Source organism: Nicotiana tabacum, chromosome 19 (genome assembly GCF_000715075.1).
Source record: "Nicotiana tabacum cultivar K326 chromosome 19, ASM71507v2, whole genome shotgun sequence".
In the NCBI taxonomy this organism is placed as follows: domain Eukaryota; kingdom Viridiplantae; phylum Streptophyta; class Magnoliopsida; order Solanales; family Solanaceae; genus Nicotiana; species Nicotiana tabacum.
The window spans coordinates 142,030,118-142,102,206 of NC_134098.1; positions in this window are offsets into that span (position 1 = coordinate 142,030,118).

The window sequence follows — 72,089 nt, forward strand, 5'->3', positions numbered from 1 at the left end:
TCAATTTTTTTGGATCAGACCAAAAAAAAAATAGGTTCACGTAAACTGGAATGGAGGTAGTACTATTTAATGACTTCTTTTTAAATTAATTTTTGTCATGTCACTAAATTTTACGTTTAAATGAACTATATAAAATTGAGTGATTTTTTAGCACAAAAAAAATTACATAACTTTAATAGCTAATTATTCCAAAGATGAGTAACCATTCGTAAAGAGCGTATAAGACAACGAACACAAATGCCATAATACTTCTTTAAGTAAATCAACAAAATGCATTTCAATTTTTCTTTTTGCGCCTAATAAATATACAAAAGCCCGAATCCGAATTATTCCAAAAGATGTTGAATAAAATTAGTTTGCCTGCTTATTGAAACATTTTGGCTTTGTCACCCCTTACAAACTTGTAGAGAAAAAGGTGTGTTAATATTTTCAGGATAATATATATATATATATATATATATATATATATATATATATATATATATATATATATGTGAATGTATACGAGACTACTTACTTACCTAAAGTTCACTTTTGGCTTACCAAAAAAGTTGACTGAAGGAACTAACCTAAGCATAGCTCTCTTTCAAATACAAATGTCAAGAAAGGGATATATATATATAATGCGGGCAAAAATAATTTTATAATTAAATAATACTTCTAGAAAAACCATAGCAATTAGCACATACAAGCAATAATTGAAGTATTAAAATGGTAAAGGGATAAGTTGGGGTGCATGTATGATCACTGAGAACAACTTAAAAGAACTATTTATGTATTTGGCCGTTTCCTAAAATCAACGTTTAAATTTTGAAACACTTCAATGAGTAGAACACCAGGGTCAGCTTGTATGTGCTGTGAATTGCTATTACTTCCTTTTTCACTATTTTCTTATACATTAAACAAGTAAAATTATTTTAGTGAAGATCTTTTGAAATGATCCGGATTAGAATAATTAAAGGAAGTTAATTACTAATTAATTATAGAACTATAAAGTATTACTCCCCTCATTTCGTGAATCTATTTTTTTTTGGTCCGTTCAAAAAAGAATGACCTCTTTCTAAATTTGGAAATAATTTAGCTTAAATTTATAATTATACCCTTAATGAGAAGCTTTTATAACCACACAAATACTATAGGCTCTTTTTTGATTTGTTTAGGATCACAAATTTTAAAAGTCTTCATTTTTTCTTAAATTCCGTGTACAGTCAAATATGTTCATATAAATTGAAACGGAAGGAGAGAGTATTTCATTTGTATTGTCTTAACTCTTAAGAGCATGGTTGTTGGGAAGAATTATTATTTTTTAAAATAATGAAAACTCGAAAAAGTTTAATGATTCGTGTGACTTGGACCGTAGATCAAAATATTACAAGTTTACAACTAACCACTACTATATTTTATATTTTAGCCTATTAGTCTCTTTCGTGTAATAAAATCAAAACTGTTAGCTAGAGTTTAAAATTTAATATAAATATTATCCCCACGTTTTAGGATATGTTTGTTTTTTTTCAATATGCTAACATTCTATATTCAAATTAAATGTCTTAATAATACTTTTGCTAAGTCAGTCCAATACCAATAATAGGGGTGACATGTGGGCCGAGCCCGGTCCTAAGTGGATTTCGCGGGCCCAGTTCTAAGTGGGCCGGTCCTAAGCGGTCCCGGGCTTCGCATTGGAACCGGTCCGGGAGCGGGACCACGAACTAACGGTCCCGGATTAAGTGGGCCGGTCCCGGGCCTAAGCGGGCTCAAGCGAGCCCAACAGATACTTTCTATTTTTTAATTTTTTTTTATACAAGTTAGAGAAAAAATGGTAATAAAAATATCTAAGGCAATTTGTAAATTATATTCTCTCTCTCTCTCTCTATATATATATATATATATATATATATATATATATATATATATATATATATATATATATATATATATATCTTAAGATGTATATATAGTATATCTTAAGATGTATACTATCGAATATGACTTATATACTATGTATATATAGTATAGTGTGTGTATATATATATATATCTTAAGATATATAAGCTATATTCGATTTATATACTATATATACATCTTAAGATATATTATAGTATAGTATAGTATATACTATATTATACTATATATACAACTTAAGATATATAAAAAGACAAAAATATTTTAAAGAGATATTCAAAGCAATGCATTATAATTTTATTATAGCATTAAAAAATTACGGCAATATCTTTCTTAGTCTTCCTCCCCCCTATGAAATGAGCACAACAAGGTGCTAATACCACCATTGAGAAGAAAAAGAAACTAATCAAGATGTGCCAAAATACAAGTTACATATTAATTTACATGGTATCTCTTACAAATTTCATAAATCCTTCAAGGTCCGGAGGAATTTTCGTTGGTGGTGGCGAAAAAGAAGCTTGGTCATCACCGCTTCCAAGCGAAGCATCATCCTCCGCAAGTTCAGCTAGCATTTCTTCGTAAGCTTCGTCTACCTCTGGTTGTGATTCAGCAAGTCCAAAATTTCTTCTTTCCGAACGGATCCAATCTTTGAAAAGTACTCATTTTTCCAAGTTCTCCCTCATAGACGCTCTATAATCACCGAGTTGAAGTCTTGCTTGACTGAAAGCGCTCTCTGATGCCATTGTTGAAGCATTAAACTTTCTCATCATCATCACTTACATGAGCATTAAACGTTGAGTTTATGGGGTTTCTATATTCATATGCAACAACTAAACTTTCATACATGTAATTCCATCTAATCGGACAAGGTTTAGAAATCTTTCTTTCTCTTAGGCCAAATTCATTGCATCTTTTAAAATATTCTCTAAGTCTACTTCTACGGTTTGAATAAAAAAGCCAATTAAGAGCCATTTTAACCTTTTCAATTTCAACATTTAAAATTCTCATACCATCACCCACAATTAAATGGTAAATATGACAAATACATCTAACATGAAAAATGTTACTAAATACAGGACTTAGTATAGTGGTAAGCAAGGCTACAACATTTGTGTTACAGTAGCATTATCCATTGAAACTGACATTATTTTATCACTAACGCAAAAATATCTACAAATATCTGTAATCGTGCTAGAAATAAACTGTGATGACCCAAAATGTCATCTTTAAATTTAATGATTAATTATGTAATCTAAGCACTATTTACCATTACTCGACTTGAGTGTGCAGTCCGTAAAAAATTTTCGGAAAAGTTTTCAGGTGAAAAATGGATTAAAATGTGAATTAGAGCTTTAAAACTCAATTGAGTTGACTTTGGTTAACATTTTGAGCAAACGGACTCGGATAAGTGTTTTGACAGTTTCGGTAGGTCCGTATCATTATTGGGACTTAGACGTATGCCCGTAATCAAATTCTGAGGTCCCTAGCCCGAGATATGGAATTTTGATGAAAAATTTAAAGTTTAAGTTCAAATAGTGACCGGATGTCGAATTATATGCAAACGACCCCGGAATAGAATTTTGATGATTCCAACAGCTCTGTATGGTGATTTTGGACTTAGGAGCGTGATCGGAATTTTATTTGGAAGTCCGTAGTGGAATTAGGCTTGAAATGCCGAAAGTTGAATTATTGGGAAGTTTGACCGAGGGGTTGACTTTTTGATATCGGAGTCGAAATCCGATTCTGAAACTTTTCATAGCTCAGTTATGTTATTTATGACTTGTGTGCAAAATTTGAAGTCATTCCGAATTGATTTGATGTGTTTCAACACAAGATATAGAATTTGAAAGTTCAAAGTTCATTAATTTTGATTTGAGGTGCGATTCGTCGTTTTGATGTTGTTTGATGTAGTTTGAAGCCTCGACTAAGTTCGTATGGTATTTTGGGACATGTTGGAATAATTGGTTAAGGTCCCGAGGGTCTCGGGTGGATTTCGGAAGGTAAACGGAATGGATTTCGGACAAAGAGTGCTGGAAATTTCTGTTGCAGAAATTTCTGTTGCAGAAATTTCTGTTGCAGAAATTGCATGCGTGGAGCCAACTTTGGAAGCTTATATCTCGTAATTCATAAGGAATCAGAACAATGTCAAAACATGAAAGGTGTAGTCGTTTGATCATAGTTTCCAGAAAGTTAAACCATTCATTATTTGGACATGTTTACAGAAAGTTATGATGGATTGAATGAAGGCTGGTAGAGCAGTTTCGCCAGAAATTTCTGATGCGTGAAGCCTACTTTGGAAGCTTATATATCGCAATTCATAAGGAATCAGAATATTTTCAAAACATGAAAGTTGTAGTCGTTGGATTATAGTTTCTGAAAAGTTAAACCATTTATAATTTGGACATTTGTACATGAAGTTATGATCAATTGAAGGAAGGCTGGTAGAGCAGTTTCTGGTGGACTTTTAGTGACGAAAAATGGACTTTTAGTGACGGGAAATGGACTTTTAGTGACGGATTGACAGAAAGTTAAGGACCAAAAATGGTCATTTCATTCATTTCGTTTTGTATTTTTGGAGCACGGTTCTTGGGCGATTTTTGGGCGATTTTCACGGGAAAACATTGGGGTAAGTGTTCCTTATCATATATTGATTATATTTCATGATTCCATACTCATTTACATCATGAATCCGTGAATTTATGGAAGAAAAATCAAGATTTTTGCAAAATCTTCCAAAAACAAAAATTTAAGATTTGGAGGTCGAGTTGTTATCGGATTTTGGTAAAATTGGTATGAGTGGATTCGTAATTGAATGGGTTGTCGGATTTTCTAAGTTTCGCCGGATTCCAAGATGTGGGCCCCACGGGCAAATTTTGAGCTAATTTCGGATTTTAATGAAAATATAATATTTTCTTATGAAATTAATTTCTATAATTTTTGTTGACTGTATCGAATTAATTATGACTAGATACGAGTCGATCAGAGTCGGAAAATCGAGGAAAAAGCATAATACTTGGTTAAATTGGAGCAAGTCGAGGTAAGTGACTTGCCTAACCTTGTGTGGGGAAAATTTTCCCTAGGATTGGTATTGATGTGATTATTGAAATGTGTTGAAAGTCGTGTGCACGAGGTGACGAGTGTGTACACGGGTTAAATTGTGAAAGATTATATTTTTAAATTGTGTAGATCACTGTTGCGCATTTATTAAATTATTTTATCTTGTTATATTCTTCATCATTGATGTGAGATATATACTTCAAATTTGTTTGATCTTTTCTTACTAATTGTTTTACCTGTTTAGTTGAAACTTGGTTTCTTTTATTCTGTGCATTATTTGAAGGTTGATTTTTTTTAAATTAAATATTATTAATATGAAGTATTTGATATTTTTAAACTTGATATTGAAGCAACGTAGTAAAGATTTTGAAATATTATTTTCCTAAATTATTTACTCCTGAATATTTTTATACTCATTGTGAGGGAGCCGTGAGCTCTTTATTGTGGAAGAATATTATTGATGAATTATTTTGACATGAGCTGTGAGCTCTTTATTGTGGCAAACTATTATTGATGATTTATTTTGGCATGAGCCGTGAGCTCTTTATTGTGGCAAACTATTATTGATGATTTATTTTGGCATGAGCCGTGAGCTCTTTATTATGGCAAACTATTATTGATAATTTATTTTGGCATGAGCCGTGAGCTCTTTATTGTGAAAAAATATTGTTATTGAATTATTTTGGCAAGTTAAATTATTTGAGCACTTGAGGTGCAAATTGTGATATATTGTGATATTGATACGCATGCGGTGGTATAAGGTCTGGGTGTTGAAACGCATGCGGTGAGATAAGGGTGGCTTGATACGCGTGGCTAGTAGGGGAACTACTAGAAGTCATGCAGTGTGATAAGGGTGGCTAAAACGCGGGATGCTATTTCGGAAAAAAATATTTTCTTTAAATAAATTGTGAAGGCTCCCGCGGTGATATAAGAAAATGAGATATTGTGAATTTATTTATGATTTGGGACTACGAGGCGGTACCTCGGGAGTGCCCTTGTTGATATTGATTTATGGCCGTAGTTGCCTTTGATTATTATTGTGATTTTTATAAAGTTGAAGGAAATTCTGTTTTGATTTTCACGAGATATTATCTGCAATTATTTGGTGTCATTAAATATGACATACTATTTGATTCATTTTCAATGTCATTTTATTTTACTACATTGATAAACATTTTACCATGCCATTATTATATTCCAGTAGGGCTTCACCTGACCTCGTCACTACTCTACCGAGGTTAGGCTTGGCACTTACTGGGTACCGCTGTGGTGTACTCATACTACGCTTCTGCACATCTTTTTGTGCAGATCCAGATACATCTTACCAGCCTAGACGTCATTGAGTTACCTGCGCACGGAGACTTTGAGGTATATCTGCCAGCGTCCGCAGACTCCGGAGTCCCCTTCTATCATTTTATGTTGCTTCCTTATATTTTATCTAGACCTTGACATATAGAGACATTGAGAATAAATTCTTAAAAGCTTGTGACTTATTTCTACCGGGTTTTGGGAGTTGAAATTGTTTGAATTGTAGTTTATTTATTTCAGATATTTATTATTATTCCGCATTGATAGGCTTACCTAGTCTTAGAGACTAGGTGCCATCACGACATCCTACGGAGGGAATTTGGGGTCGTGACAGAGGTCTTAGAATACAAAATTAATTATTAAATTTAAAGATGATATTTTGGGTCATCACATCCTGGTTCGAATCCAATGACTGGTAACAGTAAGGTAATCACAATCATTACCACTTCTACCGATATTAGTTATAATAGCAACACGACAATTTATATGAGTAAATAAATAGCGCAAATATTATTCATATTCATGTTTATATTTATAAATATCGCTCTTTACGGTTGTGCGAGGAAAACCTTTATAAGTAGGATTATAAACTTTTCTAATATAATGCACAAAGTGAGGGTTAGAAGAAAAACTATGGGCTAAGCACATAACAATAACCATTTTTTCCAATTCTTCCTGATCTTTTTTTGGATCATAATATAAAATACCACCGGTATCAGTGTTAATTCCCGGTTAAAATTGATTTGACCCGGTACTAAGGTCAGCCTGAGTAGATGCACTTGTCCCCTCGGCCAAAGCTTTCATACGAAAATATCTAGCTTTATCTTGAGGGTGTAGCAATATGTGTCTAGTCAAACTTCCCGTCTTCTCCCTCCCCTCCCCCCTCCCTCCCCCCTCCCCGACTTCCAACATATTTAAAAACTAACTCTTTGCCACAAGTTTTACACTTAGCCCTATTTTTTTCTCTTAGTTGAGTAAAAAATGGCCAAACAAGAGATGTTTTTGCCCCTTTAGAAGGTTGTCTAGAAAACGTAGGGGCAGTAACAGGAGGGTCAGACGGGGCATCATTTGGATTATTATTAGTTGGGTTAACTTCAGGAGCAGGACTAGTGGGTATATCGTCATCCGGTTGTGTTTCATCAAAATCTATTTCTTCATCATCATTTTCATCAATAGTTGGATTACCATAAAGAGCATTCATATATTCATGGTTTAATTGTTCACCGAGTGCAATATTATGGCAAAATTGACTCTCGGTAAATTGTAATAAACTATTATCGCTATCAAGAATAGGAGGTGTAGGACGGGTAACAGGTTTGGGTCGGGGAGCCGGGGGAAGTGAAGGAGGAACAGATTGGCCACTAGATTCACCACTCTTGGATTTTTTCTTATTTTTACTAAATATTTTTTTTAAGGAATAAGCCATCTTAATTAATCAAGCAAAGTAAATAAAACAAACAAAACTATAATATTAAAAATTAAGAGTTGGATCAAGTTTACCGAATTGACGAACAACTTGTTGAAAATTAATTATCGTTGAAGACTTGAAGACTTCAATTCACTAACTTTATAATTTTGCACAAAATGTAACAATTAAGTAAGCAATTATAGAATGATATTAGAGAGAGATTGATGATTTTGTGAGAAAAATGAAAGAATGAAGGGGTATTTATAGTTGAAAATAGGGAAAAAGTATAATTATAAAAAGTTTAGGGTTAAAACAAAGTTTGGGTGGTTAAATGGCTATTTTGGCAGACCAAACAACTAGTTTTTAAATGGACAAACGGTCAATTTTATTTTTAAAAAATTATCCGTTGGGCCCGTTTAGGACCGTTTAGGACCGCTTGAACCAGCCCACTTCTCAGCCGGTCCCGGTCTCGCGGGCCTCCCCTATAGGACCGGCCTACTACCCAGCCCACCTCCCCACGGTCCCGGTCCTATCCGGTTAGGACCGTTTAGGCCCACCGCCCATATGGGCTTGCGGTCCTGGGCCGGTCCCGATCCTAACCGGCACACATGCCACCCTTAACCAATAATTATGAAATATTTCTTGAAATTAACCACATTTTAACAAATTCGGAATTCCAAACTTATTAGCTCTTCATACTTCCTCTCTCCATATCAATGGCCCATCTCTTTCTTCTCTCTCTCTCAAAGTTCTTCAAATAAGAAAAGACAAGGGAAACAGAAAAGTAAGATGGACATTAAATCCTAATCCTTCCGTTTTAATTTAAGGGAACTCATTTGACTGTGCACGGAGTTTAAGAAAAAAGAGAAGATTTTTGAACTTGCGGTGTAAACTGAGGCATATTTATTTCGTCATTATAAATCATTGCAAAAAAGTTAATTATTTCCAAATATGAAAAGTGATCATTCTTTTTGGCACGGAGTACAAAGGAAATAAGTTCACAATTGAGATGAAGTGAGTATATTTAAATAATTTCTTGTGCCAAGTGTCATGACCCAAAATCCTAACATGTCGTGATGGCGCCTATCTCAATACTAGGCAAGCCAACAACCTCAATAAACCACAACTTCTTTTAAGTTTGAAAATATAATATTTGAATTCCATAGAAAATCTCACAAATTACTAACATAGCATACATTCTCAAAACCCGGTGCCACTGAGTGCATAAGCATCTAAATGATAACAATGTCTGACTGATAAAACACTACTTGAAAATATAGATTAGTGAAAACATAAAAGGAAAGCGAGTCAAGGTCTGTGGACGTTAAGCAGCTACCTCGATAGTCTCCAACAGATAAAACTTCGAAAAACTAGTAATCGCCGTGTCCGAAAGTACCTGAATCTGCACACGAGGTGTAGAGTGTAGTATGAGTATAACCAACTCAACAAGAAACAATACTAAATAAAGAACTGAAAATAGTGACGAGTTTTACAGCTCTAATTATAGTAATTTCCAACATAAGAAAGTAGGCATGCTTGCAAGTTCAATAATTTAGGGCCCAAACATTAATTTCATATCAGGTTTGACTGAAACAAGAGATAATATATTTCAGAAATTTTCCAAAACAGGGATATATGACAACTGTAGTGCAATGAGAATGAAATCAAATGCATCCTCTCACGACGACAATCAATCAGCCATTCCATTCACTCAGCACTCAGCACTCGCACTCAGTAGGTACCTGCGCTCACTAGGGGTGTGTACAGACTCCGGAGGGGCTCCTATATCCCAAGCGCTATAATCTGCACGGACAACTCACGTGCTGCATGGACAACTCACATGCTATAGTATAAATATCTGAATCCGCACAGACAACTCATGTGCTATAGTATAATATCTAGACCCGCATGAAAATCTCATGTGCTACAGTATACTATATGGATTCACACGGACAACTCACGTGCTATAGTATAATATCTCACAATCAGTCCCTCGGCTTCACTCAGTCATAAATCTCTCCAGTCTCTCAAGCTCTCAATAGTCATGAAATCAGCCCAAACAACAATGATATGATGCATCAATAATGAATAATAAAGACTGAAATAAAATAAACAAGTAAACTGTGACTCAGTACAAACAACAATTAAGAAGATAGTTCAACATGTACACGATATTTGTGGGTCCCTACATTGCCAACACATAATCTAAACATGATTCGTGGTTCAATTTCTCTACTACATGAAGAATGTACAGATAACAACATATTATTCAACTACACAGTTCTATAGAATTTGAGTGAGTCACAATTCCTACGGTGCACGCCCACACGCCCGTCACCTAGCATGTGCGTCACCTCACAACCGATCACATAACACATAATCCGGGGTTTCATACCCTCAGGCCAAATTTAAAACTGTTACTTACCTAAATCCGAGCAATTCTTTATTCCAATAAGCTTTTGCCTCACGAATCGGCCTCTGAACGCCTCGAATCTAGTCACAATTAATTTGATTCAATCAATTCAAATTATAGGAATTAATTCCATATGAAAATATTAATTTTCCAACAAAATCCAAAATTGCATTCAAAATTCTCCCGTGGGGACCATGCCTCGGAACCACAAAAATTACAAACTATGAACGCCAATCCAACCACGAGTCCAACCATATAAATTTCACAAAATTCCAACATTAACTCGACCCTCAAACCTTCAATTAAAGTCTTTAAAGATTTTTACCATTTTCAACCCAATCTTTACCCATTTGAACTCAAAAATCTTTCCACAAACCTTATTGGTACGTGTATGTATAAATAATACTCTTACACTCAAGAATCATACTCTTAATCACCCATATTTACCCAAACTCGAATTTGAAGACTAGGGTTAGAAATTCTTACCTCTTGGAAGTCCTAGCAAGATCCTTGTGAAATCTTCAAACCTTGAACAAGAATTGATGGACAAATGGCTAGGTCTTTACTTTCTCTCTCTAAGATTCTCTCTCATCTCTCTAAAATATCAGATGAAACCCTTCAAAATGACCCATAATAGTGTTTTATAAGAATGGGGCCGGGTATATTATACTAGAAAAATAAAGCTCCGAAACACACTCTGCGGTCGTATAATGCTTCTGCGGCCCATATAATGGGTTGCAAAAAGGCCCTCCGGAACTGGGCCACTGCTTTAGTCTGCGGTCATTATGCGTCCCACATACCTGTTATGCGGTCGCATAATGTACCGCAAAACTGGTCTGCGGACGCATAATTCGCTGCAAACCTGATCTCAAAACTTGGCCTAACCTGCTTCACTCACCGCTCATTGTTCAACACCAAAAGTCCCAGCCTAGTTCGGCACCACAAAATCATAATTTCCTTAGCAAATAATTTTCGGGGTCGTTACACATAAGTCAACATCCGGTCAACCTTTTCAACTTAAGTTCTAAACCTTGGAACTAAGTGTTCCAAATTATTCTAAAACCTCACCGGGCCCGAACCAATTACCTTGGAAAGTCAAATAACAATCGTAAATCACAATTTTAGAAGTAATTGGGGAGACATGGTTGTAATACTCGAAACGATCGGCAGAGTCGTTACATTCTCCCCCTCTTAAACAAATTTAGAATTATACCTGGAGTCTCAAATAGGTATGGATATTTGCTCTGCATCTCTTGCTCAATCTCTCGAGTAGCTTCTCCGATTGGCTGACCCCACTGCACTTTCACCGAAGTTATGTTCTTTGATCTCAACTTTCAAACCTACCGGTCTATAATGGCCACCGGCTCCACGTTATAAGTCAAATTACCATCCAACTACACTATGCTAAAATCCAAAACATGAGACGGATCCCTGACATATTTCTGGAGCGTAGATACATGAAACACTGGATGAACACTCGATAGACTGGGCGGCAATGCAAGTTAATAAGCCACATTTCCAATCTTCTTAAGCACCTCAAGCGGCCTAATATACCGAGGGCTCAACTTGCCCTTCTTCTCAAACCTTAACACACCCTTCATGGGCGAAATCTTGAGAAGAACCTTATCCCCAACCATGTAAGCAACATCACGGACCTTCCGGTCAACATAACTCTTCTGTCTAGAATGCGCCATGCGAAGCCGCTCCTGAATCAATTTAACCTTCTTCAAAGCATCCTAAACCAAATCAATACCCAATAGCCTAGTCTCACCCAGCTAAAACCAACCCACCGGATACCGACACCGTCTCCCATATAAATCCTCATACAGAGTCATCTGAATGCTTGATTTGTAGCTATTATTGTAAGCAAACTCTGCAAGCGGCAGAAACTAATCCCAAGAACCTCCAAAATCTATAATACAAGCGCATAGCATATCTTCCAATATCAAAATAGTTCTCTCATACTGCCCGTCCATCTGAGGGTGAAATGATGTACTTAGTTGAACATGTGTACCTAATTCTCGCTGTACTGCCCTCCAAAACTGTGATGTAAACTGCGTGCCCCAATTCCAAATGATGGTCACCGGCACACCGTGTAGGCGAACAATCTTGCGGATATAAATCTCAGCCAACCGCTCTGAAGAATAGGTAGTACCAACTGGAATAAAATACGTGGACTTGGTCAACCGGTCTACAATCACCCAAACAACATCAAACTTTCTCAAAGTCCGTGGGAGCCCAACTACGAAGTCCATGTTAATACGCTCCCACTTCCACTCCGGAATTTCAAGTCTCTGAAGCAATCTGCCTGGTCTCTGATGCTCGTACTTCACCTGTTGACAATTTAAACACCGACCTACAAATCTAACTATATCTTTCTTCATTCGCCTTCACCAATAGTGCTGCCTCAAATCCTGATACATCTTCGCGGCACCTGGATGAATGGAGTACCGAGAACTGTGAGCCTCCTGGAGAATCAGCTCACGCAAATCATCTACATTAGGCATATATAGCCTGTCCTGCATCTGTAATACACCATCATCCCTAATAGTGACTTCCTTGGGATCACCGTGCTGAACCGTGTCCTTAAGGGCAAGCAGATGTGGGTCATCATACTGACGTTCTCTGATACCTTCATAAAGAAAAGACTGAGAAACCACACAAGCCAAAACTCGACTCGGCTCAAAAACATTCAATCAAACAAACTGGTTGGCCAAGGCCTGGACACCTAAGGCTAAAGGCCTCTCTCCTACCGGTAAGAATGCTAAGCTGCCCAAACTTTCCGCCTTACGACTCAAGGCATATGCCACCACATTGGCCTTTCCGGGATGATAGAGAATGGTGATATCATAATCCTTATGCAAATCCAACCACCTCCGCTGCCGCAAATTAAGATCCTTCTGTTTAAACGGATGTTGTAGACTCCGGTGATCGGTATAAACCTCACAATGGACACCGTACAAATAATGTCGCCAAATCATCAAGGCATGAACAATAGCTGCTAACTCAAGGTCATGGACCAGATCATTCTTCTCATGTGCCTTTAATTGCCTGGATGCATAGGCAATCACCCTACTATCTTGCATCAACACTGCGCTGAGACCAATACGCGATGCATCACAATACACAGTATAAGACCCTGAACCTGTAGGCAATACCAATACTAGGGATGTAGTCAAAGCTATATTGAGCTTCTGAAATCTCTCTTCACATTCATACGACCATCTAAACGGAGCACCTTTATGGGTCAATTTAGTCATAGGTGATGCAATAAACTAGAAATCCTCCACAAAATGACGATAATAACCGGACAAGCCGAGAAAACTCCGAATCTCAGTAGTTGAAGATGGCCTGGGCCAACTCTGAACTGCCTCTATCATCTTCGGATCCACCTTAATCCCTTCACTAGACACTTTGTGTCCCAAGAATGCCACCGAAATAAGCCAGAACTCACACTTAGAGAATTTGGCATACAGTCTCTCCTCTCTAAGCCTTTGTAATAAAATACCGAAGTGTTGTGCATTCTCCTCCTGGCTACGTGAGTACACCAGGATATCATCAATAAAAATTACGACGAATAAATTAAGATATGGCTGGAATACACTATTCATCAAGTGCATAAATGTTGCTGGGGCGTTGGTCAGTCCAAACGACATTACGAGAAATTGATAGTGACCATAACGAGTCATGAATGTCGTCTTTAGAATATCCGAATCCTGATTTTTCAACTAGTGATACCCGGTTCTCAAATCAATTTTGGAGAATACATTCGCTCCCTATAGCTGGTCAAATAAATCATCAATACGCGGCAAAGGATACTTATTCTTGATTGTAACTTTGTTTAGTTGCCTATAATCGATGCACATCTACATAGTACCGTCTTTCTTTTTCACAAACAGAATCAGTGCACCCCAAGGCGATACACTAGGCCTAATAAACCCCTTATCAGGAAGTTCTTGAAGTTCCTCTTTTGACTCTTTCAATTCAACTGGTGCCATGATACGGAGGAATAGATATGGGTTGTGTGCCCGACACCAAGTCAATACCGAAATCAATATCCTTATCGGGTGGCATACCCAATAGGTCTGCAGGAAATACATCCGGAAAGTCTCGCACTACTGGTACTGAATCAATAATAGGGGTATATGTATCAACATTTCTAACAAAATCTAAATATGACAAACACCCCTTCCCCACCATACGTTGGGTCTTCAAATAAGAAATTACCCTGATGGGAACATAATCTAGAGAACGTCTCTATTCGACCTTTGGCAACCCCGACATTGTCAATGTCGCAGTTTTTGTGTGCCAGTCCAGAATAGCATGACATGGGGACCACTAATCCATACCTGAGATTGCATCAAAATCAACCACACGGTCCACCATAATAGTATCTCCCACCGACGTAGATACACAAACAGGTGAAACTAAGGACTCACGGGGCATATCCAGATAATGAGTAAAGTACGATGATACTTACGAATAAGTAGAACCAGGGTCAAATAATATAGATGCCTCCTTGTCGCACACTGACACAATACATGTGATCACTGCATCTGAGAAAACGACATTTGGCCTGGCAGGAAAAGCATAGAATCAGGCCTGACCACCACCTGATCGGCTTCACCCTATAGGGCGACCTCTAACTGGTTGATCCCCACCCCGAGCTAGGTGGGTGGGTGGTGTAACTACTGGTGCTAGTACTATCGGCCGAGAACTCAATTGTGGAGCCCCACTCAACACCCTAGGACAATCTCTCTTGAAATGACCAAATTCTCCACACTCGAAACAAACCCTCCTCTGGCGAAACTTTTTCCCATGATAACCTGAGGAATTAGTTGTCAAAGCTTGAGCAGACGAGGCATGATAAGAACTCTACGCTGGTAGTGCACTGAATGAAGACTGGCCTGAGTGAGCACTATAAGAACTGTGGCTAACTGATGCACCACGATGAGCTGGACAAGTCGTATGAGTGGGCCTATAAGGGCGACCCCTGCTGTGGTAGGACTGTCCCCTAGAAGGTATCCCACCAAAACCGCCCGAACCTCAAGGCCTCTTGGCCTCCCTGTCACCATGCTCCTAGCTATGGACTACCTCTATCTGTCGAGCAATGTCAACCACCTCATCAAAAGTGGCACCAGATATCCTCTCCCTAGTCATAAGCAACCGCAGTTAATACGCGAGGCCATCAATGAACCTCCTAATCCTCTCTTTATCAATGGGAACCAACCAAACTGCGTGACGAACCAACTCAGAAAACCTCATCTCGTACTAGGTCACATACATGCCATCTTGCTCAAACTGTCTGCACAGCTCCTCCCTATAAGACTGCAGCATGAACTTCTCAAAAAAGAGAATACAGAACTCCTTCCATGTAAGTGGTACTGCACCGATCGACCTGCGCCTCTCATAAGACTCCTACCATCTGAAGGCAGCCCCAGAAAACTGAAAAGTAGTGAATGAGACCCCACTGGTCTCTAGAATACCCATTGTTCGAAGCATCTACTGGCACTTATCTAGAAAACCATAGCATCCTCTTACTCAGCACGCTAAATGATGGAGGTCAAAGCCTCCCAAATCTCTCAAGTCTCCTATGCTCATCATCTGTCATAACGGGGACTACCGGGGCTTGAGTAGTTTCAACCGACTGGGCTTGTAGTGCTCTATGTTGGAATCTCAATGGACACAACTGGTACCTGAGTGGGTCCTGCCGTCTCAACTACATCTAGAATCTGCTCTTGATATGGAGCAACTGGTGGTGCTACAGGTGCTGCTCCAACTGTGGTACAAGTGACACCTCGACCTCTACCTTGGGACCGCCTCTACTACGGCCCCAGCCTCTTACGACCCTAACTAGTAGCTGACCGTGCGATTCGGTAGTACGTGTTCTCACCACGTGTGAGAGAATAAAATAACAAAATTTTAGTTTTCCGTAATCAATAAGTTCGCATGATAGAATACAAGAAAGTGAAAGTTTCCTAAGGGTTCGATATCCTCTCGAAGATAAGTACAGATGTCTCCATACCGATCCCCAAGACTCTACTAAACCTGCTCATAACTTGTGATACCTATGTAACCTAAGCTCTGATACCAACTTATCACAATCCAAAATCCTAACCTGTCATGATGGTGCCTATCTCAATACTAGGCAAGCCGACCACCTCAATAAACCACAACTTCTTTTAAATTTGAAAACATAATATTTGAATTCCATAGAAAAGCTCACAAATTATTAACATAGCATACATTCCCAAAATCCGGTGTCACTGAGTACATGAGCACCTAAATGATAACAATGTCTGACTGACAAAATGCTATTTGAAAATATAAACAGTATAAAGCCTAAAAGGAAAGAGAGTCAAGGTTTGCGAATGTCAAGCAGCTACCTCGATAGTTTCCAATAGATAAAGTTTTGAAAAATAGCAACCGTCGTGTCATGAAGTACCTGGATCTACACACGAGGTGCATGGTGTAGTATGAGTACAACCAACTCAGCAAGTAATAATACTAAATAAAGAACTTAAAGTAGTGACGAGCGTCACAGCTAAGTCCAATTACAGTAATTTCCAACATAAGAAAGTAGGCATGCTTGCAAGTTGAACAATTTAGAGCCCAAACAGTAACTTCGTATCAGGTTTGACTGAAACAAGAGATAATATCTTTCAGAAATTTTCCAAAACATGGGTATATGACAGCTATAGTGCAATGAGAAAGAAATCAAATGCATCCTCTCAAGACCACAGTCACTCAGCCATTCCATTCACCCATCATTCAGCACTCACACTCAGTAGGTACCCGCACTCACGGAGGGGGGGGGAGGGGGGTGTACAGATTCCGGAGGGGCTCCTACAGCCCAAGCGTAATAATCCACACGGATAACTCACGTGATGCACAGACAACTCACATGCTATAGTATAATATCTAGACCCGCACGAATAATTCACGTGCTATAGTATAATATATGGATCCGCACGGATAACTCACATGCTGCATGGACAACTCACGCGCTATAGTATAATATCTCACAATCAGGCCCTCGGCCTCACTTAGTTATAAATCTCTCCAGTCTCTCGGGCTCTCAATAATCATGAAATCAGCCGAAACAACAATGATATGATGCATCAATAATGAACAATAGAGACTGAAATAAAATAAACAAGTAAACTGTGACTGAGTACAAACAACAGTTAAGCAGATAGTTCAATATGTACACGACCTATGTGGGTCCCTATAGTGCCAACACATAATCTAAACATAATTTGTGGTTTAATTTCTCTACTACATGAAAAATATACAAAAAATAACAGATTATTCAACTACACAGTTCTATGGAATTTGACCAAGTCACAATTCATACGGTGCATGCCTACACTCACTATGGGGGGTGTAGACTCCGGAGGGGCTCCTTCAGCCCAAGCGTGATATAAAGTCGATATGGCTTGCTACAGGCGGGTAACCCCGATCCATATAATGATAAATCCTATAAGGCCTGCTGCAGACGGGCAACCCCATTCCATATATAATATATATATATATATATATATATATATATATATATATATATAAAGCCGACATGGCCTGCTGCAGGCGTGCAGCCCGATCCCTTCAATATCCTCACAATGAATGAACATGATTGAGTATGAAAAAAATATATATTTTTAAAACAATTAAATTCAACAGCAACATGACCCTATGGGTCCCAAAATATCGGCACGTAGCGTAATCATGATCTTTAATACGAGTCTCAGCTCAATTTCCTAACACGTGGAGAATATACGAATAATAACATGATTATTTAATTTTACAACTTCACATGATTTATTCAAGTTACAATTTCTATGGTTCTCGTCCACACGCTTGTCACCTATCGTATGCGTCACCTCCAAAAAATTTAAATAACACCAAATTAGGGGATTCATACCCTTAGAACTAAGTTTATAAGTATTACTTACCTCGAACAAGACAAATCCAATGTCGAGCAAGCTAAACAATACTCCGGAAATTCTATTCTGATCGTATCAACCTCTGAACGCCTTCATATCTCCTCAATTCCATGCCAAATGATTCGAAACAAATCAAACAACATGCAAATTAATCAAAATACACTCAAATGCTTGAAATTTATCAATTTAGAAAAACTATTCCTAAATCCGCTCGAAATATTGACAGTGGGGCCCACATTTCTGAATCCGATGAAACTCACAAAATTTGACAACCCATCCAATTACGAGTTTAACCATACTAATTTCACTCAAATATGACTCCGAATCGGCATTCAAAACTCAAAAATTCTTTTTATAAAATTATTGAAATTTCTTTCGACTTCTCTTGCAAATTCGATAATCATACACGAAAAATGAAGATTAATTCATGAAATATAATCACAAGGGAGTCAAGAACACTTACCCCAAGTTGTGTGGAAAACTTCTTCTCCAAAGTCGCCCAAACCGAGCTCCAAAATGTCCAAAATGAGTAAAATATCGAAAACCCTCGTTTTTGCCACTGCCCAGGCATTTCCGCACCTGCGGAGCTTGGGCTTACACTTGAGCATCATTTTTTTCGGAAACAAATATGCTTCTGTGGACATCACTTACCCAGCGAGCCTCTGCTTCTTCGATCCCTGCCCACATCTACGCAATCGCAGGTGCGGAAATCCCATCGCACTTGTGACCGCTGCCGACATCCTCTAACTCCGCACCTGTAACGACCCGGCCGGTCGTTTTCAGTATTACAGCCCTGTTCCCTAATTTACTACTCAATTTATTCTTTACAGTCATTTTAACACTTACCGTGTTAGTTGATTCGGGTCCGGAGGAAATTCGGAGTGAAATGAGACGCTTAGTCTCATAATTAAAACATTTAAGTTAGAAAAGTTGACCGGATATAGAATTATGTGTAAATGACCTCGGATTTAGATTTTGATAATTCCAATAGCTCCGTATGGAGATTTCAGACTTAGGAGCGTGTCCGGAGGAATTTTTGGAGGTCCGTAGAGGAATTAGACTTGAAATGCCGAAAGTTGAATTTTTGGAAAGTTTGAGTGAGGGGTTGACTTTTTGATATCGGGGTCGAAATCCAATTCTGAAAATTTTAATAGGTATGTTATGTCATTAATGACTTGTGTGCAAAATTTGAGGTCAATCGGACATCATTTGATAGGTTTCAGCGTTATTTGTAGAAATTAGAAATTTCAAAGTTCAATAGGCTTGAATTGGGGCGTAATTCATGGTTTTAGCATTGTTTGAGGTGATTTGAGGATTCTACTAAGTTTGTATAATGTTTTAGGACTTGTTGGTATATTTTGTTGAGGTCCCGAGGGCCTCAGGTGAATTTCGAATGGTTAACGGATCAAAAATTGAACTACAACAGCTGCTGCAATTTCCTTATGTTGGAAATTTCTTCTGCCAGATTCGAGCCCAGAAATCTCTCAGAATCGAGCTCAGAAATCGAGCCCATATGTGAGCTCAGATCGAGCCCAGGGTCGAGGGCCACGATCGAAGCCATGATCGAGCCCATGGTCGAGGGCCACGATCGAAGCCATGATCGAGCCCAGTGTCGAGGGTCACCGTCGAAGACATGATCGAAGGCCAGTGTCGAGGGCCATGATCGAGGATCAGTATCGAAGCCATGATCGAAGCCCATGATCGAGGGCTAGGATCGAGGGCCAGGATCGAGGCCCATGATCGAGGCCTAGGATTGAGGACCTCGATCGAAGGCCAAGATCGAGGCAGAATCGAGGTTGTCTGGGTAGAATTATAAAAATAAGGACTTCGTCCCATTCGCCATTTTTGACAAATTGGAGCTTGAGGAGAGGCAAAATTTGATATATTTCAAGGAAAAACTTGAGGTAAGTCCATTGTGATCATTTCTACTCCATAGTATTGAATTATCATCGAATAATCCGACTAGATTACATGATTTTGAGGTGTAAATCGGAGATTGGAACTTAGAAATTTGGAAATAAGATTTGTAGATTTGAGGATCGAGTTGAGGTCAGAATTTGGTAAAATTGGTATGGGTAGACTCGTGGTTGAATGGGCTTTCAAATTTTATAACTTTTGTCGAGTTCCGAGATGTGGGCCCCACAGGCGATGTTTGAGCTAAAATTCGGATTTTTATGGAAAACTAGCATTTTCTTGTGGAATTAATTCCAATAAATTAATTTGACGGAAAATAATTATTTATGGATAGATTCGAGGCGTTTGGAGACCAATTCACGAGGAAAGGACATTGCAGAATAAGAATTTCACGGCTTGAGGTAAGTAACAGCTTTAAATCTGGTCCTGAGGGTATTAAACCCCAGATTTTGGTATCATGTGATTATTTTGGAGGTGATGCACATGCTAGGTGAAGGGCGTGTGGGCGTGCACCGAGGTGATTGTGATTTGATCGATCCCGAGAAATTGTAAAGTTGAATAATTTGTTGTTAGCTATATGCTCTCTATGTGTTGATAAAATTTGGCTGTAAATCATGTTAGAAATCATGCTTAGGCTATGTGATAGTACTGTTGGGACCCACAGAGGTCGCGTACTTGTTGAATTGCCTGCTAAATGCTATATGTACCCAGTCTCAGTTTTTACTTGCACATTTTATCTCAGTCTCTGTTATTATTATTGATATATCATATCATTATTGTTTGGGATGATTTCTTGATTAATGAGAGCCCGAGAGACTAGAGGACTTGAGGCCATATTTAGACCACAACTTAGGCTCGGTAGCTTCAGTTGTAACCTGTATATTTGGACTCATATGTACGGTAATGTCCCTACAAGTGGAATTTGTGGCTCGATGAGCGGTTGAATGGCTTTGTGATGAGTATGATGTAACTGCGGGATGTGATAAGACGATTTGAATGTGATGAGAAGTGTTTCCTTGAAATTTAAAGGAAGGCCATTGGGTGCTTTATTTTCGTTTTGATGTGACGTACAATCTCGAGTGTGAATGTTTTGAAAGTTCTTTCACGTTGTTAAATTCTGGGGCAAATTAAATTCTCGTGTCTGGTTAATGAGTTTGGACTCAGAAAGATTAAGTGATTTCATAGTAATTGTGGTTGCAAAGGGGTATAACAAGATGGCAATTTGAGATTAAGTAGGTGGGTTATATCCTGCGGAGTAATCTACATAGATGTGCTCCTTATAATGTTGAGTGGAGAGTTTCTTTTCTACCAGCGGGGCGTATATGTTGAGATTTGAATTTGAATCTGGTTGAGAAAGTTGACTTGATTGTCGCGAGAATAAATGCGAACTTAGCGGATGATTGAGGTATTTTATGGTGGGTGTTGCATAAGCTTGAGAAGAATTTTCGTTGAACTGACTGCAGTATTATGGCAGTAATAAAGTATGGGTGTTATGAGTTATCGAGTTTTTTGTTCTATGGCTTTGAGCCAAGCAGAGGAGTCTGCTATTGACAATTCAATTTCATGGATATATGTTAAATTTTAGTTTTGGTCTGAGGCATACTTGCGGTTTAGTTATGACTTACAGAGGTGGAGATCGAGGATGACTCGGGTAAGTAAATTCCTGGATACGGGTTACATTTCACTTTATGAAAATATGAAAATTATGGAATGATTAAGTTATTATTTTGAAGGATGTAGTGCACACGAAGTATGAATTTGATTGGCCGTGTTAAGCCAGGGTTACTTATTTGAGTGTTGATTGTGCTAAAGGAGCACATGTCTTTCGGCCCATTTGGGGTGGAGTAAATTAAATTTGAGCAGAGTGAATGACTATCGAGAGGGTTCTAATGGATTCAAAATGTATTTGTGGAAATTGAAAGTTTTTCAAATTTGTATATCACTAGAATCAGTTACTTACATTTGGATGGTATCAGGATGTGCGGTAATTCTGTTTGACTATGGATTCTACATTTCAGTATAATAAAGGAAAAAGGAACAATTTTAAATTCGCATAAGGTATTTTCAGAGTGGGTGTTTCGGTTGTGTATTTATAGGGATAATTATGATGTGGTGAAACTCTATAGATGTTTTGGTGGCAATATTCTTGGGTTTTGGTGACCTACGTGGTTTGGTCGAGTTAGAGGAATTCAGTTCTGATAGCTTGGTTATGTGCAAATGGATTTCAAAGTGTTCATGATGGTTTCCACTATGGTTTGAACCAGATATTTTCTACTGGTGTATGAAATGTGTTGTGTATTGTGATTTCCTCCTGGAAAGAAGCAAGAGAGAGGTTTCTAACTAATGAGATATGTAATTTGCTGGTGACTCAGAGTTGATAATGGGATTCTTGTGCTTGTCACATGATGGAATAATAGATGTGGTATGTTGTGCGGGATTAGGATTTACATGTACAAGGTGACAGTTCAGTCTTGAAGAGAAGGTAACGAATGTTGGATAGCATGGTCAGTTTTAGATATTTTGATGAATGTTATAACTTCTCGGTAATTCATGAGAAGGGTGCGCATTTCAGAAGGCGCATTGTGTTTTGACTTACGGATGTTCATCGGTATTGCAGTACTCACCTGGTTGATAGACTGCTGATATTCAAATTATTGCTATGTGACACGAAAGAATTATGAAAGTATTCCTCATGGTATTATCTTGAATGGAAGATGTGTTAGTCATTTTAGTGTTGGAGTTGGGATCAGTTACGATGATTCATGTGATGAATTTGGAGATTGGGAGTTCTCAGAAGTATATTGTTTCGGGGTTGCGACCTATTTGAGGTGACTATTTTATTTAAAGCTCGGTGGAGGCACTAGTTGCGTTAATTATTTGTAATAGCTATGCGTTATGAATGTGCATATATGTGAGGTTTGAGCCCATGTGCGGGCATTAGAGCAAGTATTCATACTCGGAAGAATGCTTAGGCTATAATATGCCTAGAATTGACTGTTAAGTGTAAAGTTATAACATTTCTCATATTTGTACCTTTGTTGAGAACTATCTGGGCTATACTTGAGGTTACAAAGAAGATGATTCCCTAAATATACGGGATAGTTACTAATTCTGCATAAAATTGCCGATTTGAAGTGTGACAACAGACTTTGCACATGCTTACACTATGGCGTGCTATTTATACCAGTCCAGGAGCATGAGAATCTTATTTCATTATCATATACAAGTGTACTTGTTTAATTGCCCATGTATGATATGCTGGGGCTGGAGGCCTGTGACCATGCCAGGCGATTCATATTATTGGCACGTGAGTTATCTGTGCCGTGTATAGGAATTTTATTTCTATGGTAATTTATCTGATTCATTAATTTCCTTCCTCTACAATTGTGCATATACGCCTACGGTTATCCTCTTCATGAAATTTAAGGAGTTGGTTGTAACATTGTGGTTGTGGTGGTGCTTGTTGAACTTGCAATATGGTTCTCTTCCTTGAGACATCTCCCATATTTGGGTACACGGATTGCGCAGCGGTGGCTGAAGTTATATTAATGTGGCGTGTCTATGGGATAATTGTGTTTAATAATATAAGGTCATTGTACCTAGAATGGGTACTATCAGGCTTGATTATAGTTCTTGTTGGGGCGATAGAGCTCCATGGCTAGTTGATCTGATGAGTGGTTATGAGTTTTTGATTGTTTCTTTCATCAGTGGCAGTATACGAAGGTTTTAGAATGAGGTTTTGTTGAATGCAATTATACTAGTACTTGGTTGGTTTTGAGTAGTTATTGTGATCAGAAATGGTGCTACGAGTATGCGAGTTGTGTAGTATGTAATAGGATTATATCTGGGGTTATGGCTATGGCTTGATATAACTTGTTCAGACTTATACGGTGTAGATGTGAGATTTAGATTTTGGAAAGAATTCTAGGTGTTACAAATTGGGCTCCAAGTTTTGGGCTAAGGTTAAATTAATGATTTTCAGTTGTGTTATGTTGACAGGCCTATATAGAATAAGATGACGTGGGATCACCCCCGGGTACGGGCGTGGTAAGATGGAATAGTTATTTGATTGCTTGGAAACAACTCTTGGCACGTTCGAGGACGAACATATGTTTAAGTGGGGGAGAATGTAACGACCCGATTGGTCATTTTGAGTATTACATCCCCGTTCCCCCATTTACTGCTCAATTTATGCTTTACAGTTGTTTTAAGACTTACCGGGTTAGTTGATTCGGGTCCGGAGGAAATTCGGAATGAAATGAGATGCTTAGTCTCATAATTAAAAATTTTAAGTTAGAAAAATTGAACGGATATAGACTAATGTGTAAACGACCTCGGATTTGAATTTTGATAATTCAAATAGCTCCGTATGGTGATTTCGGACTTAGGAGCGTATCCGGAAGAATTTTTGGAGGTCCGTAGAGGAATTAGACTTGAAATGCCGAAAGTTGAATTTTTGGGATGTTTGACCGAGGGGTTGACTTTTTGATATCGGGGTCGAAATCCGATTCTGAAAATTTTAATAGGTATGTTATGCCATTAATGACTTGTGTGCAAAATTTGAGGTCAATCAGACATGATTTTATAGGTTTCGGCGTTATTTGTAAAAATTAGAAATTTCAAAGTTCAATAGCCTTGAAATGGGGCGTAATTCATGATTTTAGCGTTGTTTGAGGTGATTTGAGGATTCGACTAAGTTCGTATGATGTTTTAGGACTTGTTGGTATATTTGGTTGAGGTCCCGAGGGCCTCAGGTGAGTTTCTGATGGTTAACGGATAAAATATTGAACTACAACAGCTGCTGCAATTTCCTTCTGTTGGAAATTTCTTGTGCCAGATTCGAGCCCAGAAATCTCTCAGAATCGAGCCCAGATGTGAGCCCAGATCGAGCCCAGGGTCGAGGGCCACGATTGAAGCCATGATCGAGCCCAGTGTTGAGGGTCACGGTCGAAGGCAGGGTCGAAGACATGATCGAAGGCTAGGGTCGAGGACCATGATCGAGGATCAGGATCGAAGCCACGATCGAGGCCCAGGATCGAGGGCCAGGATCGAGGCTTAGGATCGAGGGCCAGGATAGAGGCTTAGGATCGAGGGCCAGGACCGAGGCCCAGGATCGAGGACCTCGATAGAAGGACAAGATCGAGGCAGAATCGAGGTTGTCTCGGCAGAATTATATAAACATGGACTTCGTCCCATTCGCCATTTTTGACAAATTGGAGCTTGAGGAGAGGCGAATTTTGATATATTTTGAAGGAACAACTTGAGGTAAGTCCATTGTGATCATTTCTACTCCATAATATTGAATTATCATCGAATAATCCGACTAGATTACATGATTTTGGAACTTAGAAATTTGGAAATAAGATTTGTAGATTTGAGGATCGAGTTGAGGTCAGAATTTGGTAAAATTGGTATGGGTAGACTCGTGGTTGAATGGGCTTTCGAATTTTATAACTTTTGTCGAGTTCCTAGACGTGGGCCCCACGGGTGATTTTTCAGCTAAAATTCGGATTTTTATGGAAAACTAGCATTTTCTTATGGAATTAATTCCAATAAATTAATTTGACTGAAACGAATTATTTATGGCTAGATTTGAGACGTTTGGAGACCAATTCACGAGGAAAGGACATTGTAGAATAAGAATTTCACGGCTTGAGGTAAGTAACAGTTTTAAATCTGGTCCTGAAGGTATTAAACCCCCAAATTTTGGTATCATGTGATTATTTTGGAGGTGACGCACATGCTAGGTGACGGGCGTGTGGGCGTGCACCGAGGGGATTGTGACTTGGTCCGTCCCGGAAAACTGTAAAGTTGAATAATTTGTTGTTAGCTATATGCTCTCTATGTGTTGATAAAATTTGACTGTAAATCATGTTAGAAATCATGCTTAGGCTATGTGATAGTACTGTTGGGACCCGCAGAGGTCGCGTACTTGTTGAATTGCCTGCTAAATGCTATATGTACTCAGTCTATGTATTTACTTGTATATTTTATCTCAGTCTCTGTTATTATTATTGATACATCATATCATTGTTGTTTGGGATGATTTCATGGTTAATGAGAGCCCGAGAGACTAGAGAGATTTATGAATGAGAGAGGCTGAGGGCCTGATTGTGAGATATTGATATCATAGCACGTGAGTTGTCCGTGCAACACGTGATCTGGCCGTACATATCCTTATATTTTACTATAGCACGTGAGTTGTCCGTGCGAATCATTATATTATACTATAGCACGTGAGTTGGCCGTGCGGATCTAGATATTTATATTATGGCACGTGAGTTATCCGTGGAGATTATAGCACTTGGGCTGTAGGAGCCCCTCCGGAGTCTGTACACCCCAGTGAGCGCGGGTACCCATTGAGAGTGAGTGATGAGGGCTGGGAGCCCAGGGAGTGATGAGGGTTGGGAGCCCAGTGGGTGATTGTTGTCCTAAGAGGTTGTACTTGATTTTCATTTGTTGTTGCACTTAGTTGCTATCTGTCATTGTTGTGAAATCTCTGAAAGATTGTTGATATACGAATTTCATGAACAAGAATTGTATAAAAATTGATTTGACATTAAACTGCCAGATTTCATAGCATGTCTATTCTTTGCTGGAATTACTGGAAATGAACCATAACTGTGTAGCTCGTTACTATCTTCAGTTCCTTATTTATTATTGTTACTTGCTGAGTGGTTGTACTCATACTACACCCTGCACTTCGTGTGCAGATCCAGTGTTCCCGGGCATAGCGGGTGTTGATTCTTTCACATAGTTGATTTTCTGGAGATTCTGAGGTAGCTGCCGTGTTTCGCAGACCTTGTCTCTCCTTCCCTATCTCCTTATTTACTATATTTGGTCTCAGACTGTTACGGACCGTATTTTTCAGACTTGTATTCATAATTAGATGCTCATGTACTCAGTGACACAATGTTTTGGGAGTGGTTGTATCGGTAATTGTAAGATTTGTGGATGTTATTTGAATATTATATTTTCAGACTTGAAAGAAGTTGTGGTTCATTGAGATTTTGGCTTGCCTAGTATTGAGATAGGTGCTATCACGACTGGTTAGAATTTTGGGTCGTGACAGCACCAGTGCTCGAGCTGCCGCACCTGCGGCATCGCACTTGTGTCCAAGACCCTCGCAGGTGCAATCATACTAGAGGAGCTGCAACTTCAGCAACCTCACAACTCCAATTCTTGATCCGTTAATCATCCGTAACTCACCCGAAGCCCCCGGGACCTCAACCAAAGTCACCAACAAGTCCTAAAACGTTATATGAACTTAGTCGAAACCTCAAATCACATCCAAAAATGCTAAAACCACGAATCATTCCCCAATTCAAGCTTAACGAAACTAAAATTTTTCAACTTCTACATTCGATGTCAAAACCTATCAAATCAAGTCCGATTGACCTCAAATTTTGCATACAAGTCATAAATGACATAACAGACCTATTTAAATTTCCAGAATCAGATTCTGACCTCGATATCAAAAAGTCAAATCCCTGGTCAAACTTCCAAACTTAAATATCTATTTTAGCAATTTCAAGCCTAATTTAATTGCGGACTTCCAAATAATTTTCCGAATACGCTCCTAAGTCCAAAATCACTATACATAGCTATTGGAATCATCATAGTTCTATTCCGATATTGTTTACACATAAGTTAACATCCGGCCAATCTTTTCAACTTAAGTTTTAATCTTGGATACTAAGTGTCTGAATTTATTTCAAAACCTCACCGGACCTGAACCAATTTCCCTGGAAAGTCACATAACAAATGCAAAGCATAATTTGAGATGTAAATAGGGGAACTGGGTTGTAATACCCAACTTAAACATACGTTCGTCCTCGAACGTACCAAGAGTTGTTCCTAAGCCTTTAAATCACTGCTCCACCATACCATGCACATACCCGAGGGTGATCCCACGTCACCCTATTTTATATAGGCCTGATAACCCAACATAATTGAAAGTCATTAATTTAACCTTAGCCCATAAACCTTGGAATTCAATTTCCAACATTTAGAATTTCTTTTCAAAACACGAGTCTCACATCTACACACTGTATGACTCTGAACAAGCTGTGTCAAACCATAACCATAACCCCAGATATAATCACAAAACATACTACACAGCTCGCATGGTCGTAGTTCCATTCTCGATCACAGTAACTACTCCAAACTAACCCGGTACTAGTATTAAACCCCATATCAAGCCAAACCTAGTTCCAAAACCTTCGTACAATGTTGATTATTAAAGAAACACGCAGAATCTCATTACCCCTTATCATATCAACAAGTCATGGAGCTTTCTCGCCCCAACCAGAACAATAATCACTTTCTAAGCCGACTTTCAATGTCATCCTCACAAATATACCATAATCAAACCTGATAGTACCCATTCTAGGTCCAATGGCCATATATTATTAAACACAACTATCCCACAGACATGCCACACCAATATAACTCAAGTCACAATTGCGCAATCCGTGTACCCAAAAATGAAAAATATCTCAAAGAAGAGAATTGTATTGCAAGTTCAACAAGCACCACCATAATTGCAATGCTATACGCTCATCATATATATAGTATAACCAAGACACACGAATCTATAAACGGTAACCAACTCTTTTAGAGCTCACATTAATATCAAACACACAAATAATTCACGTGCTATAGTATCAATATTTGGACCCGCACGGACAACTCACGTGCCAATAATATAAATGTTTGGACCTGCATCGTTACACGTGCTAATAATATCAATCGCGTGGCATGGTCACAGGCCTCCAGTCCAAGCATATAATGCAGGAGCAATCAAATAAGTACACATGTATATGATAAATAAAATAAAATTCATATGCTCCTAGACTAGTATAAATAACACACAATAGAGTAGGCATGTGCAAAGTGTGCTGTTATAACTCAAATAGGCAAGTTAAAGCAGAAATAGTAACTACCCAATTTATTCGGGGAGTTAGCCTCTTTGTAAACTCAAGTGTAGCCCAGATAGTACCCAACAAAGGTACGAATATGAGAAACATTATAACTTTACGCTTAACACTCAATTCTAGGCATATCTTTGCCTAAGAATTCTTCCGAGTATGAATACTTGCACTGATACCCGCATATGGCTCAAACCTCACATATGTACACACTCGTAGCGCGCAACTATCATAAATAATTAACACAATTAGTGCCTCCACTGAGTTTAAATAAAATATTCACCTCAAACAAGCCGCAACCTTGAAATAATTTGCTTATGAGAACTCCCAGTCCCCCAAATTCATAGAACACATAAACCACCTTAACTGGTCACAACTCCAACACTCGAATGACTATCATATCCTTCATGCACGATCATCCCACTATGAATACTTCCATAATTCTTTCGTGACACATAGCAATAATTTTAATATCAACAGTCTATCAACTAGATGAGTACCGCAATATCAATGAACATATGTAAGTCAAAACACAATGCACCTTCTGAAATGCGCACCCTTCTCAGGAATTACCGAGCAGTTATAACATTCATCTAAATATCTAAATCTGACCATGTTGTCCAAAATTTGGGAACTTACCTTCAAGAATGAACTGCCACTTTGTACATGTAAATTTTAATCCCACCCAACACCGCATCTATCATGCAATCATGTGAGAAGCACGAGAATTTTATCAACTCTGAGTCACCAGCAAATTACATACTCGGTTAGTTAGAAACCTTCCATTTGCTCTCATCCGTGAGGAAATCACGATACACAACATGTCCTTCACAACGGTAAAAAATATCTAGTTCGAACCATGGTAGAAACCATCAAGAACACTGTGAAATCCATTTGCATATAACCAAGCTATCAGAACTAAATTCCTCTAACTCGACCAAGCCACGCAGGTCACCAACCCAAGAATATTTTCACTAAAACATCTGTAGAGCCTCACCACTTCATAGGTACTAAAAGTACCAATCATACCATACTGGTCCAACCTACTACCCAGTCATCCTATTTTCTCTGAGTTTATTCTGAATTACCCTCAAGTTGACACTTTTCTCTGTCAAAATTCCATGATCCTTACCCAAAGCTCAATACAAGACATCCTAACATAAAATCACACTGCCTTAAGGCCCATAAGACATTGTATTCTTCTTAAGCACCTCCATAAATAACACAACCGTAACACTCACTCTGAAAATACCTTATGTGAATTTAAAATTGTTCTTTTTACCTTTCTTATACAAAATGTAGAATCCATAGTCATACAAAATTACCTCAAGCCTGGCACCATTAATTGTAAATCTCAGATTCTATCCATACACAAATCCAAAAAAATTATCGATTGCTATATATAAATCTCGAACCCATTATAACCTTTTCGGGAGTCATCCACTTTGCTCAAATCTAAATTTCACCGCCCAAACGGGCTGAAAGACACGTGCCCCATTAGCACAACAACACTCAAAGAGGTAACCATACCTTAACACCACCGATCAAATTCATACTCTGTGCGCACTACATCATTTACAAATAACAACTCACTCATCCCATGATTTTCATATACTCATAAAGCGCAATATACCCCGTATTTAGGAATTTCAGTAATCGAGTCATCCTCGATCTCAACCTCTGCAAGTCATAAGTAATCCACAAGTATGCCTCAGACCAAAACTAAAATTTAACATATAACCATGAATTGAATTGTCAATAGCAGGCTCCCCCACATGGCTCAAAGCCATAGATTAAAACACCCGATAACTCACAATACTCATACTCTATTATTGCCATAATACCACAATCAGTTCAACGAAAATTCTTCTCAAGCTCATGCAACGCCAACCATAAACATACCTCAATCATCCGCTAAATTCGCATTCATTCTCTTGACACTCAAGCAAACTTTCCCAACCAGATTTAAATTCAAATCTCAACACATACGCCCCGCTGGAAGAAAACAAACTCTTCACTCAACATTATAAGGAACACACCTACATAGATTACTACACAGGGGATAACCCACTTGCTTAGCCTCAAATTGGTATCTTGTTATACCCTTTCGCAGTGACAATTACTATGCAATCACATAATCTTTCTAAGTCCAAACTCATTAACAAGATATGAGAATTTAATTTGTACCAAAATTTAACAACGTGAAAGGTCCTTCAAAACATTCATACTCGAGACTGTACGCCACATCAAAATGAAAATCAAATACCCAATGGCCCTTTTTATATTTCAAGGTAATATTTCTCGTCACATTCAAATCATCTTAACACGCCCCGCAGTCAACATCATACTCATCACAAAGCCATTTCACCGCTCATCGAGCCACAAATTCCACTCCTAGGGACATTACCGGACATATGAGTCCAAATGTACAAGTTACAACTGAAGCTACCGAGCTTAAGCTGCGGTCCAACCCTGGCCTCAAGTTCTCCAGACTGGACCATCACCAAAACACATAATACTCATCTCAAACCTCGTTCATAGAATCATAAGTCGGTGGTGCATAGCTGATACTGAGCGCTCACATGCGCACACGAATTCATGGAAGGAATTCAAAAATTTATATTTCAAGCCGAATCAATCCCGCACAATAAGGAGATAATGATGAAAAGTTTATCCTAAAATGCCTTGTAGCCCCTCAAAGATAAGTATGGGCGTCATCATACCGATCGACAAGACTCTACTAGACACTTGCTCATGACTCGTGAGACCTATGTAACCTAGGCTTTGATAGCAATTTGTCACGACCCAAAATCCTAACCTGTCGTGATGGCGCCTATCACAATACTAGGCAAGCCGACAATCTCCATAAAACTCAATTTCTTCACGTTTGAAAACATAATATTTAAATTCCATTGAAAAATATAAAACACTCCCAAAACACGGTGTCACTAGGTACATGCGCATCTAAATGATAACAAAGTCTGACTGATAAAAACACTATTTAAAAATATAGAACAGTACAATAACTGAAAGGAAGAGAGAGAGTCAGGGTCAGCGGACGCCAGGAAGCTACCTTGATAGTCTTTAACTGATAACACCTCGAGATCTAATAGTCGCCGTATCCGGAAGCACCCGGATCTGCACACGAGGCGCAGAGTGTAGTATGATTACAAACAACTCAATAAGTAACAAGACTAACCTCTGGGCTGAAAGTAGTAACGATCTCCGCAGTACAGTCCAATATATAAATAACGGTACAGAAATGTAGGCACGATCCCCAAATGTAAATGTTTCGGACAAGATCCATAGCCAGAAAAATTCATCATTACAATACCACCGATTATAGCTCGATGGTGGTGAAAATAGTGTAATACTGTATATATATATATATATATATATATATATATATATATATATATATATATATATATATATATGCTCACTGTGGGGGTGTACAGACTCCGGAGGGCTCCTTCAGCCCAAGCGTGATATAAAGTCAATATGGTCTGCTGTAGGAGGGTAGCCCCGATCCATATAATGATAAAGCCTACAAGGTCTGCTGCAGGCGGGCAGCCCCGTTCCATATAATATATATAAAAAACCCGATATGGCATGCTGCATGCGGGCAGCCCCGATCCCATAAATATCCTCAAAATGAATGAACATGACTGAGTATGAAAAATATATATATATATTTCAATATAATTAAATTGAACAGTAACACGACCCTGTGGGTCCAAAAATATCGGCACGTAGCGTAATCATGATATTTAATACGAGTCTCAACTCAATTTCTTAACACGTGGATTCTTTAATTTTAGAACTTCACAGGATTTATTCAAGTCACAATTTCTATGGTGTACGTCCACATGCTCGTCACCTATCATGTGCGTCATATCCAAATAATTTATATAACACCAAATTCGGGGATTCATACCCTCAGAACCAAGTTTAGAAGTGTTACTTACCTCGAATAAGACGAATCTAATGCCGAGCAAGCTAAACAATACTCCAAAAATTCCATTCCGCGTATATCAACCTCGAAACACCTTCATATCTCCTCAATTACATGCCAAGCGATTCGAACCTAGTCAAACAACGTGTAAATTAATCAAAATACACTCTAATGCTTGCAATTTATCAATTAATAAAACAATTCCTAACTCCGCTCGAAATATCGACAGTGGGGCTCACGTCTCGGAATCCGACGAAACTCACAAAATTCGACAACCCATCCAATTACGATTTCAATCATACTAATTTTACTCAAATTCGACTTTGAATCGATATTCAAAACTCGAAAATTCATTTTATGGAATTATAAAAATTTCGTTCGATTTCTCTTGCAGATTCAATAATAATACACCAAAAATGAAGATTAATTCAAGAAATATAATCACAAGGGAGTCAATGATAGTTACCCCAAGTTGTGTGAAAAACTCCCTCTCCAAAGTCGTCCAAATCGAGCTCCAAAATGAGAAAAATCTTGGAAACCCTCATTTTTAACATTGCCCAGGCATTTCCGCACTTGCGGAGCCCGGGCTCGCACCTACGCATCCGCTTTCGCGGAAAGAAACATGCTTCTGCGGACTTCACTTACCCAGCGAGCCTCTGCTTCTGAGATCCCTGCCCGCATCTGCGCAATTGTAGGTGCAGAAATCCCATCGCACCTGCGACCTCTGCCGACATCCTCCAACTCCGCACATGCGGCATCGCACTTATGGCCAAGACCCTAGCATGTGCGATCACTCCAGAGGGGCTACAGCTTCAGCAACCTCCCAACTCCAATTCTTGATCTGTTAATCATCCGAAAATCACCCGAGGCCCCGGGGACCTCAACCAAATACACCAACAAGTACTAAAACATCATACAAATTTACTCGAAACCTTAAATCATATCAAACAATGCTAAAACCACGAATCATACCCACAATTCAAGCTTAATGAAACTAAGAATTTTCAACTTCTACATTCGATGTCGAAACCTATCAACTCAAGTCCGATTGACCTCAAATTTTGCATACAAGTCATAAATGGCATAACGGACCTATTCAAATTTCTAGAATCGGATTCTGACCCCGATATCAAAAAGTCAACTCCCCGGTCAAACTTTCAAAATTAAAATTTTATTTAAGCCATTTCAAGCCTAATTTAACCACGGACTTCTGATTAATTTTTTGGACACGATCTTAAGTCCAAAATCACCATACAAAGCTATTGGAATCATTAAAGTTCTATTCCGGTGTTGTTAACACATAAGTCAACATCCGGTTAATCTTTTCAACTTAAATTTTTATCTTAGAGACTAAGTGTCTTAATTCATTTCAAAACCTCACCGGACCCGAACCTATTTCCCCGGCAAGTCACATAATAACTGTAAAGCATAAATTGAGTAGTAAATTGGGGAACGGGGCTGTAATACCCAAACCGACCAGTCGGGTCATTACAACAAATGACTAGGTCTTCATTTTCTCTCTCTAAGATGCTCTCACCTCTCTCTAAAATATCACATGAAACCCTTCAAAATGACCCTAATAGTGTTTTATAAGAATGGGGTCAGGTTTATAAAACCAGAAAAATGAAGCTCTGAAACACATTTTGCGGTCAGCTATGCGACCGCATAATGCTTCTGCGGCCCACATAATGGGTCGCAAATAGGCCCTCCAGAACTGGGCAACACTACTTCAGTCTGCGGTCATTATATAGCCCGCATACCAGTTCTGCGGTCGCATAATGCATCATAGAACTGGTATGCGATTGCACAATGTGCCGCAAACCTGATCTCCAAACTCGGCCTAATCTGCTTCACTCTGCGGCCATTATGCGGTCTGTGGAGTGATTCTACGATCGCATAGTGGGCCGTAGACATGTATTTATTTATTCCAAAATTTTCCTTTGCTCACCAGCTTGTTCAACTCAAAACGTCTGAGCCTAGTTCAGCACCACGAAACCTTAATTTCCTTAGCAAAATTTTTTCGGGGTCATTACACATAAATCAACATCCGGTCAACCTTTTCAACTTAAGTTATAAAGCTTGGAACTAAATATTACAAATCATTCCAAAACCTCACCGGGACCGAACCAATTACCCCTGAAAGCCAAATAACAACTGTAAATCACAATTTGAGCAGTAATTGGGGAGTCGGGGTTATAATACTCGTAACGACCGGCCAGGTCATTAACGAAAATAACTTTCAAGAGTATTCATAAATAATTTAGATACAATAAACATGAAGTCATAAACTTTAAAACCAATAACCTTCTGAACCCACAATTTTCATAAACTTTTGAACCGCTAAACTTTCAAACCCGCAAACTTTTAACCCGTAAACTCTATAATTTTTATATCCGTAAACTTCCAAACACATAAACCTCCGAACTCATAATTTTGGAACTCGTAAAATTTTAATTTCAGTAAAATATAAAATGAAAAAATCATAACTGAAAATATTTAAAAAAGAAAACCAAAAAAATGGGGGGGGGGGGGGGGGGGAGGGTATATAAGGTTTGGGGGTGGGTGGCGCAGAAAAATGAAAAAAAACAAAAATTGAAGTTGAAGGGGGTTGGGGTTACATGTGAGGGTAGGTGATGTTTTTGGAATATTTTCCTAACTTTTTCTCGGGAAGTCATTTTCATCCGATTTCAAGAAAATGTGATTTGTAGGAAAATATTTTCCAAACTATTTTGTTCAGCCTAACAGTGGAAAATAAAAAATATTTTCCGAAAAATATTTCCATCGTACCAAACACACTCTTTGTGTATTGTCATTAGTGTAAAAGTACTCCAAATATATCCCTGAATTTTATCAAATTAATCATTTATGCTAATCCATTAAATGTTTTCTTATACAAATGACCTTGTCGTTATTAAACGTATTATATGACTGGAATATTCTATTAAAGATACAACCTACTGCCCTACCTTAACTAAGTAATATTTTCAAAAATAAATTGCAAAATAAAAATAACACCTTTTTCTTAACTAATTATAAAGATAATGACGGAGGTATTATCAACACATACTGTTATTCCTACTCCTACTGTTAATAATAGTAGTGATAAAAAGATGAGGATACTACTAGTACATATTGTAAACATAAACTTTAATTCATACCAGGATCTTGAATATGATAATCTTATATATAATTGATGCAAAAAAAATACCTGAAGCGGAAGCCATTAGCATGAAGCGGAAGCGTTAATTGCTAAATTGGTATCTCGCCTCTTGCCCTAACTTTCGTTATTACTGACTTTAGTGATGAAAAAGAAGAATAGAATAGGTGGTGACCCTAATGGGTGGGGAGATGACCAATCTATAAAGGTTCTTACTTAATCCGGTGCATCCATCAAGTAATCGATCAGAAGAACCAGATTTGTCTTTTATTAAATATTACTTACAGGCCTTAAATCTATTGGGCCACACACACGTAAAAAAAAACTTACATTCTCCCACTTGGCCCAAAAATCACATAATATTAATATTTAATAATATAAACATTAGTTGCGCATAAACAAATCTCTTCTATAATGTCCATCATAAATACCATAATACGATAAACTACTAAATATGAGTTATGGCGGTTATACATATTTTGTCTACATACTCCCTTCCATATACTATAACATTAGCAACTCATCATACCAAGTCCATAAGCTATAAAATATTATGGTCCAAAATAATATCTCGTTGTGACTTATCCTGTAATATCTCAAAACATTAATGTGTACGCCATTATGAGAAATAAAAAATTATTAATGTATATCAGAAACACATAAATGAGCTTAGAGTGTCAAAACACCATAAATACATCAATCATAATTACAGTCAAGACCCACTCTATATACATGTTCTTTAAATATCTTTGGTTGTAAACTTTTCGTTAACGAATCTGCAATCATGAGATCAATTCTAATATGCTTAAGTGACACTCTTTGTTTCTGAACTTCCTCCTTGACGGTAAAGTACTGTAATTTTATATGTTTGGCACATCTATTGGAGTACTTATCGTTCTTGGAGAAGAATACTGTTACAGAATGATCACAATAAATTTTCAGCGGCTTGGTAATGGTGTCAATAACCCCTAGCCCTGAAATAAAGTTTCGCAGCCATAATGCATGATTTGTGGCTTCAAAACATGCCAAAAATTCTGCTTCCATTATGGTTGCAGCAATGCTAGACTGTTTGGCACTCTTCCACGATATTGCTCCTTCATCTAATTGAAAAAAATAACCAAACGTGGACTTTCTAGTGTCAATACATCCAACAAAATCTGAATTCAAGTATCCAGTAACTTCCAAATGCTTGGATCCCCTATACATGAGCATGTAATCCTTCGTTCCTTTCAAGTAACTCAAAACTTTCTTTGCAGCTTTCCAGTGATCAATTCATGGGTTACTCTCATATCTTCCCAGCATTCCGATAGCAAAACACATATCTTGTCTTGGGCAAGTCTGAGCATACATCAGACTACCAATAATAGAAGAGCAAGGAACTAATTTTATTTCCTTTCGTTCTTCATCATTCTTAGGGCGTGGCATGAGACTAAATGTGTCCCCCTTTTGAATTGGAACGATTCCTGCTGAATAGTTGTTCATGTTAAATCTCTCTAGAACGCTTTTGATATAACCTTTCTGAGACAATTCCAGTAATCCTTGTGATCTATCACGGAATATATCTATTCCTATCATATAGGATGCCTCACCCATATATTTAATTTCAAAATTCTTAAAGAGAAAATCTTTAGTCTCACGCAATATGCCTAAATCATTAGCAGCAAGTCGAATATCGTCAACATATAGGACTAAAAATATAAACTTGCTCCCACTGATCTTTTGGTATATACACCGATCAACGGTATTTTTCACAAATCTAAAAGATGTTATGGTATTATTAAACTTTATATACCATCTATACCCGATTCTTTTATAACTTTCTGGCAATTCAACGAGATCCCAAACTTTATTGCATTCCATAGATTTTAAATCTTCCTTCATGGAATCAATCTATTTGTCAGACTCATTACTTTCTATGGCTTGTAAAAATGAAACCGGATCCTTATTAAGACCAATGTCAAAAACTGACTCTTGCAAATAAACCACGTAATCATCCGAAATAGCCGATTTTCCAACTCTTTGAGATTTTCTTAATGGCATTTCTTATGGTTTATTTGTGTCACATATTTGTGAGTTAGTTTTCTCATGAAGTTTTTCATCCAAATGTTGCTTGTTGTTGTCAAAGTGCTCTTCAACAACTTGAATAATATTTGGTATTTGTGTGGAAGTAGGCACATTCGTGGGTAATGGAATATTGACACTCACCTCTTTTATTTTCACAATTTGTTTTTCAACACTCTCACTAACTTCACCATTCTTAATGAATCTTGCATTACCAGGTTTCAACTATTCTCGAACTATGCTTTGGACAGTAAAACACATACCCTTTAGATTTCTCTGGGTAACCAATAAAGTAACCACTTACTGTTCGAGAATCTAATTTTTTTAGTGGATTATAAACTCTAGCTTCCGCTGGGCAACCCCAAAAATGCAAGTGCCTTAAACTAGGTTTCCTTTCCATCAACAATTCAAAATGAGTCTTTAGAACTACCTTACTAGAAACCCTATTTAATAAATATACAGTGGTTATAAGAGCATACATCCACAATGATTTAGGTAATGGGGAATTACTCATCATGCTCCTAACCATATCCATATAGTATAGTATAATATCCCCGGCAACGTTGCAAAAATTAGACTAGCTCGAAACACACACCTAAATTATGCTCGCTAATCAAATATAGTATAATATAATATCGTATCCACAAGGATTGGATTTCAAACATATTCTTGTAGTTTCGAGTTTGGTTGCTATCCAAGATAATCAACAATTGAGATTATAAGATGTCTAACTAAATTTAACTAAGAAGCTAAAGCTATTGACTAATGACAATCGAAACAAAGGTAAGCAAGTGTCACGACCGAAAGTCTCACATGCCGTGATGACGCCTATCTCAATACTAGGCAAGCCGACAATCTCAATATACCCCCATATCTTTTATGTTTAAAAACAAAGTGATTAAATTCAGTGGAAGAAACCTCACAAATACAAATATAACACTCCCAAAATCCGGTGTCACTAAGTACATGAACATCTAATATGAATACAAAGTATGACTGATAAAATCACTGTCTGAAAATATAGAACAATACAATAATTAAACAGGAAGGGAATCAAGTCTGCGGACGTCAAGCAGCTACCTTGATAGTCCCCAACAGAATTAACTTCGAAATCTAGCAGCCGTCGTATCCGGGAGCACCTAGATCTGCACACAAGGTGTAGAGTGTAGTATGAGTACAACTAACTCAATAAGTAACAAGACTGACCTTTGGGCTGAAAGTAGTGACGAGCTCCGTAGGTACAATCCAGTATAAATAATGGTACAAAATGTAAGCATGCTTTCAAGTTCAACAGTTAAACTCGGTACAAATGAAATAGCTCAATATTGCATGATATAAGGAATATGACATCCCAGTAGAAAGACCTCAAGTAAATACGGGTCACAAAATTTTCGGTCACTCGGTACAGTTTACGGCCAATCCAGCCCAGGGGTGTTCCAACCCGTATATATATACACATCGACTGACAGTCAGTCACTCCGTACTGTATAAGGCCAATCCAGCCCTGGGGTAAATGATATGGACAAGATCCATGTCTAGGTAAATTCATTACAATGTAAATAAGTAAGGCAAGTCCATGCCCTGGAATAATCCATCCCGAATATATATATAATCATCGTAAGTAAGGCAAGTCCATGCCCTAGGAAGTCCATCCCGAATATATATAATCATCTACACTCACTGGGGGTGTGTACAGACTCCGGAGGGGCTCCTTAAGCCCAAGCGTGATATAAAGTTAATATGGACTACTGCAAGCCGACAGCCCCGATCCGTATAATAATAAAGCCTATAAGGCCTCCTGCAGGCGGACAACTCCGATTCATAAAATAGTAAAGCATATAAGGCCTGCTGCAGGCGGGCAATCTCGATCCATATAATAGTAAAGCCTATAAGGCCTGCTGCAGGCGGGCAACCCTGATCCATATAATAATAATGTATAAAGCTATTATGGCCTGCTGCGTCGCGCAGCTCGATCCCATAAATATCCTAATAAAGGAAAATTATTACTGAGTATGAAATGTATATTTTTTTTAAAAATTAATACAAAAGCAACACGACCCCATGGGTCCCAAAATATTGGCACGTAACCTAAACATGATCTTTAATAGGAGCCTCAACTCAATTTCTCTAACACGTGGAGAATATTCAGAAACAATTTATATCATACCAAATTTGGGGATTCATACCCTCAGAACCAAGTTTAGAAGTGTTACTTACCTCAAACCGTGTAATTCTTTACTCCGCTAGGCCCTTGCCTTGTCAGTTTGTCTCTAAATGCCTTAAATCTAGCCATAAATTATTCGATACAGTCAATAAAATTTATTGGAATTAATTCCATAAGAAAATACTAATTTTCCAACAAAATCCGAAATTTAGCTCAAAAATTGCCTGCGGGTCCCACGTCTCGGAATCCGATAAAACTTACAAAATATGACAACCCATCCAATTACAAGTTCAACCATACAAATTTCACTCAAATTTGACTCTTAAACGGTGTTCTAATCTCGAAAATTCATTTTATGAAATTGTAAAAAATTCTTGTTATTTCTCTTGAAAAATCAATATTCTAATGCCGAAAATGAGGATTAATTCATGGAATATAATCACAAGGGAGTCAAGAACACTTACCCAAAGTTGTGTGAAAAAATTCCTCTCCAAAATCGCCCAAACCGAATCTCCAAAATTCGAAAATGGTGAAAAATGGCGAAACCCCAAATTTAACGCTTATGCCCAGCGACTTCCGCATCTGCGGTGGAAAAGTCGCATCTGCGACATTTGCTTTTGCGGACGAAGCTCGAACCTGCGAAGGTCTCTTCTGCGCACGTTGGGCTGCTTTTGCTCCCTTCGCTTCTGCGGCTGCCTTGTCGCACCTGCGACCATCGCACGTGCGAGTCCATTTCCGCAGGTGTGATCACACCAGAACCAGAAAATTTCCGGCTTTAGCCAAAACTTCCAAAATGCGCCGAACCTCGTCCGAAACTCACCCGAGTCACTCGGGACCTTGTCCCAATATACCAACAAGTTCCATAACATAACACAGACCTACTTGAGGCCTCAAATCACACCTAACAACATCGAAACGACGAATCGCACCTCATATCAAAAGCTATGAACTTTGAACTTTCAAATTCTATATCTTGTGCTGAAACATATCAAACCAATCCGGAATGACTTCAAATGTTGCACACAAGTCATACTTCACATTACGGACCTATTCAAATTTCCAGAATCGGATTCCGACCCCGATATCAAAAAGTCAACCCCTCGGTCAAACTTTTAAAAATTCAACTTTTGCCATTTCAAGCCTAATTCCATTACGGCCCTCCAAATAATTTTTCAGACACGCTCCTAACTCCAAAATCACCGTACGGAGCTATTGGAATTATCAGGATTTAAATCCGAGGTCATTTACACCTAAGTCAACATCCGATCGACTTTTCCAGCTTAAGCTTTAAGCCTTGGAACTAAGTATTTCAATTGATTCCAAAACCTCACCGGACCCGAACCAATTAACCCAGCAAGTCATAAAACAACTGTAAAGCAAAAACGGATAAACAGGGTTGTATTACTCAAAACGACCGGCCGGGTCGTTACATTCTCCCCCACTTAAATATGCGTTCATCCTCAAACGTGCCTAGAGTTGATTCCAAGCCATCACATCACTATTCCATCTACCACGCACATACTTGGGGTGATCCCACGCCATCCTATTATGTGTAACTTGTATAGGCTTGAAAACACAACATAACTGAAAATCATTAATTTAACCTTAGCCAAAAAATCTTGGAGCCATATTCCTAACATCCATAATTTTTTTCAAGACCTGAATCCCACATTTACCCATTGTATAAACCTGAACAAGCTGTATCCAACCATAACCATAATCCCAGATACAATCACATAACCTACTACACAACTCGCATACTCGTAGCATAATTCCTAATCATAATAACTGCTCCAAAACCAACCAAGTACTAGTATTAAACCCCATATCGAACCAAACTTCATCCCACAACCTTGGTATACTGTTGATAATAAAAGAAACAATCAAAAACTCATAACCACTCATCAAATCAACTAGTCATGGAGCTCTCTTCGCCCTACCCAGAACCACAATCTTCTCGTAAGCCGACTTTCAATATTATCCTCTCAATATGCTGTAATCAAACCTGATAGTACCCATTCTAGGTCCAATGATCTTATATTATTAAACAAAACTATCTCATTGACATGTCACAGCAATACAATCCAATCCACAATCGCGCCAACCTTGTACCCCAAAATGGAAGATGTCTCAAAGTAGAGAACGTTATTGTAAGTTCAACAAGCACCACCACAATTGTAATGCTATAAGATCATTATATATATAGTAGAACCAAGACACACAAATTTAATAACAGTACCAGCTCTTTTAGAGCTCACATTAACATCACTCACACGGACAACTCATGTGCTATAGTATCAATATCTGGACGCGCACGAACAACTCACGTGCCAATAATATCAGTATATGGATCCGCACGGACAACTCACGTTCCAATAACATAATTCTTCTGGCATGGTCACAGGCCTCTAATCCAAGCATATCATACATGAGCAATCAAATAAGTACACATGTATATGATAAATAAAGTAGGATTCACATGCTCCTGGGCTGGAATAAATAACACGCCTTAGAGCAGGCATGTGCAAAGTGTGCTATCACAACTCAAATTTGCATTTAACGCAGAAATAGTAACTACCCAGTTTATTCAGGCAATTAGCCTCTTTGTAACTCAAGTATAACCCAGATAGTTCTCAATAAAGGTACGAATAAGAGAAATGTCATAACGTTACGCTTAACCATCAACTCTAGGGATATAATAGCCTAAACATTTTCCCGAATCTGAATAATTGCCCCGATGCTAGCACATGGGATCAAACCTCACACATATATATACGCACTAGTAGTGCGTAGTCATCACAAAGGCAACTAGTGCCTCCACTGAGTTAAAATAAAATACTCACCTCAAACAGGCCGTAACCCTAAAACAATATGCCTCTGAGAACTCCCAGTCTCCAAATCCATCGAACACATGAATCACCGTAACTAATCCCAACTCCAGCACTAAAATGACTAACATATCTTGTATTCACGATAATCCCATGAGGAATACTCTCATAATTCTTCCGTGCCACATAGAAATAATTTGAATACCAGCAGTCTATCAACCAGGTGAGTACTGCAATACCGATGAACATCCGTAAGTCAAAACACAACACGCCTTCTGAAATGCGCACCCTTCGCAGGAATTACCGAGCAGTTATAACATTCATCGAAATATCTGAAACTGACCATGATGTCCAAGATTCGTTACCTTCTTTTCAAGACTGAACTGTCACCTTGTACATGTAAATCCTAATCCCGCACAACACACCACATCTATTATGCTATCATGTGATAGGCACATGAATCCCATTATCAACTCTCACTCACCAGCAAATTACATACTCGGTTAGTTACAAACCTTCCTCTTGCTTCTTTCCAGGAGGAAATCACAATACACAACACGTTTCCCACACCAGTAGAAAATATTTGGTTCAAACCATGGTAGAAACCATCAAGAACACTTTGAAATCCATCTACACATAACTAAGCTATTAAAACTAAATTCCTCTAACTCGACCAAACCACGCAGGTCACCAAAACCCAAGAATATTTCCACCAAAACATCTGTAGAGTCTTACCACATCATAATTATCCCTATAAATACCACAACCGAAACACCCACTCTAAAAATACCTTATTTGGGTCTAAGACCATTTCATTCACCTTCCCAATACCGAAATATAAAATCTATAATGATATAAAAATGCCACAAGTCTCGACACCATCCAACTTAAATCTCAGATTTTAGCCATAAACAATCCGCCAAAAATTCTCAATTGTTACATATTAATCTCGAATCCATTAGAACTTTCTCGAGAGTCACCCCCTTTGTTCAAATCCACATTACATGGCCAAAATGGGCCAAAAAACACGTGCCCCATCAGCACAATTACACTCAAAGAAGTAACTCTACTTTAATACCACCTATAAAATTCATACTCCGTGCGCATTGCATAATTCACAAATAACAACTCACTCATCCCACGATTTTCATATACTCATAAAGCACAATATAACCCGTATCCAGAAATTTCCTTACTCGATTCATTCTCGAACTCCATCTCTGCAAGTCATCTCTGATTCCCAAGTATACTTCAGACCAAACAAAAAACAAATTGACGCATAACCATGAATTGAATTGTCAATAACAGGCTTCCCCATTTGGCTCAAAGCTATAGATTAAAATATTTGATAACTCACAATACCTATGCTTTATTACTGCCTTATTACCGCAGTCAGTTCAACGAAAATTATTCTCAAGCTCAAGACACACCAACCATAAAATACCCTAATCATACGCTAATCTCGCATTCATTCTCTTAACACTCACGTCAACTTTCTCAACCAGATTCAAATTCAAGTCTCAACACATACGCCCCGCTGGTAGAAAAGAAACTCTCTATTCACTTCATAAGGTACATACCTACATAGATTACTCCGCAGGATATAACCCACCTGCTTAGTCTCAAATTGGCATCTTGTTATACCCTTTCGCATCCACAATTACTATGAAATTACTTAATCTTTCTGAGTCCAGACTCATTAACTAGACACAAGAATTTGATTTTTTCCCAAAATTTAACAACGTGAAAGATCTTTCAAAACGTTCACACTCGAGATTGTACGTCACATCAAAACGAAAATAAAGCCTCCAATGGCCTTCCTTTACATTTCAAGGAAACACTTCTCGTCACATTCAAATCGCCTTCACACATCCTGTAGTTACATCATACTCATCACAAAGCCATTCTACTACTCATCGAGCCACAAATTTCACTCGTAGGGACATTACTGGACATATGAGCCCAAATATACAAGTTACAACTGAAGCTACAGAGCCTAAGCTGCGGTCTAAATCTGGCCTCAAGTCCTCCAGACTGGACCATTACCAAAATACAGAATACACATCTCGAACCTCGTTCATGGAATCACAAGTCAGCGATGCACAACTGATACCGAGCGCTCATGTGCGCATACGAATGCATGGAAGGAATTCAAAGAGTTATGTTTGAAGCTGAATCAATTCCGCACGATAGAATACAAGAAAGTGAAATTTTCCTAAGGGTTCTGCAGCCTCTTGAAGATAAGTACAGATGTCTCCGTACCAATCCGCAAGACTCTACTAAACCTGCGCATGGCTCGTGAGACCTATGTAACCTAGAGCTCAGATACCAACTTGTCACGACCCAAAATCTCACTTGTCGTGATAACGCCTATCTCAATACTAGGAAAGCTGACATTCTCAATATACTCCCATATCTTTTATGTTTAAAAACAAAGTGATTAAATTCAGCGAAAGAAACCTCACAAATACAAATATAACACTCCCAAAACCCGGTGTCAGTGAGTACATAAATATCTAATATGAATACAAAGTCTGACTGATAAAATCACTGTCTGAAAATATAGAACAATGCAATAATTAAACAGGAAGGAAATCAAGTCTGCGGACGTCAAGCAGCTACCTTGATAGTCCCCAACAGGATTAACTTTGAAATCTAGCAGTCGCCGTATCCGGGAGCACCTGAATCTGCACACAAAGTGCAGAGTGTAGTATGAGTACAACTAAATCAATAAGTAACAAGACTAACCTTTGGGCTGAAAGTAGTGACGAGCTTCGTAGGTACAGTCAAGTATAAATAATGGTACAAAATATAGGCATGCTTTCAAGTTCAATAGTTAAACTCGGTACAAGAGAAATAGATCAATACTGCATGATATGAGGAATATGAGATCCCAATTGAAAGATCTCATGTAAATACGGATCACAAATTATTCGGTCACTCGGTATAGTTTATGGCCAATCCAGCCCAGGGGTGTTCCAACCCGTATATATATACACATCGACTGAAAGTCAATCACACCGTATCGTATAAAGCCAATCCAGCCCTGGGGTAATTTATCCCCAAATGTAAATGATATGGACAAGATCCATGTCTAGGTAAATTCATTACAATATAAATAGGTAAGGCAAGTCCATGCCCTGGGAAACTCCATCCCGAATATATATATAATCATCGTAAGTAAGGCAAGTCCATGCCTTGGGAAGTCCATCCCGAATATATATATAATCATCTACGCTCACGGGGGTGTATATAGACTCCAGAGGGGCTCCTTCAGCTCAAATGTGATATAAAGCCAATATGGCCTACTGCAAGCGGGCAGTCCCGATCCGTATAATAATAAAGCCTCCTGCAGGCGGTCAACCCCGATCCATAAAATAGTAAAGCCTATAAGGCCTGCTGCAGGAGGGCAACCCCGATCCATATAATAGTAAAGCCTATAAGGCCTGCTGTAGGCGGGCAACCCCGATCCATATAATAATAATGTATAAAGCCATTATGGCATGCTGTGTCGCGCAGATCGATCCCATAAATATCCTCACAATGGACAATTATTACTGAGTGTGAAATGTATATTATTTTTTGAACAATTAATTCAACAGCAACACGACCCCATGGGTCCCAAAATATTGGCACGTAGCCTAAACATGATCTTTAATAGGAGCCTCAACTCAATTTCTCTAACACGTGGAGAATGTTTAGATAATAACATGATTCTTTAATTTTATAACTTCACAGGATTTATTCAAGACATAATTTATGTGGTGCACGTCTACATATTCATCACCTATTGTGTGTGTCACTTCCAAACAATTTATATCATACCAAATTCGGGGATTCATACCCTTAGAACCAAGTTTAGAAGTGTTACTTACCTCAATAAGAGAAAATATGGGTTGAGAGGATAGGTGCGAGATAATTGTTTGGGATCTAACTCTAGGTAATTCACTTATAATGTTTAAGTGATTCTCTTGAATTCTCTCAATTATTAGTTTAAATGTTCAACAAAAACTCCTCTCCCGATTAAGTCTTAAACTCACAAGATCAACCAATTTAAGCACGTGAAGATATGCAAGAATGCGTAGTGGATTGGTATTTAGGAGAACCTTTCTCGATTATCATCCTAACTAGGTTTAATCAATGATTTAAATAGCCTCTTTTTATTACTAAGAAGAATTAATAAACTCAACCAACAATATAATGCAAAGATATCACAAGTTATGTCTCTCTCGATTATATGAACAAGTGAATATAGATGCAACAATTAAATCATCCAGAAATGTTTCAACACATAAAACTAGAGTTATAATTCACAAACAATCATCAATACACCAAATCCATCAAACCCTAAAGAGAACTACTCCATAGATATGGAGAAATTCCTCACAAATAAAATTAAAGTATATGAAAATATTGATTCGATCCAAACTCACGTCTTGACTGAGGAAAGAATGATGAAATCCTTGTGCGCGTGTTCTTCCAACTCTTTCTTAGCCTCCCTAGATCGAATATGTGTCAAAAGTTTATGAAATAACATTTTCCATGTATTTATACCAAGTAGGTCGGGTCGAGACGAAACCACCTTCTTCTAGCCGAAATAGGAAAATTACTCTGTAAAACTTACACAGGCGTGTCGCATGGGGCGACGCTCCATGAGGGGCATTAGTAGGGAAATCTAGAGAGCTAACTTCTGACAGACATCAGAGGATTGCAAAAGCACGGCGCCCCACACTCCGCGGCAGTGGGGAATTCTCAGAGTACAGACCAAACTTCGGTTTTTGACGTCTAGACTTGGTCCTCGGCCCCCAAACACGATCCCGGATTAATCCATTAGGTTTTTACTCAGACTTCAAAGCTCCAAATACCTCGAATTCATTTCATAACATCAACATAGTTCGGAATAACTCCTACAAGGCATAAAACACATAATAAATGCAAAACACTACAAATTAAAACTCAAACATGAATAAAGTACAGTGAATTAGAGTGCAATGAGTGACTAAAATACGCAATTATATCCTACCATCAACACCCAACACTTAAATCATTACTCGTCCTCGAGCAATCAAACTACACGTTATATAAACATGACCTTTTGAAAACAATCTCATAACTTATCACACCAAGAATATTTAAAACACATTAAGCACAATACCGTAACATCTTCACCTCAAGATTTGACTCAAAAGCACCATGCATTTTTCATAACCCGCTCACTTACTCTAACACAGAGGTCAAGAATTACCTTTCCTTCATGAATTAAGTACCCTCACACAATAATAGAGAGTAGTTATACACGCAATGAAATTTAAGAACAACTAGGAACTTAAAATAGAAAGAATTCACTCACTCTCAGAAACAACATTCATATGCCACAAAAGACGTACCATATGCTTGCCCGTAGTGTACTACTCTACTAATTGAGCTTATCAGTCAATGATCAAGTAAGACTTTAATTGGTTGTAATGTACGCTGTGGGATGGGTAGGATATATTTGGATATTAGAGTGACTACACCTCCCTAAGCACTTTAATACATATATTTCATTGTTCAAAACCCCACACTTATGCCAAACCAAAACTCTACCTTCACATCAATATACATTAACTCCCTACTTCTTTAAACATAATTACATCAAGTTACCACTATCAAGGAGCTTTTACACAATCACACACCTATTTTTTCTTTTCTTATTCAATTCAAGTGGCTCTTACTTTTTTAAAACAGTGCACCTTTCTCCTTATTTCAATAGTTTCACTCAAAATCCAAATCAACCACCCCACACATCAACCTTTACATAGTTCATCACAAATTCAAGTGCTCACGAGAGGTACAAGGTTCAAATAGATAGTCTAATCAAACAAATGGGTAAGACTTGCAACGTAGTTTCCAAAGAGACAAGATTACAAACTCAAAGAGGTTAACTAAGATATATAACAATCATGTGGGTAATAACATATAACTGGCTCAACAAAGAAATGCCTAAATCACTTCCAAGACTGAACAAAACTACTATTTCGCTTTGCAAACACACGGGGCAAGTTCTAGACAACAAATTCAATGTACAGAATAGCACAAAATCTCATACACACATGACACATAACTCACTCAGGATCGTACTATCCAGACACTCTAGTCAAAGCATTTAAGCAAGGTTAATATCATAGAATTTAAGATAAAACTTATACACGAGTCCAAAACTAAGCCTAAGTGTCACACTAAAGCACGCATACTATTCTCAAGGTATAATCAAGTCAATAGATATTGCCTTCAATTCAAATCATAGCACAAGGTTTTCTACTACTCTACAAAACAAAAACTAACTATGCCCGAATCAGACAAAACTCTTGGAAAAGAACCGCGACACAAAAAAAACCAAGGGGGAATTAACACACTACCTAACAAAAGAAAATCCTTTTGTCTTTTTCTTTCGACTTTACTCCCTCAAGAAACCTGTCGAACGATATCCATCGTCGGGAAAATCGACAATTATTTTCAATTTTTATAGTTGTTTTTCAATTTTTTCCAACTATTACAACTAATAAAAACTAAAACTAATATACATACAACATATCCCCCATCCCACACTTTAAGTTGTAGAATGTCCCCATGATACACAATTAAAAAGCAAGAGGTAAACACTACTAGAAATTCGCTAAGAACCGACCAACGTTGGTCGGTTATGGCCAATTACCGACCAAAATGCGACCATTACGGTGTGGACGGTGTTTTGATGGTCGGAATGGCTTACCGACCAAAGTTGGTCGGAAATTACCGACCAACTTTGGTCGGTAGCTTAAAACGACCATCTGACAAGTTTAATTACTTACCGACCAACTTTGGTAGGAAACATATTTTATTAATTTAATTTTACCGACCAAAGTTGGTCGGTTTAACTAAATTATGTTTTTTTTATTAATTATTAAAATTGAAAAAAACCGACCAACTTTGGTCGGTAATTGAAAATATATATTTTTTAAAAATAATTAAAATTAAACATTACCGACCAACTATGGTCGGTAATCTCAACAGTGCAGGCAAAATACCGACCAAAGTTGGTCGGTAATGTTAAATTCTGGGAATTCAATATTCATTAACCGACCAACTTTGGTCGGTTTTTCTGGGTTTAATTTTGGCATAAAATGCCTGTTTTGGCAGCTACACCACCTGCCAGCATACCAATACACCTAATAACAATAACAGCACAATAACAACAACACAACAACAACAACAACAACAACAATAACACAACAACAACAACAACACAACAACAACACAACAACAACACAATAACAACAACAACAACAACAACAACAACAACAACAACAACAACAACAACAACAACAACAACAACAACAACAACAACAACAACAACAACAACAACAACACAACAACAACAACAACACAACAACAACAACCAAAACATTCAATAAATACTTTAAAACTAACAAATTAAAGTTCAATTGAACATAAAAATCCAAAACCAAGTTAAAACTAATTACAACTAGTTCAAAACTGGTTCTATTTGTCTAGTTCAAAGTATATAAAAGTCAAGGGGTATTTTATACAACATCATCATCACCGTCTGATGAACTTTCATTTACAAGACGATATAGAGAACGGTCTTGTGGAGGATGGGAAGCACGATCACGGGGAGGACGGGAGGAACGATCACGAGCAGGACGGGAGGAACGATCACGTGGAGGTCGACCCTCTGGAGATGACTCACGAGATCGGGGCAACGAAAAAGCTCCACTAGATAGGAGAGTTCTGATCTGAGCTTGCATGCCAAGGAATTGAGCATCTCTAAGCCTTTCTCTTTCCTTGACTGCTTCTAGCTCTGATGTGAGCTTTGTCACTGTCTCCCGCATAGCGGAGAGGCTCTCCCTATTAAGTCGCTCACCTTGCGAGGAAGTCCCTATTGCTCGCATTCCACACTTATAGCGATGAAAGTTTTTAGTAGGAAGCCCGTATACCTTCTCCCATTTTGGACCGCCAACAGACTCCAACCATATTCTTTCAGCATCCTCGTCCGAAGGTTGGGTTGGCTCACCCGATTCACCAGCTGGATGACTACGGATGAATTCCTTCACATTACTTTGGTAGAGACCCTATATTATTTTAAATTAAATCAGTATTTCAAATTTTTTATAAAAGTAAATTATAATACTTAAAGAAAATTGAAAGCTTACATATGCAGTCGAGGCCCGGTCCTCGACCCACCTATCTTGATCCCCCTCTTTCTTCTTCTTCACAATATGTGTCTCCTTGAATAGCTCATCATGACTCATTGTACGCCCATACTTCTTTTCCTGAAAATAAATTAATTTAGTTAAGAAACAGAATAGATATACTTAGAAAAGTAAAATAATTTAAGCAATTACGTACCAATCTTCTTTTTATTGTCCCTAGGCTGATCGTACCTCCAGTGTGCAGGGAGCCTCCCTTCTCGGATGCGCGAGCTTTCTTTCCTTTTTCGCTCCTCTCTAAGAACTCTACGGTAAGCCATTGCCTTTGCAAATCATTCCACAAATTCTCAATTAACCAGCCAGGCCTCTTGTTCTTCTTTCTAGCATCCGAGAAAGCATCCGCCAATCTCTTGCTAGCTTTATGATCAAAAATTTGTAGCCACTTCCACGCTATAGCGGTCTTCCCATACACACTAGCATTGTATTTCAAAAGTTAAATATTAGATGGAAACATCATAAATATAAATTATTAAACTGTTTAAAAGAACATTTATACCTTAAATTGATTGAAAATTTGCTTCTTCAGTGAGAATGGGCAATCAGTCCAAGTCGCATAAGGGCCATCATAAAGCTTTCTGATGGCATTGGTGATTATCCTTGTAGTCTTATTACCCGGCCTGAACCTGCAATTTAACAATAAAAACATATTAATATCTTAGTAAAAATGTTACAAATCAATAGACGCAAAAATAATGAATAACACTTACCCATCACCCTCAGGGACTATGATGATCCTGCCATATCGATCATAATGCACTACCTCGTCATCACCATACGAAGCATGTGTATCAGAGGCATGTGAAGACGGTGTAGGCGGGTCAGAGCTAATACCTCGCAGGCGAAGGCCTGCAATAGATGGAGTCGATGATGAAGATGGTTGCGATCCCTGTGACTGCGACATAGCTAGATGCGACCCAAGTGGATGTGATACCGATGGCTGTGACCCGAGTGGTTGTGACCCAAGTGGCTGTGACCCGAGTGGCTGTGACATGGATGGATGCGATCCATGTGGCTGTGATATGTAGGGATGTGATCCATGTGGATGTGATGCAGATGGCTGTGAGGCAGCTGGACTGTATGTCGGACGTATAGTCCTATGGCCCTGTGATGGAAGACTGGGTGTCTGAATGAAGGTGTACGGCTCGTGATGCTGTGGCAGCTCAGTATAGCCGTGTGGTGGAGGATAAGACATAGGCATCTCTGAAAAGGGTGGACAAGAGGGAGTATTATTTTCTACCCTCCTCTTTCCCTTCCTACCCTTTTCTCGACCCCGAGAACTAGTAGGGTCATTGTTACCTTGACCCTTGCCTGCCATCTGCATAATATAATACACATTTAGATTGAAACATATAAGAAACTAGCTATAAAACGAGAGTGCTTTAAAAACCAACTTTTTAATCCTCATCGACGTATTGTTCCTCGTCCGAGAATTCTTCGTCCTCACTTGTTTGAGCTTCATCAGTTGATTCTTCGTCCTCATTTTCTATAATTGTTACTTCATTTATATCAGCTTCTTCCAATATGCGTTCAGGATGTTCCAAATCATTTTCTAACTGATCGTCCACTATTTGGTGAACATTGGAGATATCGTTTTGATATGCAACATCTAACACATTTTCGACTTCCACCCTACCTACAGGCTTAGTTTTTATTATAACCCACCAATCAGACTTATTCCGCCGCAATGGATAAGGAGCATAATACACTTGCCTAACGTTATGTGCAATTATGAAAGGATCATAGCGATCATACTCCCTCGTATGATTAACCTCAATTATGTTGTATTGGTTGTGTACTCTTGTACCTCTTGTTGGATTTGGGTCAAACCACTTGCATCTAAAGAGTATCAATTTCTTATATGGCCAACCTGTATATTCTAGTTGTAATATTTCTTTGACCACACCATAATAATCAATATCTCCAACTTGGTTGCCATCACCACCTTGAACCCACACCCCGTTGTTGTTGCTATTTTTTTTTTAGAGCAATCCTCTATATGAAAATTATAACCATTCACTACGTACTTAGACATTGTTGTGACCTGAAGCCCAGGTCCCCAAGATATATCTTTCAAAAATTGATTTGTACCATTATTTGGATTATTTACCTACATAGAGTTAAAAAAATTCATAAGTTAGCACAACTTATGAATCATTTTTTATACATTCACTACATATATATATATATATATATATATATATATATATATATATATATATATATATATATATATATATATATATATACACACACACATACACACACACTTACAAATTGTTTGAACCACGTATCAAATCTCGTATATACAGCATCATAGCCAAATTGACCCACGAAGTGACTGTGACATATCAAATATTTTTAGTAGTTGCATCAATATGTAGTCACAGCAAATTTTATATTTTGATAACTAATAAATCAATACTTACTTGAGAAATGGTACAACTTCGGGACAATTTAGCAACACATGAAGTGTAGCTGACTTGTACTCCATATCACTCAAACTTCTCTTTCTAACATCCTTAGAACATCGGCCTGGTTGATTGAATATGGACATTGGTGGATATAATGGATCATTCACACATTCGACCGTGTGCCTATTGGGCCTATTCCTAGAACATGGCACGTTACTCTCAAAATAATAAGAACAAAAATATGCAGTTTCCTTTGCAAGATAGGCTTCGTATATAGATCCTTCAATCTTATTCCTCTGCTTAACAAATTGTTTGCATTTGCCAATTGTCCTACATAATCTCATGTTAGCCAAGAACATTCAAATAAAATAGAATATTACATCAAACTTATAATATTACCTCTCAAAGGGATACATCCATCTGCATTGAACAGGCCCTCCAAGTCGTGCCTCGTGTACAAGGTGTATTGGAAGGTGTTCCATTACATCAAAGAAACCACATGGGAATATTTTTTCCATCTTACTAGAAATTACACGGATGTTCTGGTCCATCCGAAGTAGGTTTTCTTCCCTTAATGTGGTAGAACACAAGTCTTTGAAAAACAAACTAATCTCTGTGATGGGTTTCCAGATTCTTTCAGGAAAACCACAAAATGCAATAGGCACTAAGGTCTCCATGAAAACATGGCAGTCATGACTTTTCAAATGGCTCAACTTCCCTACCTCCATATCTACTTTTTTTCCAAGATTCGACGCATAACCCTCAGGCATCTTCAATTTCGTAACCCAATCACAAATTTGTCGTCTTTCCTCCAAAGTGAATGTGTAACTTGCTTTGGGCTTGAACACCTTACCATTGTTTGCTGTCTGCAAGTATAATTCAGGCCGCCTGCAATATTCTTGTAAGTCCATTCTAGCCTTCGGGTTATCTTTTGTTTTACCTTTAACATCCATCACTGTGTTGAACAAATTATCAAAATAATTCTTCTTAATATGCATGACATCAAGGTTGTGTCGGAGAAGATTATCCTTCCAATAAGGCAACTCCCAAAATATACTCTGTTTCATCCTATTATGATTAACACCATATCCGGGGAATCTATAAGGTGGAGCCTCAGTAACTTTACTGAAGTTCTGGACCCTCTCCCAAATTTCCTCACCGAAAGTATCGGAGGTGGAGAATCATATTCCACTTTATTCTTTTTGAATGCATTTTTCATCTTTCTAAACTCATGATCATCAGGCAAGAATTGACGGTGACAATCAAACCATGATTGCTTTCGGCCATGTTTCAAAGTGAACGCTTTACTATTTTCCATGCAGTAAGGACAAGCTAGCTTCCCAGCAGTCATCCACCCAGACAACATTCCATACGCAGGAAAATCATTAATAGTCCACATTAAATTAGCACGCAAATTAAAATTCTGCTTGGTTGATATGTCATATGTTTCAACACCATCATACCACAATTGTTTTAGCTCATCAATCAAAGGTTGCAAATATACATCAATCAAACTTTTCGGATTACGTGGACCGGGGATAATACAATTTAAAAATATATATGGACTAGTCATACACAACTCAGGTGGTAGATTATAAGGTGTAAGAAAGATAGGCCAACATGAATATGGTGTCGCAGATATAGAAAAAGGCGTGAAGCCATCCGCACACAGACCTAACCGAATGTTCCTTGGTTCACTAGCAAAATCTGGATATGTCCTATCAAAGTGCTTCCAAGCTTCGCCATCTGAAGGATGACACATAACACCAGGTGGTCTTCTATTTTCAAAGTGCCATCTCATATGAGGAGCAGAACTCATCGACGCATATAACCTCTTTAACCTAGGTATAAGAGGTAAATAATGCATCGCCTTGACAGCGACCATATTCCCGCTGGAAAGCCTCTTGAAACGAGGCTTTTCGCAAAATTTACAACTGTCTAAAGTTGCATCATCTTTATAATATAACATGCAACTATCTTCACAACAATCAATTCTCATTGACGAAAGTCCTAACTTAGAAACCAATCTCTTTGCCTTATAGAAATCACCAGGTAAGTTGATATTAGGGTCAACTAGTCCACTCATAAGGTCAATGAAAGAGTCCATGGCTGCTTGAGAAATATTTCAATTAGATTTGATACTTAGTAATCTAACTGCAACAGACAGCTCAGAGTGCGGACTTCCTTCACGTAGTGGACGACTAGCTTCCTCTAACTGTTCATAAAAATGTTTTGCGTCATCATTAGGAGTTTGTTCAACATTTTCATTGGGCTCACCCCCAAAAGCATCCGCAACCATATCCTGAATTCTAGAATCAAGATTTGTATTCTCCACCGACCTACTACTTTCACCAACAACCATGTTATGAAATATCCCACGGCTACCATCGATCTCTCCATGATTAGTCCACACAATGTAATTCTCTATAAACCTCTTCCTATAAAGATGAAGCTTAACTTCCTCCGATTTTTTAAACTTCATACAATCGCACCTGACACAAGGGCACCTAATTACTCCTTCACTTTGGTATGGTGGAAGTGACATTGCATGTCTAATAAAGTCATCAACCCCTTCTACAAAATCCTCCCGCAATCCCCGCCGATTAGGATAATTTCTATTGTACATCCAAGTACGATGTTCCATCTATACAAATAAAACAAGAACAAATTAATTTATTCTATAATTATAAATTAATTATATCTTTTTTAGTTAATTCAAGATAATTATTTTTCCTAATTACACCAATTTATATCCTAAAAGTTCAATTCATATCCAAAAGGTCCAATTCATATCTTAAAAGTTCAATTCATATCCTAAAAGTTCAATTCACAAGAACAAATCCTAAAAACTAAAATTTCAATTCATATCCTACGAGTTTAAACATAAACTAACTAAACTAAAGAAATTCAACCCATACCCTAAAAGTTCGATTCACAGGAATAAATTAATTTATTCTACAATTATAAATTAATTATATCTTTTTTAGTTAATTCAAGATAATTATTTTTTCCTAATTACACCAATTTATATCCTAAAATTTCAATTCATATCCAAAAGGTCCAATTCATATCTTAAAAGTTCAATTCATATCCTAAAAGTTCATTTCACAAGAACAAATCCTAAAAACTAAAATTTCAATTCATATCCTACGAGTTTAAACATAAACTAACTAAACTAAAGAAATTCAACCCATACCCTAAAAGTTCGATTCACAAGAACAAATTAATTTATTCTACAATTATAAATTAATTATATCTTTTTTAGTTAATTCAAGATAGTTATTTTTTCCTAATTACACCAATTTATATCCTAAAAGTTCAATTCATATCCAAAAGGTCCAATTCATATCTTAAAAGTTCAATTCATATCCTAAAAGTTTAATTCACAAGAACAAATCCTAAAAACTAAAATTTCAATTCATATCCTACGAGTTTAAACATAAACTAACTAAACTAAAGAAATTCAACCCATACCCTAAACTAAACTAATTCATAACTAATTGACTAATTAACAAAACTAATTAGTAAATAAACTAATTAACAAAACTAATTAAAACAAGACCTAAACCCTAATCCTCAATAAAATGCAATGTTCAAATAATTGAAACACTAATCAATTGAAACTAATTCATAACTAATTAACAAAACCTAGAAATAATAAATAAATGGGTTGTAATTCAAACCTAGAATTTTTAGGAGATGGAGAAGGAGAGGGGCAGCAGTGGCAGTGGCAGTGGCGACGACGACGGCGACGGCGAGGGCTGGGCGGTGGCAACGCGGGGTGGGGAATGAGATTTATGTAAGAGAAATAGAGATGGAGAGGGGAAGGTTTCGAGTGAGGGAAATAGAGAAGAGAGGGGAAAATTTCAGAGAAATGGGGGTTTTCCCCGTTTTTTAATTCTCTGATTTCAGAATTACCGACCAAAGTTGGTCGGTCATTTTGGTCGGTACATTAAGTGTTGACCGTTTGACCAAAAACCAACCAACTTTGGTCGGATTTTTTTTTAAAAAAATTAAATTCTTTTTTTTTTGTGTTTTTGTTTCTTAAAATATTATAAACTATAAAAAAAATATTATAAACTACAAGAATTTATTTTATTTAACTATGCAATTATTATAAATAATTATAAACTATAAGCATAATCTTTATAAATAATTATATTAACTATTTAATTTTAATAAATTATAATAGCATCTATCTAAGTAAATTTTCTAAGTTATAATTAAGTATGTGAGTAATTTCTCACACACACACATACACTATATTGTAATTGATGCTAATAACTTCTTTTTTCATTCGTTCATCACTAATAATGCATGACATAGATTAATCGATATATAGGTCGAGACGTTTTGATGAATCATCGATTAATATTCATCGATACATCTAAGTAAGTTATAAGTCGATGAATCAATTTACAAATAGATATATTTGATGATAAAGTATATATACTAATTAGTATCTTCCCAAGTCTATCCCTAAAAGAACCCGACCCTGTGGTCCTAGCGCTTCGTGTTCTTATATATATATATATACACACACACACAAACATACTTCACTGTAATACTTTAACTATATTTATAGCTTGTTATAGTATATGTTAGTGTGTATATATATAGCTTGTTAAAGTTTGACCATGTTTGACCTATTAATTTAACTCGTTTACTTAATACTAATAGCTTCTTTCGTTTATTTAATTTGTGATCCATATATATATATATATATATATATGTCAAAGATGTTTACTTAATACTAATATATATATATATATATATGTCAAAGATGTTTAGTATTAATTCTTTTATTTTTCATTCATTCATCACTAATAATGCATGGCATAGCTAGATTAATCGATATAAGTCGAGACGTTTTGTTTTTACTATTAGTCGATATAGGTCAAACGTTTTATTTTTAATATTCATCGATGCATCTAAGTAAGTTATAAGTCGATGAATCAATTTACAAATAGCATGTTATATATAGTATATGTTAGTGTATTCATTATTTGTATTACAAAAGTGTTAACGAATTATATTTATATTATTTAGATAGTAAATATAAAAGTAATTCGAAAGGCATAGCTAGATTAATCGATATAAGTCGAGACGTTTTATTTTTACTATTAGTCGATATAGGTCAAACGTTTTATTTTTAATATTTATCGATGCATCTAAGTAAGTTATAAGTCAATGAATCAATTTACAAATAGCATGTTATATATAGTATATGTTAGTGTATTCATTATTTGTATTACAAAAGTGTTAACGAATTACATTTATATTATTTAGATAGTAAATATAAAAGTAATTCGAAAGTTTGATCAATGTTGACGTAATAACCGACCAACTTTGGTCGGTTATTTTGGTCGGTTATTGTGCAGAAAATAATAATTACCGACCAAAGTTGGTCGGTAAATGCTTTCCCTGCATTAACCGACCAACGTTGGTCGGTAATTTTAAATATAAATTCTTAAATATTATAAAATATTTTAAATAATAAAATAATTATTAAAATTTAAAAAATTGGATCCAGATTACCGACCAACGTTGGTCGGTAATCCAAAATTTTCTTGTCTGACCAGCTAGGTCAATTCGTTGATCAATTTACCGACTAACGTTGGTCGGTATTTAATTTAAAAAAAATGTAAATTTTTTTTTCCCCAGTTTCCGTCCAACCTGGATGGTTTTTGGTCGCTTTTTTTGACCGACCAACATTGATCAGAAATAGTTGGTCGGTTTTTAGCAGATTTTTAGTAGTGAAAGGAAACTTCCCTGAATTTTTTTCTTTTCCGAGAACTTATGAACTCCACCCGTAATTCTGAATTCATTCCTCGTTTTTGCTCCTTGGGATTTTTTGTGGAGCTCATTAAGTCCGTTTCTTCTGAGGATACCTGCTAGACCCGATTTTTTCTTTCTTTCTTGTCCTTATATTAAGAAGTGAATTGCTCGTTCATGATGATCCTTAATTTGTTTTTGCATTCTTTCACAGAATCAATCCATACATATTCATGTAAGTCCCCAAAAGTAAAATCCACATGATCAGGGTTAGAATAAGAAAAAAAAGAAGAAAGGTCAAGTAAATATTTATCTAGTATGTCCAAGACCTTTTGTTTCTCATTCTCTTCTACTAAAGGTTGCAAATGTGGAAGGTGGATGTGGGTTTGAACTCTTCTTATGTTTCTTAACACTCAACCACAATTTTATTTTCAATCATATCAGTTGAATCAAAATCCTCTTTAAGGTGGAAATCTCTCTCTGTCGATGCTCATCCTCTTGAGTAGGCTCGTTCTCACAAGGTATCTCCTCCATATATTCACCATCACAACACAGTGAGATTTTTAAAAGTATACTTACTAATTAGCTCACTCGCATTGTTAGGTTCTTAATAAATTCATCATTTTGCATAAACCTTTCTTCAACACTATTCATGTACCTATGCATAAGAGCTTCTAAACTACCTTTCTTCTATTGAGGTGGTTGTCTCACTTTGCTTTCATTCCAGTTATAATAAGGGTATTCATCCTAACCAAAGTCAGAATTGTGCCCATATGAATCCTCATACCTGTACGAACTAGAAACAGAGTGAGACTACTCAAAATATGAACAATAAGAAGAATACATACCTGTTTGACAGTCAACTCATAGATAATTTCCACCGCATTTAAAATACATAGCAGGCCGCTGATAATGTTCAGTTGCTAACTCTTCAACCATTTTCTTCGTCTGGTTGTATACCATCTTCACAGCATTTAGAGTCCAAAATCTATAGTATCTTCTCCAATTTATTAGGTACTACAAAACTAATCTTGAAAAGAAGTTAACTAATAAAGAAAATAAAATAGAAAAGGAAAAAGAAAAGAAAAGAAAAGAAAAGAAAAGAAGGGGAAAAAAAATTAAAATCTAATTTCTGAATTAGCACCAAAAACTATTTCAAACAATATTGATTGCCAATCCCCAGCAATGATGCCAAAATTTGACGAGCTCGAAACACACACCTAAATTATGCTTGCTAATCAAATATAGTATAGTATAATATCGTATCCACAAGGATTGGATTTAAACAATGTTCTTGTAGTTTCTAGTTTGGTTACTATCCAAGATGATCAACAATTGAGATTATAAGACGTCTAACTAAAATTAACTAAGAAGCTAAAGTTATTGACTAATGACAATCGAAACAAAGGTAAGAAATGAACTTATCAATGGGAGAAAATATGGGTCGATAGGATAGGTGCAAGATAATTGTTTGGGATCTAACTCTAGGTAATTCACTTCTAATATTTTAGTGAGTCTCTCGAATTCACTTAATTATTAGTTCAAATGTTCAGCAAAAACTCCTCTCTCGATTAAGTCTTAACCTCACAGAATGAACCAATTTAAGCACGTGAAAATATGCAAGAATACGTAGTGGATTGGTCTTTAGGATAACCTTTCTCCACTATCCTCCTAATTAGGTTTAATCAATGATTCAACTAGCATCTTTCAATTACTATGAAGAATTAATGAACTCAACCAATAATATAATGCAAAGATATCACAAGTTATGCCTCTGTCAATTACATGAACAAGTGACTATAGATGCAATGATTAAATCATCCAAAAATGCTTTAATACATAAAACTAGAGTTATAATCCACAAACAATCATCAATACACCAAATCCATCAAACCCTTAAGAGAACTACTCCATAGATACAGAGAAATTCATCACAAATAAAATTAATGTATAGGAAAACATAGATTCGATCCAAACTCGTGTCTTGAGTGAGGAATGATGAAATCCTTGTGCTCATATTCTTTCAACTCCTCCTTATACTCCCTAGTTCGAATATGTGCAAAAAGTCTAGGAAAAAACGTTTTTCATGTATTTATACTAAGTAGGACCGGGCCCAGGCAAAACCACCTTCTTCTAGCCGAAATAGAAAAATTACTCTGTAAGTATTGCACAGGCGCGCCGCATGGGGCGACGCGCTATGCAGGGCATTAGTGGGGAAATACAGTGAGCTAACTTCTGACAGACAGTGAAGGATTGCACAAGTACGGCGCCCCACGCGCTGCGGAAAGTGGGGATCGAAATTCTCAGAGTATAGAGAAACTTCAATTTTTGACGTCCAGCCTTGGCCCTCGATCTCCGAAAACGATCCCAGCTTAATACCTTGGGATTTTACTCAGACTTCAAAGCTCCAAATAGCTCGAATTCATTCCATAACATCTACATAGCTCGGAATCACTCCTACAAGGCATAAAACACACAATAAGTGCAAAACACTACCAATTACAGCTCAAATGTGAATAAAGTGCAGTGAATTAGAGTGAAATAAGTGACTAAAATACGTAATTTTAGCCTACCATCATGTTCCTAACCATATCCATAAGTGTTCGATTACGCCTTTTTGCAACACCATTTTGTTGAGATGTTCCTGTCATAGTACATTGTGCACATATACCATATTCCTCGAGGAACTTTGCAAATGGACCTGGACATTGTCCTAATTCATTATATTTTTCATAATATTCACCACCTCTATCCGACCTAATAATTTTTACGTTTTTATCTAATTGTCTTTCAACCTCATTAACAAACACTTCGAGAGCATCTGTCGCTTGAGATTTTTCTTTCAGCAAATAGATATATCCATAACGTGAAAAGTCATAGATAAAAGTGATAAAATATTTTTCTCCACCAAAAGATGGAACATCAAAGGGTCCGCAAATATTGGTGTGTATAATTTCAAGTAGTTGGATGCTTCTTGTGGCACCTTTCTTACTATGCTTCGTTTGCTTTCCCTTAATGCAATCCAAACATATAGTATAATCAGTAAAATTCAGATTCGAAAGAATATTATTCTTTACTAATCTTTTTAACCTTTCTTTGGATATATGACCCAAACGTCTATGCCGCAAGTAAGAAGAACTATCATCTAGTGAAATACGTTTAATCCCAATATTGTGTTGAAAAGTAAGAAGGAATTCGGAAAAACCAATATCGAGTTTCAATTTATATAAACCATCAATAAGAATACGAGAACCATAAAAAACAGCATTCTTATATAAATTAAAACATCCATTTTCAAACTTTAAATCAAATTCAGAAACATCAAGTCTTGCAATAGAAATCAAATTCCTACAAACTGAAGGTACACAAAGAATCTGTAATTGTCATGACCCAAAATTTTAACCAGTTGTGATGGCGCCTATCTCAATACTAGGCAAGCCGAAATCTTAATGAACCATAACTTCTTCCAAGTCTGAAAATATAATATTTAAATAACATCCATAAATCTTACAATTACCGATACAACCACTCCTAAAACCTGGTGTCACTGAGTACATGAGCATCTAATTATGAATACAAGTCTGAAAAATATAGTCCGTAATAGTCTGAGACCAAATATAGTAAATAAGAAGATAGGGAAGGAGAGGCAAGGTCTGCGAAACACGGCAGCTACCTCAGAATCTCCGAAAAATCAATTGTGTGAAAGAATCAACACCTGCTATGTCCGGAAATACCTAGATCTGCACATGAAGTGCAGGGTGTAGTATGAGTACAACCAACTCAGCAAGTAACAATAATAAATAAGGAACCGAAGATAGTAACGAGCTACACAGTTATGGTTCATTTCCAGTAATTCCAGCAAAGAATAGACATGCTATCAAATCTGGCAGTTTAATGTCAAATCAATTTTTATACATATCCTGTTCATGAAATTCGTATATCAACAATCTTTTAGAGATTTCACAACAATGACAGATAGCAACTAAGTGCAACAACAAATGAAAATCAAGTACAACCTTTTAGGACAACAATCACCCACTGGGCTTCCAACCCTCATCACTCCCTGGGCTCCCAGCCTTCATCACTCACTCTTAATGGGTACCCGCGCTCACTGGGGGTGTACAGACTCCGGAGGGGCACCTACAGCATAAGAGCTATAATCTGCACGGACAACACACGTGCTATAATACAAATATCTGGATCCGCACAGCCAACTCATGTGCTATAGTATAAATATCTGGATCCGCATGGCCAACTCACGTGCTGCACGGCCAAATCACGTGCTATAGTATAATATAAGGATCTGCACAGCCAACTCACATGTTGCACGGACAACTCACGTTCTATGATATTACTATCTCAATATCAGGCCCTCGGCCTCTCTCAGTCATAAATCTCTCTAGTCTCTCGGGTTCTCATTAATCATAAAATCAGCCCAACAACAATGATATGATGTATCAATAATAATAACAGAGACTGAGATAAAATATGCAAGTAAAAACTGAGACTGAGTACATATAGCATTTAGCAGGCAATTCAACAAGTACGCGACCTCTGTGGGTCCCAACAGTACTATCACATAGCCTAAGCATGATTTCTAACATGATTTACAGTCAAATTTTATCAACACATAGAGAGCATATAGCTAACAACAAATTATTCAACTTTACAGTTTCCCGGGACGGACCAAGTCATAATCCCCTCGGTGCACGCCCACACGCCCGTCACCTAGCATGTGCGTCACCTCCAAAATAATCACATGATACCAAAATCTGGGGTTTAATACCCTCAGGACCAGATTTAAAACTGTTACTTACCTCAAAACGTGAAACTCTATACTCTGCTATGCCTTTGCTTCGCAAATCGGCCTCCGAATGCCTCGAATCTAGTCACAAATAATTCGTTTCAGTCAATAAAATTTATTGGAATTAATTCCATAAGAAAATGCTAATTTTTCATAAAATTTCGAATTTTAGCTCAAAAATCGCCCGTAGGGCCCACGTTTCAGACCTCGACAAAAGTTATAAAATCCGAAAGCCCATTCAACCACGTGTCTACCCATACCAATATTACCAAATTCTGACCTCAATTGGACCCTCAAGTCTACAAATCTTATTGCCAAATTTCTAAGTTCCAATCTCCGATTTACACCTCAAAATCATGTAATCTAGTCGGATTATTCGATGATAATTCAATATTATGGAGTAGTCACAGGGGACTTACCTCAATTTTTCCTTGAAAATATATCAAAAATCGCCTCTCCTCAAGCTCCAATTTGTCAAAAATGGCGAATGGGACGAAGTCCTTGTTTTTATAATTCTGCCCAGACAACCTCGGTTCTGCCTCGATCTTGGCCTTCGATCAAGGTCCTCGATCCTAGGCCTCGATCTTGGGCCTCGATCCTGGGCCTCGATCCTGGTCCTTGATCCTGGCCCTCGATCCTGGGCCTCGATCGTGGCTTCACTCCTGATCCTTGATCATGGCCCTCGACCCTGGCCTTCGATCATGCCTTCGACCGTGGCCCTCGACCCTGGCCTTGGTCATGGCTTCGATCGTGGCCCTCGACCCTGGGCTCGATTCTAGCAGGTCCTGGGCTCGATTCTGAGAGATTTCTGGGCTCGAATCTGGCAGAAGAAATTTCCAACATAAGGAAATTGCAGCAGCTGTTGTAGTTCAATTTTTGATCCGTTAACCATACGAAACTCACCTGAGGATCCCGGGACCTCAACCAAATATAACAACAAGTCCTAAAATATCATACGAACTTAGTCTAATCCTCAAATCACCTCAAACAACGCTAAAACCATGAATTACGCCCCAATTCAAGCCTATTGAACTTTGAAATTTCTAATTTCTACAAATAATGCCGAAACCTATCAAATCACGTCCGATTGACCTCCAATTTTGCACACAAGTCATAAATGACATAACATACCTATTAAAATTTTCAGAATCGGATTTCGACCTCGATATCAAAAAGTCAGCCCCTCGGTCAAACTTCCCAAAAATTCAACTTTCGGCATTTCAAGTCTAATTCCTCTACGGACCTCCAAAAATATTTTCGGACACACTCCTAAGTCCAAAATCACCATACAGAGCTACTGGAATCATCAAAATTTGAATCCGAGGTCCTTTACACATAGGTCCATATCCGGTCCACTTTTTCTAATTTAAATTTTCAATTATGAGACTAAGTGTCTCATTTCGTTCTGAATTCCTTCCGTACCCGAACCAACTAACCTGATAAGTCATAAATCAATTGCAAGACATAAATTGAGCAGTAAATGGGGGAATGGGGTTATAATACTCAAAACGACTGGCTGGGTCGTTACATTCTCCCCCTCTTAAACAAACGTTCGTCCTCGAACGGGTTTAGAATAATAACTGGAGTCTCAAATAAGTGTGGATATTTGTTCTGCATTTCCTGCTTAATCTCCCAAGTAGCTTCTCCGACTCGCTGGCCTCTCCACTGCACCTTCACTGATGTTATATTCTTTGACCTCAGCTTTCGAACCTTCCGGTCTAAAATAGCCACCGGCTCCACATCATAAGTCAAATTACCGTCTAGCTGTACTACACTGAAATCCAGAATGTGAGACGGATCCCCGATATACTTTCGGAGCATGGATACATGGAACACTGGATGAACACTTGATAGACTAGGTGGCAAAGCAAGTTCATAAGCCACCTCCCTAATTTTCTTAAGTATCTCAAAAGGCCCAATATACCGCGGGCTCAACTTGCCCTTTTTACCGAACCTCAACACACCCTTCATGGGTGAAATATTGAGCAGAACCTTCTCCCCAACCATGTGAACAACATCACGAACCTTCCTGTCGGCATAACTCTTCTGTCTAGACTATGCCGTGTGAAGCTGTTCCTGAATTACCTTGACCTTCTCTAAAGCATCCTGAACCAAGTCAGTACCTAATAGTCTAACCTCACCAGGCTCAAACCAACCCACCGGAGACCGACACCGTCTCCCATATAAAGCTTCATACGGAGCCATCTGAATGCTTGTCTGGTAGCTATTATTGTAAGCAAACTCTGCCAGTGGCAGAAATTGATCCCATGAACCCCCAAAATCAATGACACAAGCGCGTAGCATATCCTCCAATATCTGAATAGTGCGCTCGGACTGTCCGTCCATCTGAGGGTGAAATGTTGTACTCAACTGAACCTGTGTGCCCAATTCTCGCTGCACTGCCCTCCAAAACTTCGAGGTAAACTACGTGAACAATCTCGCGAATATAAATCTCAGCCAACTGCTCTAAAGAATAATTAGTACCGACTGGAATAAAATGTGCAGATTTGGTCAACCAATCTACTATCACCCAAACAACATCAAACTTTCTCAAAGTCTGTGGGAGTCCAACTACGAAGTCCATGGTAATACGCTCCCACTTCCACTCCGGAATTTCAAGTCTCTGTAGTAATCTACCCGGTCTCTGATGCTCGTACTTTACCTGTTGACAATTTAAACACCGAGATACAAAACCCAACTATATCTTTCTTCATCCGCCTCCACCAATAGTGCTGTCTCAAATCCTTATACCTCTTCGCGACGCCTGAATGAATAGAGTACCGCGAACTATGAGCTTCCTGGAGAATCAGTTCAGGAAAACCATCTACATTAGGTACATGTAGCCTGCCCTGTATCCGTAATACACCGTCATCTCCAATAGTTACTTCTTTGGCATTACCGTGCTGAACTGTGTCCTTAAGAACAAGCAGATATGGACCATCATAATGGCGCTCTCTGATGCGATCATATAAAGAAGACCGAGAAACTACACTGGCCAAAACTCGATTCGGCTTGGAAACATCCAATTTAACAAACTGATTAGCCAAGGCCTGAACCTCCAAGGCTAAAGGCCTCTCTACTACCGGTAAGTATGTTAAGCTGCCCAAACTCTTTGCCTTACGACTCAAGGCATCGGCCACCACATTGGCCTTTCCAGGATGATAGAGAATGGTGATATCATAATCCTTAAGCAACTCCAACCACCTTCGCTGCCGCAAGTTAAGATCCTTCTGGTTAAACAAATGTTGTAGACTCCGATGATCGGTATATACCTCACACTGGACACCGTACAAGTAATGCCGCCAAATTTTCAAGGCATGAACAATAGCTGCTAACTCAAGATCGTAGACTGGATAATTCTTCTCATGTACCTTTAACTTTCTGGACGCATATGCAATCACCCTACCGTCTTGCATAAGTACTGCACCGAGACGAATCCGCGACGTGTCACAATACATAGTATAAGACTCTGAACCTGTAGGCAATACCAATACTGGAGTTGTAGTCAAAGCTATCTTGAGCTTCTGAAAGCTCTCTTCACATTCATCTAACCACCTGAACGGAACACCTTTTTGGGTCTATTTAGTCATAGGCGATGCAATAGACGAGAAACCCTCCACGAAACGATGATAATAACCGATCAAGCCGAGAAAACACTGAATCTCAGTAACTGAGGATGGTTTGGGCCAATTCTGAACTGCCTCTATTTTCTTCGGATCCACCTTAATTCCTTTACTGGACACTATATGTCCCAAGAATGCTACCGAACTAAGCCAGAACTCACACTTAGAGAATTTGGCATAAAGTTTCTCCTCTCTTAGCCTCTGTAATACAATTCCCAAGTGTTTTGCATGCTCCTCCTGGCTACGTGAGTACACAAGAATATCATCAATGAATATTACGACAAATAAATCAAGATATGGCTGAAATACACTATTCAACAAATGCATAAATGCTGCTGGGGCATTGGTTAGCCCAAAAGACATCACAAGAAATTCATAGTGGCCATAACGAGTCCTGAATGTCGTCTTTAGAATATCCGAATCCCGAATTTTTAATTGGTGATACCCAGACCTCAAATCAATTTTGGAGAACACCCTCGCTCCCTGAAGCTGGTCAAATAAATCATCAATACGCGGCAATGGATATTTATTCTTGATTGTAACTTTGTTCAACTGCCTATAATTAATGCACATCCAGATAGTACCATCTTTCTTTTTCAAAAACAGAACCGGTGCACCCCAAGGCGACACACTAGGCCTAATAAACCCTTTTTCAAGGAGTTCCTGAAGTTGCTCTTTCAATTCTTTTAACTCAACTGGTTCCATACGATACAGAGGAATAGAAATTGGTTGAGTGCCCTGTACCAAGTCAATCCCGAAATCAATATCCCTGTCGAGTGGCATACCCAGCAGGTCTGCAGAAAATACATCCGGAAAGTCTCGTACGATCGGTATTGAATCAATAATAGGAGTATCTGCATCAACATCTCTTACAAAGGCCAAATATGACAAGCATCCCTTTCCAACCATATGTTGGGCCTTCAATGTATCAGGTTGCTTATCTGGTTCTCTCATGAAGTTTGTCAAATTATCAAAACAAAAGACGCATAACTTATCATTCTATTTTCTGATGCCCTTTCCTTAGAGCGTTAGGGAGGCCTTTATAATGGTAGGGGAAAGCTATCGTTCCGAGTTTTGAGCCAGTATACCAGGTGATTAGCTAGTAGGAGCAAGATCTTCGATAGTAGCAACCGTTCCAGCATAACGTTGATATCCATGATCTATAAATAAGGTTGACTGAGTCTCCGGGTAGACGCATCCACCTTTCGAATGCTTGACATTTCGATGACCATTATCTCATAACAAGAGGATCTTCCAAACTCAACAGGGGGTCCCATCACTTAGAAGGACATGAAAGTGTAAAAATTGATAATCTAGTTTAAAAATCACAGGGATGCTTTTAAAATTGTACAACAACAACAACATACCCAGTATTATCCCACAAGATCTAGAGAACCCTTCCATTCAACCTTTGGCAACCCCGGCATTGTCAACGTCACGATTGTTATGTGACAGTCCAGAATAGCATGATATGGAGATAGCCAATCCATACCCAGGATTACATCAAAATCAACCATACTGAGTAATAAGAGATCAACTCTAGTCTCCAGTTCCCTAATAGTTACTACACACGACTGATACACATGATCCACAGTAATAATATCGCCCACCAGTGTAGATACACAAATAGGTGAAACTAGGGACACACACGACATATCCAAATAATGAGAAAAATACGATGATACACATGAATAAGTGGAACCAGGGTCAAATAATATAGAAGCCTCCCTGTGGCATACTGAAACAATACCTGTGATCACCGCGTCGGAGGCAACAACATCTGTCCTGGCAGGAAAACCATAGAATCGAGCTTACCCGCCACCTGATCGGCCTCCCCCTCTTGAGCGACCCCTAGCTGCCTGACCCCCACCCCGAGATGGTAGGGTGGGTGGTGTAACTGCTGGTGCTGGTGCTGTCGGTCGAGAAATCTGCTGTGAAGCCCCACTCAACAGCCTAGGACACTCTCTCTTGAAATGACCAAATTCTACGCACTCGAAACAACCCCTTCTCTGATGAAACTGTTGCTCCTTATAACTCGAGGAATGACCTGCAGAATCTTGTGCGGACGAGGCATGATGAGAACTCTGCGCTGGTAGTGCACTGAATGAATACTGGCCTGAGTGAGCACTGTAAGAACCATGGCTAGCTGATGCACCACGATGAGCTGGATGACCCGTTTGAGCATGTCTATAAGAACGACCCCTACCTTGGTGAAATTGACCCCTTGAAGGAACATCGCTGTAATCACATGGACCACGAGGCCACTTAGCCTCTCTCTCTCTCTCTACGTTCCTGGCTACAAACCATCTCTATCTGTCGAGCAATGTCCACTACCTCATCAAAAGTAGCACCAGATACTCTCTCCCTAGTCATAAGTAATCGCAGTTGATATGTGAGGCCATCAATGAATCTCCTAACCCTCTCCCTATCAGTAGGAACCAACCAGACAGCGTGATGAGGCAACTCAGAAAATCTCATCTCGTACCGCGTCACAGACATATCACCCTGGCGAAGCTGCTCGAACTGTCTGCGCAGCTCTTCTCTGTGGGACTGAGGAACGAACTTCTCCAAAAAGACCACGGAGAACTGATGCCAAGTAAGGGGTGTTGCGCCAACAGGCCTACGTCTCTCGTAAGTCTCCCACCATCTGAGTGCAGCCCCATAAGACTGAAAAGTAGTGAATGAGACCCCACTGGTCTCCAGAATACCTGTTGTCCGAAGCATCGGTTGGCACCTATCCAAAAACTCCTAAGCATTCTCTGACTCAGTACCTCTAAATGGTGGAGGCCGAAGACTCTCAAATCTCCTCTGATCATCGTCTGCCATAACAGGAACTACTAGGGCCTGAGTAGCTGCAACCGGCTGGGCTGGTAGCGCTCCCGGTATCTGAAGTCCTTATACTACCTAGTCTGGAGTACGGGCAACAGGGGTATGAGTAGCTCCCCAGCCTGAGAAGTGGCAGGTGCGGCCTGAGCCGAAACCACCTGAGCAAGACCAGTGCAGGCTGCCAATATCTGGGCCAAAGTCTCCTGAATGCCTGCAATCGCAATAGGCACAGCTGGTGCCTGAGCTAGAGCAACTGGTGGGTCTGCAGGTGCTGCCCTAGTTGTACCTTTGCCCCTATCGCGACCTCTATTGTGACCTCGACCACTCGCAGCCCTAGCTGGTGGTACTGGTGACTGTCCATCCTGCCAAGTAGTACATGTTCTCACCATCTGTGAGAGAATAGAATAACATAAATTCAGTTTTCGTTATCAACAAATTTGCACGATAGAGTACAAGAAATTGTAATTTTCCTAAGGGTTCGGCAGCCTCTCGAAGATAAGTACAGACGTCTCAGTACCGATCCGCAAGCCTCTACTAAACCTGCTCATGACTCGTGAGACCTATATAATCTAGGCTCTGATACCAACTTGTCACGACCTAAAAAACCAACCGTCGTGATGGCGCCTATCATGGTACTAGGCAAGCCGCTACTCAACTATCTCAACACAGTAAAAGCTTCAAAATATAGGCGAAAACAATTTAATAGTTAAGGAAAAAACCTTTTAAAAACAGAAATATCCAAAATATAATACAATCCATCCCAAAATTGGGTTGTCACTGAGTACATGAGCATCTATGTCAGAATACAGTCTACTACAATGTCTAAGGAGTAAAAACTGAAGTATAGATGAAGATAATGAAGTAGAGTCAAGGCCTTGCGAATGCTATACGGCTACCTCGATAGTCTCCGAGATCCTATCTCCTCAATCAGTAGCCGCCGTAACCAGAAGTTCCTAGATCTGCACATGAGGTACAGAGTGTAGTGTGAGTACAACCAACTAAGTAAGTAACAAACCCAAATTGTGGGCTGAAAGTAGTTACGAACTCAACCGGCACAGTTCAAAACAGAAAATAACAGTGAAGAAATATAGACATGCTTTCAAGTTCGGTAGATATCTTAAAACAGTAAAATGGATCAATATGAATGATATGAAAAATATAACTCCTCAACCTCTACCATGCCAATGCAATGTTGTATGTGATGCACCATGCTGACAGCCTCATGTGCTCACACTCTCGAATACTCAACCACCCGATACTGTATTTGGCCCATACGGCCCAGGGAAGATCCATCCTGGAACATATACATCAATGACTATAAGTCACCCAGTACCGAGGAAGGCCAATTCAGCCCTGTGGAGAAG